We start from the raw sequence: 72,089 nt of genomic DNA on the forward strand, positions 1-72,089 counted from the left end.
CCTATTCAGAGTATTAATGTTCAGAACACTCTCTCTTATGAAGAGATTACAATCGAAATCTTAGACTATCAGACTCGTAGATTGAGTAACAAAGAAGTCCCTCTAGTTTAGGCTCTTTGGCGAAATTAGTCCGTCGAGGGAGCTACTTGGGAAGTAGAGGCAGACATACATACCAAGATTCCTTACCTCTTATCCAACTCGGATCAAGCCCAAGGTAACAGTTTTCCTTAAGCTTACTCATTTTCATGTTCAGTGTTCATCACAAACTTGGTATGAAGTTTCATAATCCTATTCCAATTATAAACTTTGTATCAGGTACTATTGTATACTCAGTAATGCATTGACGAATCAGTTACACATGCATTAGATATGCATATTCAATATTATACATTCAACTTTTCAGGCCTGTCAGTCATGAGATCATGTTCCAGTTATTCATGTTCAGTATGTACATCAGATTTCTTTTCTTCTCTCTCAGTCAGTCTCATTCGAGGATGAATGTTCTCAAGGGGGAGATATTGTAATACCCCATACTTTTTCCTAGCTAATTTCATCTCAAGAATGTCTAGTATTAGGTTCTAAATTGAATCATGGATATTCCATGAGGAATCTTGAAGATTTTCTCTTTTTTTTTTCATGTAGGAAATTCAATAAGCTTTTCATCAATATAAGATTCACCCAAATCTGATAATCCAGTCAGAAGTTATGATTATTTTAAGTTCCTGTCATAAAGCAACACCATATTAGTTAGTGATGCGTCGCGCCACAAGAGGAAATTGCATTTTCCAATTTCAAATAGGTGTCCACGATTATAGTGCATCGTGCCAGCACTCAAATTCATACATGTGCTTTTACTAGCGAATCAGCGCGATTTTCCCTGCGTTGCACCAAAGTTCTAGGTCACGAAGGAAGGGGAATCTTGATGGCTCCGCATCGTGCCATCCCTAAATTTCCCAATCGTTAATTTCTAGTGACAAGGCTCGATAATGCCACATCGTGCCAGAGGCCCAGTTCGGGAAAATTTTACTGAAATTAAATTACTTATCCAGGGTTAAAAGGGTTAATTTACTACCTCTATTTAAACCCAATAACACGTGATTTAGTCATTCCTCACCCAAAATGTACTATTTTCTCTCAAGTTTCTCTCAAGAGCAAGCTAGGGTTTCAACATGAATCTTTACAAAATCACGAACCAAGGTATGCGTAGTGTTCATTCATGGACTCCTTTTTTCCATGAAGCCCAAGAATCTCTTTTCTAAGATTAAGTTTATGGATTTATTTATGAATTTCATGTGGGGATTGTTTTGTTTATTTTGAGAATGATTAGCTGAATTCAAATCCATGTTGGGTGATCAATTTTATGAGAAATTGATTTGTATAGATGTTTATTAGATGACTATCTCCCACAGTCTCAGTATCAGTCTTAGTAAAAGAACTCAGATAGTTCTTTAGAATTCAGGGCTCTCAGATACAGGCAACTCAGATACAGTATGGAACTCAGATAGTTCCATCAGATTTAGGACTGTCAGATATAGTCACTCATGTTATCAGTTATATTCAGATTCAGTAATCATGTTATCACAATTTTAGTGTCAGTTGTTATGTCCCATGCATGTATTTTCATGCTTATGATAGTTAGTTATTATTATTATTCATGCATATGAACCCCATGAATTTAGCCTACCTCACATGTATACCAGTATATTCAAAGTACTGACGCATTTATGCTATTGTGTCTTATACCATAGGTTTAGAGACACGAGCTCCGATACATTCTTGTTTTAGCGGCCAGAGTTAGAAGGGAGTCCTCATCATTGAGGACATGATTATTTCCTATTATCTCATTAACTAGTTTATTAGTTGAAGTTAGTTGGGGACATGTCCCATCAACTCCTTTCTCAGATAGTTTATGTCACTTAGAGGCTTTCTAGAATATCATGTTTCAGACTTCAGTATTTTCAGTTTTGTATTTTTTGGTAATTTCATCCCCCGTTTAGATGTTATGTTTTACTTTAGTTATGTGAACCTTATGGCCTTTCAGTTCATGTTTCCATATTATTCTACATTTTATGTAGCATACAGGTACAGATATAAGTTATGGGTTAGCTTGTCGTCCTCCGGGGTCATGATCACCGTGTAGCATTCCGGTTCAACAAATTGTGGTGTTATAGATTGTCCTGGACCACTATTGGCTAAAGTGGAAGGACCTCTAGCTTAGGAGAGGGAATAGGATCTGATGAAGGCCCCTGGCCCAAAATTGGGGACACATCTCGAGGTTTTCCATAACCTCTAAGTCATTCATGAACAGTAATAGGAATACAAGGCTTTGTCGCATAACCTTATCACGTGTAGGGAGATCATGTGTCCTAGCCATCTGTAAAAAGTGAAACCAAAGGAATTCCTTAGAAACCAACTTAAACACTTATTATGAAATGAGTAAAAGAATTGAAGAACTACTAAGAGTGTCCTATAGCCTCCCGGTGATATGAAAGGGACATCATTATTCTGATATGCAGGACACTACTAGACATTTTATCTTATACCAACAAAACTGATGGAACCCAGGCTTTGATGCAAATTTATCACAACCAGATTTAAGAGTCATGATAGCACCTAATAAACCCCATAATTACATAAGCCGAACCATAGTCCAAAGATATTCACAATGGGCTAACTTGGTAGAAATGCCCAAAAGAGGTGAAAATAGACAATATCAACTTATAAATAAGCAAAGCAATAGAAATAGGCAAAAAGTACAATAGATATAACCATCCCAAAACCTAGCAAACCCAGTACAATATCGATAATAAAAACAAACCAAGTTCTAAATAAATAATAAGATCTTCCTCAAAACAAAAGACAAGAAATAAATAAGATAGAAAGAAGTAGGGCGATGCCGACTCTAAGAGATCACCCTATCTTCGAATCAACCAAAACAATATTGTTGAATCAAGGATGGAAGATCGTACGCAAATCTACATGAAAAAGGTACAAAAATGTTGTATTAGTACCTAAAACACAGGTACTCAGCAGCTATCATCAGTCGACTGATCTAAATTATGGTATTAATATAATAAAATGAAAGATAGCCTAACTATGTTAAGAAGAAGGGAAAACATCGAAATGCACTCCACCAACACTGTACATAATTAAATGAATAAACCAAAATAATAAAATAATGAGAAAGTAACTATAACCAGAAAATTGGCCCTCATTAGCCAATAAGTGCGGGAAAGTTTCTAACCTAATGCAGGCCCCATAAACTTGAGGATACCATTAAGTAAAGCATAACCTGAACAACCATCATCCACTAATTTGTATGATACAACTAGAATCCATCGATTTCATGCCACATGACAACAATTTTCTCGCTTTTAAACTTAGCTAGTATCCCAATTATCAATGTCATATCATTAATTTCATAATCAATATCATAGTAAATTTCCTAAACTCCAATCATTAAGTATGTGATAAACATAATGTTCCTTTGGACTCAAACTTAGTATATATGTATGCATATATATATATATATGTGTGTGTGTGTGTTTATATATATATTAGCATTGTCATAATTATCCTCACGACTTAAACCAGGTATATATGTTATCAATATCCTCATAAATATCTTGACTCAAACCGATAATTATATAATCACTATCATAATCAATGGCATAATCACTAGCTTACTAAATAACATAACCACTGGCATAATAAATAAAAATATCACCAGCGCAATAAATAGCATAATCCGTAGCATACTTAATACCATAATCACTAGCTTAATCAATGACATAATCACTAGTAGCATGAAGTCTCAATGCCAACCCAAAATAATAATCAAATGACAAGGTTTCTCAATATTACCTCAATAAGAATTTTCAAGGTGTATAACAAGCATCCAAAAGGTTATCAATATATAATAGAAATCCAAGCCTAAAGTGGATCAAAATGGCACATTTCTAAATCACCAAAATCTATTACAAGGAAAATTCTACCCCGAACTAAGCTAAGGTATCTAAATCAGCTTTTAGTAGTTGACAAAGCCACAATTAGCACAAAGATAGTTGATTTACCTAAAATGTGTGAAACTAAATCAATTATGACTAATTTATGGTGTCAAATTGCCTAAATGATGTAATTAAACCATGTTTTTCAATTAATCACACCAACACCCAGAACCAATCCAATCCAGCACAACATTATGAACATACTATGAACTATCTTAATTTGTAAGGAGGGTGAAACCTATCCTACCTCAATGCCAAGGAATGATCAAAGAATCACATAAATCACTAACTTTTCCTTTTGAAAAGATTTTATAAGATGCCATACTATTAAAATAACAATCTACTCCTCAAGAAGATAATAATGATATCCACATTGCACTATTGTGCTTCAAGTCTAAAATTACTCAAAATCATATCTGGGTCCCATTTATGGGAATCGTGTTTCCAAATCCTGTGAAACATTCCCTTATGCTAAAGAAGTAATTATCCCAAAAAATTGGTGAATTCTGAGCTATATTGATGCTACAATCAAGACAATTTTTTTTTCAGGATTTTAGGTAAGAAAAAGGAAAATAAACCAACGAATTGAAGGAATATTATCACAAATTTGGAGGAAAATCTTATAATATTCATTATCCAAGCTCCCCAAATCACCCATAAGATTTAATCATAAGACTCCTCCATATTTAGGGTTTAACACTCATGGAAATAGATTAAGAAGGGTGAAAAAGGGCCAAAATGGCAATATTTATACCCTTCCAAAGTTTTCAGAAGTCGTTATCACAACTAGATTATTGCGATCGTAATATATGGTGGATTCCAGGTGAGTCCAATTTTCAACATAATTCAGCGCAATCACGACATATGGATCCAAGCGAAGGGTATCACGATTCCAACCCATGTCTTGCTATTAGCGAGTGCAGCAGCACTACTTATACTTAGAATTCCAAGTCTCTGCCAACCCGTTGAGATTTATGTAGAATCTTGTATACCTAAGCAGAATATGCTACCCTACCAAATTTGATATTACAAGCTAAATGGCATAGTCAAAGTTTCCATACGAGGTCGTTTAGACTAAAAATTGGTCCCACACCCATATTTTTTTTCTAACATTCTGATGAATAGATTAAAATGAGCTTGGGTGCTTCAGGAACATAACCAAGAGTCCACCTTGCCTAAATTAGACATTCCAAAGTTATTGGAATAGTCAAAATTAGCATAAAAATTCTTTTGACTATAGTTTTTGCCTAGTAGCCAATTTGGACAAACAATGACTTCAAAAGAGGAAATTGGTTTTAATAACCAAAAGAACTTTCTGATAGCGAACTGTCAGTCCCATCAAGTCATTAATGACCTAGGGAAGCTATAGGAACACTTTATATTTTAAAATAAGTAAAAATATGCAAAATGACCTAAAGAGTCATTACAAATGGAACATATAAACAATCCTAAGACAACACTAATAGCGGTGTATAATAAGCAAAAATCTATTAATAAGTGGATCCCAAATCAAACAAAAGAAAAATATGGATGATGGCATACTAAGATCATACATCTAATAACAACATCTGAAGACTCTGTCATCGGTCTACTAGGTAGAATATATATTAATTACCTTGCCCTCCACTTGGCTAGGTGCCTTATCGATCAATGTCCTATGTTCCTATGGTCCTCTACGAGATCCTTGAGGACTGCCCTGATTACCCTTTATACCGCCACTAGCCAGGGTGGCACTGCCCTAATTGGTAGAACACTAAAAATTATTAGTACAACTATCACAATTAGGGGACACTTTCTTTAATAATAGCCGAAGGTCCCACACTCATAAAATTCCCTAGGCACTGCACTCAGCCAAAACGATATGGCTTACGTAGAATTTCCACCTTGTATAGAAAACCCAAAATATGCACCACCTAAAAAACTTACCCTTACTTTAGTCAAGATGATTATATTAATTGGGGTTACCCCCATCAATAAGCTAAAGTATGACATGAAGGGGCCTACTAGACTGACCTTAATGCTGATAAATCTAGCATAGACTGACCCTAAGATTTTAGTTTGAGCCACTCTTGCTCCCACTGAAACAACCTAAGAAAAGAGCTCTCTTATAGCATCTTCTTGGGGCCTGTAATGCATCTCCTCTATAGTTTGAGAATAATTAAAAACCTCAATAAAAGAGCTACCAGTGGTAGCTAAAATCTTTTAATCCATTTACCAAGAATATCTTTGTCCCCAAATAAACAAAATACCCTCATACATTTTCTATAAAATAGCTATTGCTTGTCTAGCTAACTCATGGAATCGATCCTCCTTCTCTAGGCCAGCCATAGAACACTGATCCAATCTATAGAGTTGATCTCTGAGACACTCTTTAAGGTTATGAGGCATATATTTCTCTATCAAACCCATGGTGAACTGAGTCTATGTCAACACAAGAAATCCAGCTTTCCTGGAATAAAGATAACCTATCCACCAATATCTAGCAATTAAGTCTAACCAAAAGGCAGTGTAGTCAACCCTATGAGTCTCTGCTAGGCACAAACAACATAGCCTATCCTCAAACATTGTCAAAAACTTATATTCATCCTCGATCGGTGCCCTAAAAATCCTAGGCGATATCAATCTCAAAAACCTACCAAACATCTTTTGCTCCTTAAAATAAATATTAGGTTGGGCGATTATCATCTGAGCAACTACCATCACAGAAGGGATCATAAATCTGGGGGATACAACATAAGTATGAACCCCTACCTAAATACCACTCTAATATGTCGACTGAGTACTATCAAAAAGTCAACCACAAATAAAACCCAATAATTAAACTAAAGCATGTTCGAGAAGAAATGATCATATAAACCCCACTATCGTATAGGTTTCCCCTGAAATGATCATATAAACCCCACTGTAAAATGGGTTTCCCCTATCCTACCAATGTATTGGGTAGAGGAATATCTAGTATGGGAGTAAGAAAAGGGTTTGGTGAAGGCTCTCTATCCGTATCTCTAGCTAAGGTTAAAGCTCTTAGCTATCCCTGACCGAAAGGTTAGCCATGACCCCTAACATTATTCATAATTGTCTACTCGAGGTCCTTATATATAGTAGTAGTAGCTCATATATTAGCTATCTGGGAAGAGTAAAATAAAGTAAATCTTAGATACCAACACTGACTCTTAGCATGTAATGAATAAAGGATGTGAAATTCTCTATAGAATGTTCAATAGCCTACCAAATATAAGAAATAGATGTCATTGTTTTGATCTGAGAGACTCTATTAGGAACTTGCTCTGGTACCAATAATATGAGTGAACCTATGATCTAATACCAATATGTCATAACCCATTTCCTGAATCATGATAGTACAAACTTTTAAACCACCAGTAGGTAAGCCAAATAATAGCTCAGATTCGGAGTAATAGGCCAATCAATGGAAAATATAGTAAATACCATACATATGAAATAATAAGATCATATGTGATAATATGTAAGTATAACAACATAACTATAGATAAATTGGGAAAAGTAATGTATCCCAGAACCTAGTATAGTCGGTACAAGAACCTCTTTGGTAAGACCCTCTAAAAAAATACTAAGAGTACTATAAATGTCAAAAGTATATTAGTCTCGAATAGAAAACGGTCAAAATAGAAAAGAACTTAAAGTCAGCTCTAGTACAACGTGAACAACAACATCTAGTACGCATATATGCATTAGAAAAAGATTTAGAAGTGTAGTATGAGTACCAAAGCAATGGTTAATCAAAATTCATCATAAGCTGATTGAGCTAAATTATAATATAAATAAAATAAAATATGAGGTAATAAACTATGTCAATGAAAAAAGGGAAGCCTTGATTAGTTATATACTGAATGTAAACAATGGAATAAGAAAAATCAAAGAGAACATAAGTAACTGTAGCTAAATTATCTCCCATAAGCCCAAAAGATTTAAATAAAATTAAATAATCCACTATAAGCCTATTGGATGAAACAAAGAAGGAAATAGTGATAGTGACACTCATAAAATAACTAAATCTCCAAATCATAACCAACAATATTTCCATTCCATAAAAATTTGACTCAAAATAGTTTTACGACCATCATATGTATCCCTCACTGTTGTACACAAAAGGAAATAGTATCTCACATATTAGACTTTAACCAGAAACTGTATCATAGATATCAGACTTGAACAAGATGTAATTTTTTCATAGATACCGAACATGACGCTGTCTTAATATCATAATTGTTGGGAATGAACCAATCATAATAAATCATAAGTTCGTGACTTTAGCAAGTTAGAATATGTGTAAATCTTCCTCTGCTCAAGAATATAGATATGATGACAGTGGAACGCCAATTCGATCTACTAAGAGATAATAGTAATATTGACCTTAACAGGCAAGAGAGGCCTACTTTTAACCCCAAAAGTCCATTCCAATTCAATTTACATCCTAAACTAGGCTAAGATTCAAAAATCCTATTACCAAGTGCTTTATAAATATCATTTAGTCCTAATATAACAATTGAACATAAAGAACCAGTAGTTAGGTAATCCTCAAAAATATGAAAAATTAACTAGATAAATAGTATAAGTTTTGCAAAGTACACACCTGAGTCATAGTTACCAACCCAAAACTAGCATATATCATAACAATACTATAATTATGCTCAATATAAGAGAAGAGTAAGCCTAGCCTACCTGAATATCAAAGAATGCATGATAAAGTAATCTAAACTGGATATTTCCCCTTCAGATATTCCTCTGCATGATGGAACGCTATAAAAATAATGATCTATGCATTAATACAAGAACAACAATACCTATGTTTTGTTTTTATTCTTTGGGTCCAAAATTGAGTCAAAATCCTATATGGGGCCACTTGCGGAATGGCACTTTCAAAACCATCAACATGTCCTCCTATGTTAAAATAATATAGCCTATATTGAGTGAATTTCAAGCACAAATTATACACAATTAAACCCAATAAAGAGTTAGGAATTTATGACTAAATCAGAGTATTACATCAAGAATTAGATAGAAACTTAAAATGATTACGACAAGGAAATAACTCTCAAGATCACCAACACCCAACAATCTCCCAATTGTTTTACACTTTATGGCTTTAACTCCTTGAGACTTTGAGAAAAAGAGAAAAAAATGAGTTATGGGTAGAATAAATACCCCAATAGTTATTGCTTTTGCTATCACTACTAGAGTTGCATAACGTCGCTTAAGAGACTCCTACACCTAGCCTACATTTATTTTCGTGGACAATATGTTTCTTATGCAATATCCGATAAAGCGTTGAGGCCTCTACTTTAGCGATAGTCCGGGAGCAGTCTTTGCCACTAAAATAACAAATTAGACACTAAAACAACCAATTAGCTGCTAAAGTGACAAAAGCTTAAGAGACCAAAGGCCCATTTAAGTAATTGGTTGAATTTTCCATGTTTTTATTGACCCTTAGGATTCGTTTAGAATAACATCAACACAAATGAACAATGTTATCCTATTAAAATTGACATTCTGGACTCTACACTGCCATTGAAATTTCTGTCTGGAGTTGTTTTGACAATATGTTGGCAGAACACCATAGGGCTATTTTTACCAAAATTCATCCCATATCCCTGAATTAGTAAATAAGCCATAGTACCTGAACAAAAGTTCCCCTAGCCTAACATTGACATTCTAGATCTGATAGAACTGTCATAATTAAAATATGATATTGTAAACCTAAAGTTCATACCCAATGGCCAATACTTATTAGTAAAGACTTCAAAATAATGAATTGACCCTAAAAATCCAAATGAAATGCCCAGTAACTAAACTGTCTACTCTAACAAGTCACAAATGACTTGGTGTAGCTATAGAAAAGCTCGAAATAGCAGAAAAGTATGGAAATGCAATAAATGAACTAGAAAGTCATTAAAATTCATGTTTGTTTCATGAATTCAGCTCATCCATTATTTTAGTAAAAAATTACCCACTATGTTAGTAATAAGCTTTTAGAACTCTGTGTTTGGACTGCATCTCTTTCCCTACCTCTGTAGCCTAGATGGTCTTCATTTGAGGAAGAACATTCCAAAGGGGGAGCTAATGTAACTCACAAAAACATCCTAAGGATTCATGTATGACATAACACAGAATTTAGAAAAAAAAACAGCAAAAGAAACCACAGGATGAACCTAACCAAGTGTCATGGTAAAATTTAATAAGTTGTTGGATGCCTCGCCCTAAGTATAGTACCTAAAATTGTATAGGATTGAAATCTATTCTTATTGCAATGAAATATGAAAATAATTTTTTATATCGTGATGAGCCTATGTCTACTCCCATCCTAAGAAATCGATTGAGTAGTCTAAAAGCTAAAATATATGACTAGTTACCAAGACATCTAAAGACAAGTCATGATGTGTCACAATGAATCCTAGTGACCAACTATTATCAAGTTTACCATAAAATAGTCCATAAACTATGACTTAAATGTTGATTCATAGTAGGTGATGAAATGTTGTCCCTAGACTAATCTATCACATTTTGTAGTTTGTAAAAATAGTTTCCTTGTGGTATTTTTGTACTTTCCTTATTTCATAGACTTATACTATATATTTTTTTTTTAACTTTTTAGAGGGATTAAGAAGGGTTAGTTAATCATCTAAACTAATTCTCCCCCAAACACATAGAAAATTCGCAAAAGATAGATTCATCTATTCAATGCGGAAAAACTAGGGTTCCTTATTAGAGACTATAGAGATTTAATTTATTGTCAAGGATTCTAAAAGTTGTTGGTATCCGGTTATTAAAAGACAGTCTCCTATCACCCGTATGCCCAAAGTTTCTTTCAATGTTCGGTTTTTAAGAAATAGTGCAAGTTTCTAAATATCCCAAATTCATTATTATTTTAGTATACATGATTAGGCAATATTATTACTATGAATATTATTTTATATATGACTTTAAATATGGTTTCGGTGTATGATAGGTATGTTATGAACACACAATCCTAGTTTCTTGTAAATATTGCATGAAATATATAATTGAGGCATAATTTTGTATGAGTATTCAGTACATCATGTTTCTCATAGTGCTTATTTGATTGTAAGTTGGATACAATTAGTTTAATGATTTTATTCATATTCAGTAAAAGTATATTTAACAAGGTCATGTTTATTACTCATATTTCAGTATAAATATAAGCATATGTATATAATTATAGGTGTAGCACCTAACACCGAGAGGACTGGGTTGAAACACCCAACTCCCAAACTACCTACAAAAGTAGATTAAGGTTTCCAAGCCATTAATGAGTGTCTCCCTTTGTCAGAATGGGCTCATGTCTGAATTCATGCCAATCATGAATGTTAACCTTGTCAAGGTACATGGAACCTTTCTATCATGGGTTACAAGTTAGATTCCATGATGCTCATATGGTCTATGTCATTTATGAAAACTTTCAACTATTTCGGACTCAGTATTCGTACATGACCCTTAGGTTAGTTTGTACTTGCTTAAACATATGACTTTTTAGATTTATTATTTCATACCACTATATACATTTATGTATCTCAGACCGGGTTATTCTACTAAAAGTTCAATTTTGCATCTTAGTAAAGTATGTCAACATTTTCCAGCACAATTAGATTATGTAATATTGGCATTTATATGATGCTTAGTAATTCAAAGCATTAATCGCATACCTTTTTTCCTGTAATTACATCATCGGATGATGTAGGTTTAGACATTTAGCAACAACCCTATGATCAATACATTCCAATGCCACATCAGCAGCTAACAATGTTGACTTCTCATTATTTGAGTAACAGATTCATTATATTATTTCATTATTATTAAAGTTTTAAGCATTCAGAGTAAGTTGAGGACTTTTCCTAAAACCACATCATTTATTATAGGCTTTATGAATGACAAATAGATATTTCAACTTCATGTTTATGATAGACATTTTTTTATTTCTATTCATGTATCAGTGTCCAGAATGTTTTGTGTACTGTGTTTAGCTTATATTTAGTTTGGTTTCTGCCCAGTACTTCTTATATACATTGATATTAGTGATTATGTTATGCCAGGGGTAAGTTTACGGTCACTTGTGGCTCTAAGCACCATTTTCATCCACTATCTAATCTTCCAAAATTTCTTTATATCCTCATGAATTGAACAATCACTATTAATGCTACTTCACAAACTTAAAACCAGAAAATAGAAAATATACACTCTCTACCATAAAGAACCTCAAACAAAGACATCAAAATACTGAGGGATAACTATTATTGAAGGTAAATTCAATGAGAGATACTATTGAAGGTAAACTCAATGAGAGTCAAGTGCTCATCCCAACTGCCTTTAGAAGTCAATCACACAATCTCTAAACATATCATCAAGACCCAATTTGATAAGTCCTGATGGAACATACTATAACCCACAATTAGGTAAGACAACTCAGAGTTTGAAAGTTTTAGTAACAGACTATCAATTGGAATGGAGAAGATAACAAAAAAATTAAAGTAAAAGGCTAATATAGGATAAAACAATTAAGACCAGGTGAAATTAGTACAAAAGTTTCTAATATAATCAGGGTATAAAGTTAAATACTTAATAATTATACATGTGAAAGCGATCTCTCAAATATATAGTAGAGATTAGTCTAATTAGTATGAGAGAAAGTAGGAATACTCCTAACATCAGGAGCTCACCCCAAGTTTTTGATCCATAGCTGCTTCGTACGATGCGCTCCTCAATGGGGAAAATACGTACCATGGTCTGTAGGATGCATAAGTGTTGTATAAGTATAAATTATGTGGTACTCAGTAGGCATCAACCGACTAAGTTCCAAATATATGGCAAGCATAAATAATATGCAAGGTAGAAATATAGGTAGAAACAACTATCCAAGAAAGTAAACATAATAATTCTAATTGGGAAATAAGTGTAAATTATCCTTATTATAATAGTATTTAGGAAATAAAGTACAATAACATATATCGCTAAAGAATAGACAAATGAAAAGTGAAGGAAGGATGTATAGTAGTAATATAAGGCCAAAGGATACAAATATGATATGAATTTAAAAGGAAAGAGACAAATTTAAGTAATAATATATATATGTATATATAAGTATATTGATTTTATATATGTATACACACAACAATGTATGACAAAACTCAGAGATATTAACATGAGGGAACTAAACTATCATCTCAAGGATCATAGCCAAGAAGGAAGGCTAATACTAGCATAACAAGGGTCTTTAACCAATGAATGAATGAACATGGTATGATTTTGTCAGCCTCCTATATTTATTTTTTTAGTTCTAATAATGACACACTTATAAGTGAACTTTTTAAGATGTTTAAGATCCCAAATGAACAAAGAAGATCTCACACAAAGGGCATTAAAGATCTAAAATCATAGGAGGATATCTTGCAAAAGGCAAGGAATATTCTTCAAAAGAATATCATGCCAAATGCTAAGTCACATCAAAGATATTAAAGATCCATAATGATAGAAGAAGATCTCAAAGAAGGACATTGATGATCTTAAATCTTGGGAGGATATCTCGCACAAGGCAAGGATATTCTCTCAAAGAATATCGTACTAAATATGAAGCCACATCAAAAGTAGGATATTGCTTGACAAGGCAACAAAAATCATATCAACTAAATATGCCAATAAAAAAACAATTGGACACATCTTGCAACAAGATGAAAGGAAAAGGAAGATTTCACTACTTACATAGACATATCTGATATAGACATATATAAATGTGAGAAATGAAAAGCACACCAATTATGGACATACCACAAGGTACAAACTCCCTTAATCAACGAATCAATTTAAATCCTTTATTGAGAAGAAATATCTTGGGTTTCCTTATGAAGAAAAGAAGCATAAACAAAAGAATACTATAAAGGCCAAAACGAAAGAAAAAAGACACCATGCAACTTCAAGGATAAAAATAAACGTTTCTCAATCTTAGATTACAATTGTTATATAAAAAGTATGATCGAGTCATCTTTGTAACATAAACTTAAGCTCTGTCACAAGATCTGAAGAGGAAAATAAGTCTTCAGAACTTGTTTCCTATCATTTTACTCGAGCTCGATATTGAACGATCTATGAAAACTTTGAAACCCAAGAAAACTAGAAGTAGGCACCACATTGGTTTTCCAAACTAGGATAAATCTCTATGTCCTTACTTTGTGCTTAACTATTTATTTTCTTTATTGTGTTAAATATATTTTTTTTGTGAAGTGTACTGATCTACAGGCGAGTCGACTTAAAGGAGTTAGTAGTCGACTCACAAAAAAATTTTAATTCTCCCCCTCTGAATTTCAATTGATATTAGAGTAGATCTTACCAATAGCATTGTTTAACCGTAAGTAAGAAAATATTAAAAAACAAATTATCAAATTCCCGGAGCTCTTCTTTAGGATGGTCACTCCAGCACAAGACCACAATACTTTAATAGAAAACATTACCCTTACTGGAAGAATAGGTTCAAAATCTTTGCCAAATTAAATAGCTTTAAAGCTGGGTTGTCATCAAGAAGGATCAAAAGTTGATTCCAGGACATAAAGAGTAATCAAAGGACAAATACAAAGAATCTAGTAGTTTTGTCATAAAAGGCCATGAAATGTTCAAGGTCACCAAAGAACAGCAAGAGGTAACTTAAACTAATGCTAGTGCTATAAGTTTACTTTCGTGTTCAGTTAGTGGGGAGGAATACAATAAGAAATCAACTTGTGAAATTGCAAAAGAAATATGGGACAAATTAGAGGTAACCTATTGAGGAACCAACCACAAAAGTCATGAAATCATAATTGTTTCCCTGGTCAATAAATGCAGTCTATTCAAAATGGATGAGAATGAGGACATTGAAACAATGTTTCCCAGTTTAACTAATATCGTATGCGAGCTTAAAACATTGGGGTTGATCTATCCACACATCCTGAAAGTCCAAAAGCTGGACGGGAGTCTTCCAAATATCTGAGAAACCAAGGAAGCCATTCTATAAGATGGAGATCTACACAACATGACATATGATGAACTATGAGGTAACCTTATTGCATATGAACACAATTATATAAAAATGTACTACAAAAAGAAGAAGAAGAAACTACTATCCTTTAATGTTGCTCCTACAGATGAAGTTGACATTCTGGAATATGCTAATAGTGAAGGAATGACTCTCATAAATCATGGAATGAGGCAGATCATGACACAAATAAAGCAAAGATCCCAACTAGCAAAAAATAATGACTCCAATAGAAATGTTAATCAGTGTTATTACGGTGGAAGGCCTTGCCACTTCAAAAAAATTGTTCAGAATTAAGAAGAAGAACACCCAAAAAGAATAAAAATTTCATATCCTGGAGTGATGAAGAAAAAATTGAATAATAAATAGAAGATGCAAATATATGTTTCATGGCAATAGGTGAATCCAGCGAGGTAAGACTAAATGATTGTCTCAACTGTAATACTCTAGAATCTATTTTAGATATGATAACTGTCGAGATTCAAGAAGTTATAGATGAGTATAACAAACTTTCTCTGGAGAAGAAAATTTTTGAAGCTAGATTTAAATAAAATCTCGAAGAGGATCAAATAAGTTCTCAAATAGAAATCGATGCACATCAAATCCAAATTGACTTACTTCATGATGAAATTGATGATGTAAATATAAAATTAAACATTATTAAGAGATCACTAGTCACCGATTCATGAGATCAAACTCTTTTAAAAATAATTTAAGTTCCACTTTAGAATTGTTTAAATTAACCAAGACCACTTTCTCTTCTCGAGGACCTATCTAGTTTATATGTGGATAGAGAGGGAACAAATCCTATAGATGTAAGAACATGCCTAAGAGTTTATGGGTTTGGAAGCCAAAAGGAAGCACATGTAACCCTTAAGGACCCAAGGCCACTTAGGTACCTAAACAAAATGAATTTTCTTAATTTGTAGGAACAGGTCCGTAAGAGTTATACGAAGGGAATATGTTTTATTAATAGCGAATGTTCTACACACATGACCAAAAAGAAAGAAAAAATTTCAAATATAAACAAAATAGATGGGGGAAAGTTAGATTCGGCAATAAAGTATATCTAGTGGATTGGCTTAAACATAATATTCTTAGCATCAGTCAGTTGCGTAATGCTAGTTTCGGAGTCCTCTTCAAAGCAAAATATTGCTTAGTGAAACACGACAAAAGAGACATATCTCTTATCGATGCACAAGTTGATAATATTTATGTCTTAAATAGTCCTAATTTTCTACGTTAACTTGTATCACTGTACAAACCAATGATGTTTTTCTTTGGTATAGAGATCTTAGGCATGCTAGAATGTATATAATTAAAGAATTATCCAATCTAAAATTGGTAGAGGGTCTATGAAATCTCAAGTTTTAAAAGGATCACATCTGTGATTCTCACCAATTGGGTAAATAGATCCAAACATCTTTCAAAGTCAAAGACATTTTCTCCAATACCAAACCTCTTCAAACAATCCATATGGATATTTTTACACGATAAGACTGCAAGCATTAGTGGAAAGAGGTATATTTTTGTTATAGCTGATTATTACTCTTTGTTTACTTAGGTAATGTTTCTTACTCATAAACACAAGGCTTTCGTAAAGTTTGAGTTTTTTTGTAGAAAAGTACAAAGAGAATATTGGCACTTAATTACATATGTTTGACAGTGATCATGGAGGAAAATTTGAAAATAAGGCATTTGAGGAATACTATACTATAAATGGATACTCTCAAAACTTGTCGTCGCCTCGGTCTTCTTAGCAAAATAGTGTGGTAGAGAAAAAGAATCGGTCTCTCCAAGAAACTACCAGGACCATGTTGTTAGAACATAATCTCCCATATTACTTTAAGGCAGAAGTAGTACGTACAACATTCCACATAATCAACAGATGCCTGATCAGACCTATTCTACAGAAAAATACCTCATGAAATATGGAGAGCAAAGAAAACTAACATTAGTTACTTTCATTATTTTGGATTCAAATGCTTTATCAACAAACATGGTATGAATAAGAAGTAACAATTTGATCCACGATGTGCCGAAGCTATTTTTCTTGGGTATTCTCCCACTAGTTGCGCTTACAAGGCTTACAATAAAAGAACCTTATGTATTGAAGAATCTATGCATATTTTATTTGATGAATCTAATAACACACCTATGAATTTGAATATTAATGAAGAACAGGTGAGTGATCTACAATCTGGAGCCAATGCTAGCACAACCTCTAAGCCATCACAAGACAATTCAACTATACCGGTCAAGAGTTAACTCCCACAGTAGAAATAGTAAAACTGACTATTCTAAGATAATGAAAAAATAATGCTAGCTATCCAAATAAGTTTATCATCGAAAATCCAGATGATAGGATGCAAACAAGATGATCATTGAAAAAGCAAGCGTTTGTTTCTCTTGTATCTCAAATTGAACTAAAAAAGGCTGATGAGGCCCTTAAAGATAAATCATTGGTTGAAGAAGTGAAGGAAGAGTTAGACCAGTATAAATGAAATCAAGTTTGGACTCTGATTAAAAGACCCATTAACTACTGAGTAATTGGAACTAGATGGGTCTAGATAAACAAATTGAATGAAGAAGGTAAGGTTATCAAAAACAAAGCCAGACTTGTAGCTCAAGCCTACTCAAAACAAAAAAGTATTGATTATAATGAAACCTGTGTTCTTGTGGCAAGGTTAGAATCAATTAAAATTTTATTAGCTTTTGTTTCTTTCAAATGTTTTAAGTTTTATCAAATGAACGTAAAAAATAACTTCTTAAATGGTTTCATTCATGAGGATTTTTTTGAACTATTGTATGGTTATTTTTTATTATGCCAAAAGGGAGAGAAAGACACTCAAGGGAGTAAGCCAACTTTAGTGATACACAGAGAAATCAACTGATGTTTATGCTTGTCTGTCATTACCCAACAGGGGGATATTGTTAGCCTCGATTATTTATATTTTATGTTGTAATAATGATAGACTTATAAGTGAACTTTACAAGATATTCAAGATCATAAATGAAGGAAGGAGATCTCAAACAAAGGACAATAAAGATATAAAATCATGTGAGGATATCTCACACTAGGCAAGAAATATTCTCTTAAAGAATATCATGCTAAATTTTGAGCCATATCAAAGATATTGAAAATCCCTAATGATAGGAGATCTCACACAAGGACATTTTAGATCTCATATATTGGGAGGATATCTCGCATAAGGCAAGGAATATTCTCTCAAAGAATATCATGCTAAATATGGAGCAGCATCAAAAGTAGGATATGTCTTGATAAGGCAACAAAAATCATATCGACTAAATATCCAAATAGACAAGGCAATTGGACGCACCTCGTGACAAGGTCAAATGAAAAGAAAGAACTCACTACTTACATGGACATATCAGATATAGAAATAAATAGATATGAGAAAGAAAAATCACACCAGGTATGGACATATCATATATGGACATCACATAAGGGGAAAATTCCCACAATGAAGGAATCAACTCATATCCTTGATTGAGAAGAAATCTCTTACATTTCCTAATGATGAAAAGAAGCATATACAATAGAAGACTATAATCGGCAAAATGGAAGAAAGAAGACACCACGTAACTTCAAAGAGATAAATCAAAGTGTCTCAATCTTAGTCTTACAAGGCTTTGTAACTTTTACATTACAATTAATACATAAAGAGTAGCATCGAGTCAGCTTTGTAACATCAATTGAAGCTGCATCACAAGATTTGAAAAGTAAAATGAGTCTTCAGAACTTGTTTTATATGATTGTACTTGAGTTAGATATTGAACGATCTATGAAACCTTTGGTGTTCTGAACTAGGATAAAACTCTATGTATTTACTTTATGCTTGATAATTTTTATTCTTAATTGTGTTAAATCTAATTTGTTTTGTGAAGTGCACAAATTTACAGGCTAGTCGAATGAAAATAGTCGGTAGTCGACTCACAAAAAAATTCCAGTTTACCCTTCCTCTTGAATTTCAAATATAAAAATAGCATATCTTACTATAACAAAGAAAAGGAATCAGAAACATACCAACAATCATGGATATATGTCTATAATTATTTCGCCACAGACTAACCATAATAACTAACCCTAAAGTAGCTAGCTCGTCCATACAAACAATAACCTAATTGGGCCGCATATTCTTTGAAGGACCAATCAAGCACCCAAAAAACAACCACCATAGCCTATACATATGAAAACTCTATAAAATCAATAGATATAAGCACCAGAAAATCGAACTAGAGATGGAAAATATATGTAAATTAGTAGATGTACCATAAACCAATAGTGAACCATGTCTATGAACTCCTCCCATACCATAAGCAACTTACTTTACCTGGTCCCCTAACATAATAACTAGTACATATGTATCAGACTCAAAGCAAATATAGTATCATAGATGCCATACTCAATCAAGGTATTATGTGATCGATGTGGAACTCAAATTAGAAATAGTATTATAAATGCTAAGAATGAATCAAAAATAGAATCATAGATGCCAAACTCGAACCAAAAATAGTATCATAAATGCCTAAATCAAATCTAGACTAGTATCATAAATGCTAGACTAGAATCAGTAATAGCTTCATAAGTGCTAGATTCAAACTAGAATTATCTTAAGATTAACTTTAGAACTAAATCAATATAATAGCATAAAAGAATTGAAATTTCTCTCAATCAAAGTAAATAGTATTGGTAAAACGGTCGATAAACCACTAAAGATAATCAATCTTTATCAAATTTCAAAAATACAATCATTAGTTTAAAAAACTCATAAATCCTTAAATAATGTGGTAATACTTCCATGATGAAAGAATTTATTTTTAAAACATAAAAGTGGGAATAAATTATTTTTATCAAACAATAGTAAATTTAGAGTTTTGGTTGAAAACATCCCTCTAAGTGGGTGTTAAGGAACCTAAAAGTATTCATGACATCACTATATCCTAATAATGCAACAATAAGTTCCTAGGTATTTATATACTAGAATCACGCACCAATCACATAGTAAATTAATAAATCATATACTATGGAATCCTTAACATGAAACTATTTTTAACATTTTTATAATTAAGGGTAAAAGGGTCCTATGTCCATATTAAGTATTTCATCCTAATGGCCGGGTCATCTTTCTAGTCCCAAATTACGAAAATAGGCTAAGTTATGATAAACTAGTCATAATATATCCTGTAATCCAAACCTAGCATGAAATACACACTATATAAAATCTCATAGAGCAAAGTAGATCAAAGCCTATGCCAATGCCAAATTGCAAGTCTTAAACCGTCCACCAATCACTCATTTTTTCTCCATGATCCCAAAATACTGCCATGCTATAAAAATAATAATATTAACCTCAATAGGATTAAAATGAGATCCATATTACTATAAAATATTTAGGTCAATATTTATATCAAGAATAGCCTCGCAGGCCCAACAAACAATATCCCAAATTAAATCTTTCATGAGGGCTAGCTAAAGACAAGGAATGCATTCTCAAAATTAGAGCACAAATGGTGCTCGAATCAAGCCCTAAATTAGGAAACAAAGTTATGAAATTAAAAAATTAATTACTAGGAATTTAAAAGGAAAATGTCATAATTTTATGATGCAAAACAATGGAAAATGATTACTAGGTGTTGAATTATCTTTCCATAGCCTCAATGGAAACTTACCCACACATTCCCATGCTCCAAGTTCCAATAATGGTAGAAAATAGTATTTTAGTCACAATTTTGGTATGAAATTATGAAATATAAAATGGGTTTTCTTTGTAAACAAAAATATAAAGTTGTAATAACAGGATTATACGAGAATAATGCATAAAAACTTTTCAAAAACAGAGCTTCCTAGATCTTAAAATTTTAAAAACACAAAATAGGTTTGGTTTGTGTCTTAAACTCACTATGGTCAAATAAGACACCTGGTCAAAGGGTCCAAATACCATTTATACTGCAAAATGGTTGCTTAAGAAAATCAATAAAATCGTCAACATACTCTTAAGCAGCCATACTAGAACCAACAATATTCAAAACTTATTTTCTGACCCTTGAAACTCAACCAGAACTATATGCACATGAATCAACTGTGAAAGTTGATCATTAAATCATTCTCAATCCAATAGAATAATCATATTTAGGAAACAAGGTCCTTTAAAATAAATTAACACCCAAGACACCTATTAGGATATTTTAACTAATATTGGTCTAAACACTCAAAATGAAATATAAAGCCTCGATACCTAAACTAACTATGGTACCACAATAAAATCAACATTTTGGAATCATTGACACCATCAAAATTTGCATCTGTGGTCATTTTGTTAACATGTGGGTCCCACACCCAAAGGATCTTTCAACCAAAATTCACCCAATATCCAAAAATGTGTTTGAAAGCCTCGGGACCGAACAAAAGATCTCCTTAGACAAAAATCATTGTTTTGGAGCTAATTGCATGATCAGATTTCTCATACGAGATTATTACTAACAGTTTTCATTCTAGATGTATTTCTTAAAACAGATAGATCAAAAATAGTTAAATGGGCCTAAATCCCAAATGAATTACCAATAACTAGCAGATAGTTTTGACAACTCATAAATATCCTGTAGCTGCTATGGAAAAGATTTAATGGCAAAAAATTGGTGGAAAAAAGAAATGACCTAGAGGGCCATTAAAGTATTGACAGTGCACACGCAAGTGTATGTGGTCTACCAAGTAATATAGTGGCCTTAAATAAAGACAAGTATCGATCCCATAAAGACTTATTCCAAAAACTGTAAAATTCTAGTTCACTTATTAAGATTAACTTGATGCGAAGTTACCAAAAAGAGTCTGAAGATTTTCAAAACTAAATGTAAAGTAAACAATGAGTAAATAAAAGACTTAAGACAATCCATATAGTAAAGGCCAGGGTTAAAGAACTTCAAAAAGTCATACTAAGTTATTGAAGTTCATTCGTTAAGTGGATTCTCTTGGTCATTGATTCGTAGGGTTTATCAAATGATCGTGGTCTCCCGACCTCTAATTTTCTACCTTACTTTAAAATTACGACTACATCATTGAGCATTGATGCAATAATCCAATTAGGTACTTAAATCTATCATTCTACATGTGAACCAATCTAGGATTCTAGGTACATCCCTGTCCTAGTCGCTAATTCAAATTCCTTATTTTATAAAGGAATAAGAACTTTTCATTATTTATCCGCACGTTCTGTCTTCCTATTCCCAATATAGAGAACAAAAGGTCGACAATATGTGTATATAATATTTAAATTAATTAAAAGAAGGATTAAGAAACAACCAAATATGATAAGAAAATCAACAAACTCAATATAAAATGATAGTAGTCTTGTTCTTGGCTTTAACCCCGGAATGTAGTCGTTTAGCCACTAATCGACGTAATCATGTTCCAAATATTGAATACATAATCAAATTTATTAAAAATCTGATGTTTCAGAATGAAAACCATAAATAAACTGTTTATAATCCCCTCACAATGCTCAAAGATGTCTAAAGGTGTATAAAAAACTGTGCACAAGTTCACCGGACTGCCAAGGGCATCACGACTGTATTGCACCACTCCAATGGAGGATGTTCAGACTCCATAGACTGATAACACTGGAATTGGACAATTGCTCCAATATTTTTCTAAGTGTTCCACTACTTCTCTTCTTGCCTTATGGTGTTGTTTTTCCTTGGTTTTCTGCTATTATATCATCAAAATATTATCCATATAAACTCATAAAGAATCCTATGTTATCAAACACCACACATTATATCTCAACACAACACAACCGCAACAATAGAAAACTAGAAACTCAATCTAAGCACTAGTCTCGACCACTGTACGCATTAATAAATTGTTGACTTTTGGCTCATTTTAATTGAATTTTCCATACTCTAAACAAGTTGTTCACATAATATTAAATATTAAAACCATAAGGACCTAATTTAACACACTAGAATCTACCAAGACTATCTAGAACAACACCTAGCTCAAACTAGTAACACAAGTTTTATCATTAGAACCTTACGTGACTCAATTAAGGACAAACTTGTTTGGAAAAACTTTTACACATTTCAATAAAATACTTGAACAAGTACATGCTTATTTATATCATCATTAAAACATAAAGAACACAAATTTCCTTCTTAACAATGCAAAATAGGCTAGGATAACAACACTTGAGAGCATATATGCACCCAACATCACCACCCCATACTTAAAGCCTTGTTTGTCCTCGAAAATCTCTTTACTCTAAGCATGATAAGATGTGGAGACTCTACACTTCTACTACTCGCAAGATACTCAAGCTAGTACTATAGTTAATATATAGAATGAAAGCTTTTACACTAAGCATGTTATATACTCATTTGACTGTTAAGGAATACTACTCCAAAAACATCCTAGCCTCAAGAATTGACTCACCAAATTGGAAAACTCATGCTCAATGCTCAATAAATGAAATCATAAAAATCACCCACATTCATCATACATGTGCCATCACCATCATAGTGTAACCCATAAACACCCATATAAATACAACTACAATGGGTACAAAAATCAAGTTACGCTGACTCCCATAAGGAATTCACATGTTACACATAATGAACTATAGGCTTGCCCTTAGTGTAGTACTCCACTAATATTTGAATGATGAATATTAGGATAAAATAGGTCTTTAATTGTCATAATGTAGGATAAGGGACGGGTAGGACCAATTTTGGATAAGAATAGTGACTATCTTCCCTAAGCACTTTAATACATCACTTTTTATTTTCAATTCATCTTTAACAACAAAGTTACCCCACTTTTCTACCTTCACATATCTTTTGTTTGATCCCATCTCATTAATATAATCTTACAAACACAAGGTGGGACTATTATATGCAAAACTTACTCAATTTGAACAAATTTTTATTTTGTTCATTACTCAACTACCTACCACAACACATCACTTTTTTAGAACACCGATAACTATCACTTGGGCCTTAAATTTAAAATTTTTCTTCTTCAATTTCATATTTCCTAACTCAGTAATTTTACACTAAATTGCTTAGGAGCTTGGTTCAAATTAAGGTCAATCAAAGAAGGGGATTAGAATACATATGAGGCCATAAAAGAAAAAGCCTAAGGCTCAATAGGGGTTTAAATGGCGTTATGTACAAAGGTAGCTAACAAATAAGGTATAAAATAAGGCGACACACACCACGATAGTTCTAGAAATCACATACGACAAAGAATATAAAAATACCTCACATTAAATATGGCTTATGCTCTACTTTACATAGAATCATCATACACTCTTAACTAAAAAATCACATGAATTCAACTTTAAGCCATCAAGTAAACTAGTCATAAACATGAGCCTAGGAGTCTAAAAAGTAGTAATTCACATAATCCACATACTTTTACAATGAAAACACATGCACCATACAATCACTTATTGCACCAACAATAACATCCTACTTATTTCTGACATAAAAATTATAAATTTACACTAAAATGGGAATTTCCCTACCCTACACTTAAAAATCTACTTTTTACCCCAAGTATACATTAAAAGTAGAGATAGAAATATTACCTTAGGTCTCTAGGCCTAGCTCGTAGTATCTTATTACATCAAGGGGATCTGGGGACCCCAAACTTAGTCTTTTCTATGCTTCTTAGCTCAGGTTTTCCGGTACTAGACTTTCTATCAACCTGTGACTCAACAAAAACAAAACTAGCAAAGTAAAATAAAATAAAAAACTAAAAATAAAACATACCTACTTAACTGGGGGTTCCTCCTAAGCAGCACCTGATTTAATGTCTCAACACGACCCAACAATGACCCATCCATATTCATTCATCCTTTTTCTCACACTTGTAGTCCATTATCTTTTTCGTTTTTGACCTTTTGAGTGCGACTCTCAAAGTCAACAACTTTCTCAATAATATCCTTTTCAAGCTCATCAATATATATCAGGTAGAGCTTAGGTGTTATTGCTTGGGTTGCTTATTAATATTGTCAGAAGAGGATCTTTGTGGAATAGGCTCGACCACCCCACACTTACCCCCTTCAATAAGAGCAATTGTGCATAAATATTTATAGTGGGAGAGTGTGGTAAGTGGTTTGTACACTTTAAAAACTGCCCCTTCATCATCCAACCCCATTGTGAGCTTGCCCTCTATAACATCAATCAAAGCTCCTCCCGTCACCAAGAATAGACATCCTAAGATGATTAGTAATTTTTCATCTGCTTGAAAATCTAATACAATAAATTCAGCTGGAATAATAAACTTACCAACCTTGATGAGAACATTCTCTAACAATCCTTCAGGAATAGATATGATACCATTTACCAATTTCATTAGCACAGAGCTTGGTCTCTTCTTACCCAAGCGTAATATATTGAACAAAGAGAAAGGGCTTCAAGTTCATGCTTTCCCCTATATCACTATGTTCATGGACTATCCCATTATTCCTAATTTGAATGGGTAGAGTGAACTTTCCAGGGTCCTTGAGCTCTTTAGCCATCCTCTCTTTAACCATCAAGCTATACTTTTCAGTAAGTGATACTACCTCTATATCCTGCAGCGTAATTTTTTTGGCAACCACGTTCCTCAAGTACTTAGCATACTTTGGAATTACCTCCAAAATGTCTAAAAGAGATAAGTAAATATGTAGCTCTCTGAATGTTTAAAGGAACTTCTTAAAACATGCATCTTCCTTTGCTTTTATATACTTTTGTGGGAAAGGTAGTGGTGGGATCTTCTTCACTTCTTTTGCAACTCTTGTTTTTAAGTACTTAAACATCTTAGAATTTTTTCAGAAACTTTGTAATTTACCTATTTAGGAACTTTGTCTATATATACCTCCTTAGTTTCTTTTAGAGGTTCTTCATTAAGCTCTTTACCACTCCTCAAAGTAATTTTCAAAGCATATTTAGGAGGTTCAGTATCACTTGGAAAACCATATTTTGAGGCATGGTGTTTTGTGCTGCTTTTATATGACGTATCTGCAACTCCAAGCTCCTTATAACCGCGTGCTGGTATTTTATTTTTGCCTGTTAACTTTTCATATTTCTTACAACTCTACTTGACCAGCTATAAGTTGTTTGAATATCTCTTCCACATTGCTATTCTGAGTTGTGGTATGATTTGCTTGAGCTTATAGATGTTGAAACTGTTGCTGCTAGGCATTTCATTAGTTGTTTAGTGGCAGAGTCTATTACTTCATGTTGTCCACATTCCCATATTTGGGTATCTGAAAATTTCCCACAAATATTACAAACTTTGGATTGGAAGCACACATATTGTAGAATGAACAGTATTTTAACACACAATGCACCAAGTGCTTGTCTGCTGAATTACATTCACTGCGGCTATAGGCTATGTGGCACCTATTCTCATATTGCTAAGCTGCATAGTCTACCAAATTTGTAATTTAATAATTTAAGAATATATTTGGTAAATCGATCCACCTCCGAAACACAAGCAACATTTTTAGTATCACTCCTTTAGTTTGAATTCCACTCTGGATTGCCTTGTGCAATCCTCTTCAATAAAGTATATAGCTCATCATATATCAACTCCAGAGCTTGACTACCTACCTCTGAATCTAGAAAAATCTATGTTATGGTCAAGTGCCTCAAAAAAAGTATGATCTATTACCTCATTCAAATTTTGACAGTGTGAAGAGTCCCTTTGAAGAGCTTTGAACCACTCCCAAGCATCAAATATTTTCTCGTATGGCTTCTGTTTGAAGCACACAATCTCACATTGAAGTCTTACAGACTTTCCAAATGGAAATAATGTGATGATTAATCTTCGTGCTAAATCATCCGAGGTCGTGATTGTATTAGCCGGCTAAGCATTCAACCACTTCTTCACTTCCTCTAATAGTGAAAAGGAAAATAGTGTCATCCTTACATAATCAGTTGACACACCCGTAAGGATGAATGTGTCACTAATCTCCAAGAAGTTCCCCAAATGGATTTTTGGATCTTTATGTGAAAGCCCTATAAATTGTCCACTGCTGATCATAAGCTGCACCATGTTCTATTTAAGCTTAAAAGTACCTCCAGCAGCAAATTTCTTAAAAGGGGTGGTCAAATCTTTAACACAAGATAGCAGGATTATCTTGATCTTCTTCGATTTATGGAATATAAGGGAGAAGGAATGCTTCTCCCATTTGTTGATGGAAGCATTGCTCATCTTTGGGGCTTGCTTCAACCAATTTTTGATCTCTTGCAAGCTTACTACATTGAAAACATGTTTCCTACAAATACAAAACCAAGACCAAGCATAAATCACCAATATAATCGCAAAAGAAAAACTAAAAATAAAATTGTTTCCAAATTTTAAGTCACCATCAGCGTCGCCAAAAAGGTGACAATGCCTAATCATACACGCAAATTTACGTAATCCACCAAGTAATATAGTGGCCTTAAAGATATCCAATCATTGAGACTTGTTACAACAACTGTCAAATTCAAGTTCACTTATTAAGATTAATTTGATGCAAATTAACCAAAAAGAGTTTTGAGATTTGTAAAACTAAACGTAAAGTAAACAATGTATAAAAAAAAGACATTAGACAATCAATAGAGTAAAGCCCAGGGTTAAAGACCTTAGAACAATCATACTAAGTTATTGAACTTCATTCTTTAAGTCTCTTATCATGGTTGTTGATTTTTAGGGTTTATCACATTGTCATGGTCTCCCGACCTCTAATCATCTACCTAACTTGAATATTACACAACATTGTTGAGCGGGGATGTGATAATCCAATTAGGTGCTTAAAGATATCATCCTATATGTGAACCAAGCAAGGCTTCTAGGTACATCCCTATCCTAGACGCTAATTAAATTCATTATTTCATAAGGAAATAAGAATATTTCTTCGTTTATCCTCACGTACTATCTTCAAATTCCTCATCCCGAGATCAAAATGTCGACAATGTGTATTCTAAGGTAAGATACTCCATAAAATAGTTAAAACAAGGATTAAAAAATAACCAAATATGGTAAGAAAATCAACGAACTCCATTTAAAATTGTAGTAGTCCTTTTTTTGGCTTTAACCTCAAAGGGGGGTATTTTGCCACTAATCTACATAATGATGATCAAAATAATTGAATACATAGTCAAATATATTTAAAAGATACAGTTTAAAAATATAAACCCTAAATAAAGTGTTTAGAAGCCCATCACAATGCTCCAAGATGCCAAAAGGTGTATAACAAAGTGTGCACAAGTTATATTTATAGTTGGAAAGAATTTTGTCATCATGTGAGTAAGGGGGCGTAACACCCATGGGTGCACCAGACTGCCTAGGGCATTGCTGGCTTTATTGAATATCTCTAATGGAGGCTTTTTGGGCTCCATAGACTACTATATTTGAGGCGTCTTGGACTAATCTCCAAAAAAAACTGGAGTTGGACAATTGCTCAAATATTTGTCTAAGTGTTCCACTTCTTATCCTCTTGCCTTGTGCTTTTGTTTTGCATTGGTTTTAAGATTTTATATCTTAAAAATATCATACACATCAACTAATTAAGCATGCTATATGATGAAAAACCACACATTAGAGTTCAACAAAACACAACCTCAATAATTGCAAACTAGAAAGTCAATCTAAGAACTAGTCTCAACCACTTTATGCTTTTATAAATTGTTGACTCTTGGCTTATTGTAATTGAATTTTGCATGCTCTAAACAAGTTTTCCCACATAATATTACACATTAAAACCATAAGGAACTCATTTAACATACTAGAATCCACTTGGACAAACTAGAACGACACCTAGCTCAAGCTAGTAACACTAGTTTTCTCGTTTGAACTCATAAGTTACTCAATTAAGCTCAAACTTGTTTGAAAACACTTTTACACATTGCAATAACATACTTGAACAATTACATGCTTATTTATATCATCCTAAACACATAAAGCTCATGAATTGTGCTCAAAACAAAGGTAAATAGGATAAGAAACAACACTATAGTGCATAAATACATTAAACATCAAATAATCTATTTGAATTATTAAATATCCGCACCCCCCTACAATTGGTATCAGAGCCCAGTAATTCAAAAAATACGGAAGTGAGATATATGTTGTTAGAGTTATGTTGTTAGAGTTATGTTGGTAGAGTTAGAGTTATTAGAATTATTAGATTTACCTATAAATTATTAAATTAATTATGCGAAGACCATTTAAAGATAGAAAAGCTTTTAGAAAAATTAAAGAATCTTTAATTAGTAATTATTCAGAATATATAAGTCTAAATAAAACAAAAGAAAACCCACAAAGATTAGCCTACTTAATTACATTAATATCTAATATTGAATCAAAATGAATAATCCATTTAAAATCTAGAAGAATGAAACGCATACCACCTAATTATGATAACATTAAATTTAGATATCCGCCAAGATATTATAAATATAATTTAAAATCAATAAAATACAACAATACAAAAAACTAAAACAAATTATTTCTAAAAAACGTAAAGAATTAAAAATAAGAATAAAAAGACTACATTATAATATATTTGCCGGAATTAGTAAAAACTCAATAGATACGCAAAAAGATGAAATATCAAAATTAGAATCACAAATAGATAGTTTAGAATATATATATCAACATGAACTATTCACAATAAAATGAACAAAGAAGAATTTATAATAGATGAAAAAATATATAAAAACCACGAAGGATCAAAAATAAAAACAGTATTTTCTAATCTAGGAAGAAGATATAAGAAAATAGGTGAACATTTATATCTAATGTTAGAAAAAGAAGAATTAAAATTAGAAGATAAATTAACAGCAATGGTAAGAATAGAAAAAGAAAATAAAGAGATAGATAGGAAAAAGAAAATAGAAAAAAGAAAACAACAAACTACGGAAGAAATACGAAAAATAGAAGAAACTAAAAATAGTAGGATTGCTGAATTAGAAAAAGAATTACAAAAGTAAAAAGAGTTGTATGAACAAAGACAAAAAGAAAAAAAAGAAAAAGATAGAGAACAAAATTTACTGAACGAGATAAATCAATTTAAGGAAAAATTAGAAATAAAAAACAAAGACTTAGAAATAAATAATATAGATATTGAAGAGACAGAGACAGATAATTATGATTCCGAAGATAGTGAAATATATACAGAAATATTAACAAATACAAAAAAATTATAAATCAATGAAAAACAAAAAGAAATTAATGAGGAAAACTTAGAAAGTACTCACACAGAAATAAATACTCTTGATAAAAAAGAAGATGAAAAGATAATACCTAAAACAACAGAAATAAGAAAACCTATATATTATAAGAATAAGTTTAAAGAATATAATGAATATGACAAATGGACACCAAAACAAATAATTAATAAAATTATAACTTTTTAGACCTAGACTGTGTAATAGATACAGAAAAACAATACAATTATGGATAGGATATATGACAAAACAATTATTAGATAATAATATAAATATAACAGATGCACCAGAATATATAGAAAGAACACTAATAGGATCAGTAAAACTATGGTTTTCAAATTTAACTGAAAATAGCAAAAAAGTATTAAGAACTAATAAACCTATAGAAGGAACATCATCAAAAACAACTAAACTAACCCCTATAGAATTATTAAAAAAATATGAAACAGCTATAAAAGATGAATTTGGTAGTACGACAACAATAGAAGAAGAACAAGACGAAGAAAAAGATACAAATAGAAATTTAATGTCAAAATTAGCAATATGTAATATGTGTTATATAGATGAATATACTTGCGCATTTAAAGAATATTATTATCAAGGAGCATATAGTATAGAAGAAAGTAAAGAGATAAGGAAATTATATTTTACTAAATTACCCGAGCCATTTAGTTCAAAAATAATAAAAAGTTGGGAAGAAGCAAAAATAGTAGATACGTTAGGAGCAAGAATAAAATTTTTACAACAATGGTATAGAAACTTATGTGAAAAATATAGAGAAGAATTAAAAATGGAAAAAACATTAATAAGAAATTTAGCATGTTGCAAAAATAAAATAGCACCCCAATTTAGATGTGAAGAAAGATATTATAAGAAAAGAAAAAGACATAAGAAATATAAAAAATATAAAAAATCAAAATATAAATATAAGAAACCGAGAAAAAGATATTATGTAAAAAATTATAAATATAAAAGACCATATAGGAAGAAGAAATCTATAAAAGAATGTACTTGTTATAACTGTGGAAAGTTAGGACATTTAGCTAGAGATTGTAAATTACCTAAAAATCCAAAGAATAAACAAATATCAGAAATAAAAATAGATAATACAGAATATATGCAGATACATTATATAGATTATGAATTAGAAAGTGAGGATAGTATATATGAAATTTCAGAAAACGAAACAGATAATGAAATAGATAGTGAAATAGATGAATCAAATGACTGAAGAAGATATAAAAATAATAACAAAGAAAGAATATTTAAATGAAGAACAAACAGAACAAAAAATAATATTTGACAGTAACATATTTGATGAAATAAAAGGAAAAGAATTAGATTTAAGTGTAGAGAAAATATTTAAAATACCAACAATAAAAAATATTTTTACTAGGAAAAAGGATGAATATTATGTAGTATGCCAAAAAGAACATGTAATTGACTGCAGATATGCAAAAGGCAAAGCTAGTATACCACTAGTAACAAAAAGAATAATTAATAAAGAGATAAATGATATAAAAAGTAAAGGAGATCCAATAAAATATGTACACCTTGGAGGTACAGAGATACTAATAAAAGCATGTTTTAGAGAAGGAATAGATACACCAATAGAATTATATTTAGCAGATGATAGAATTATAAAACCTATAGAAAAAAGCATAATAACTGCCGTAAAAGGAAATCTAATATACCAAAAATTTAAATTTATAATAAGTGCAAATTATTCAGTAGCAGTAACAGATAGAAATATAGATAAATCATTAGTATTATATTGGAAAATATCAAGAATAGAATTAACCCCAGGAAGTAAAATATTTACAGCAAGATGTAAAAATCTATATGTATTAACAACAAAACATAAAATAACAGGAAAAAAATAAGATTAACAAAATACAAATAGAAAGCTCATTCGAACAAATTGTAAAAACAATAGATTATAATGATTATAGCTATAGAGACATAGATACAGAAGAAAATTTAGAAATAGTAAATGATAGAATAAGTACAACGAAAAGAATAGCTAATGAAAAACAAGAATCATCATGCTCATCAAAAAGAACAAGTTATGAAACGAATTCAATAAGTAATTTAAATCAATATTACATAACAGGAAAAATAAATGAAAAAGAATATCTAATACTTTTGAATACAGGACAAGAAGAAAATTATATAGCAAAATATCTAGTAAAAAATGAAGAAATAAAGACTGATAATGATATGTGCCCAGATCTACCAAGAAGTTTAATAAATAATAAAAATATAGCAGAAAAAGAAATAATAATAGGAGTTAGAAAAATAAAAATAGAATTCGAAGTAAAGGAAGAAATGCAAAAAGCAGATATAATATTAGGAATAAAATGGTTAGAACAAGTAAAACCATATAATATAGAACATACACAATTAACCTTCACATATAATAAAAAAAAGTTATTCTTAAAAAGAGCCTTAACATGAAATGAAGATATATATATTAATGAAGATAGTAGTAGAAGAATATTATAGTAGATATTATATGCCTATGATAGATACAGGAGCAGAAGCTAATTTATGTAGATATAATTGCTTACCAGAAAGTAAATGGGATAAATTAAAAACACCAATAATAGTTAAAGGATTTAATAATGAAGGAAGCTTAATTACTTATAAAGATAGGAATGTAAAAATACAAGTATGGGATAAGATATCAACAATAGAAGAAATTTTTAATTATGAATTAACATCAAAAGATATACTTTTAGGAATGCCATTCTTAGATAAATTATACCCACATATAATAACCAAAACAGACTGGTGGTTGACAACACCATGTAAGCAGAAAGTAAGAGCAAAAAGAGTTAATAATAAAATAAGAAAGAAAACTAATTGGATAAAAGGAAGTAAAAAAATTACACAAAAGTTAGAAAATATAAAAAATACTGAAGATACAGTAGAACTAGTAGTATTTTTGATAAATAAAACAGAAACAACTATATTTTCAATAAATAAAATAGAAATAATTCAGAAAAAATTAGAACAATTATATAGTGAAGATCCATTAAAAGGATGGAAAAAACATAAAACTACTATAAAAATTGAATTAATAGATAAAAATAGCATAATAACTCAAAAACCATTAACATATAATTTTGACGATTTAAAAGAATTTAAAATGCACATAGATGAATTATTAGAAAAACAATATATACAAAAAAGTAATAGTAAACATAATAGTCCAGCATTTATAGTAAATAAACATAGTGAACAAAAAAAAGGAAAAAGTAGGATGGTTATTGACTATAGAAATTTAAATGCAGAAACTATAACATATAATTATCTAATACCAAATAAGATATTAAAAATAAGACAAATACAAGGATATAATTAATTTAGCAAATTCGATTGTAAATCAGGATTTTACCACCTAAAGCTAGAAGAAGAATCTAAAGAATTAACCGCATTTACGGTACCACAAGGATTTTATGAATGGAATGTGTTACCATTTGGATATAAAAATGCACCAGGTAGATATCAACATTTTATGGATAATTATTTTAAACAATTATCTAATTGTATAGTATACATAGATGATATATTATTATATACAAAAACCAAAGAAGAACATTTAAAATTATTAGAACAGTTTACAGATATAATAGAAAAATCGGGAATAAGTCTAAACGAAAAGAAAGATGAAATTATGAAAAATCAGATAGAATTTTTAGGAATACAAATAGATAAAAGTGGAGTAAAAATGCAACAACATATAGTACAAAAAATAATAAATTCGAAAGAAGAATTAGATACAAAAAAAAAATTACAATCATTTTTAGGATTAGTAAACCAAGTAAGAGAATATATTCCAAAATTAGCAGAAACTTTAAAACCACTACAGAAAAAATTAAAAAAGGATGTAGAATATAACTATAATGAAGAAGATAAAAAACAAGTCCAAAAAATAAAATTACTTTGTAAAGAATTACCAAAATTACAATTTCCAGATGAAAATAGAAAATTTATATATATAGTAGAAGCAGATGCTAGTGAATATAGTTACGGAGGAGTACTTAAATATCGATATGAAGCAGAAAAAATAGAACACCATTGTAGATACTACTCAGGTATGTTCAACGAGACAGAAATAAAATGGAAAATAAATAGGAAAGAATTATGTTCATTATATAAGTGTTTATTAGCATTTGAGCCATATATTGTATATAACAAATTTATTGTACGAACAGATAATACACAGGTACGCTGGTGGTTAACAAGAAAATACAAAATTCAGTTACAACAAAAGAGATTCAAAGACTAGTTTTGAATATATTAAATTTCACATTTACAATTGAAGTGATCAGTACTAACAAAGATGTTATTGCAGATTACATATCAAGACAAAGCTACACAGACTGAAATAATAGAAGAAGATACTCTAGAAAAAATACTTACCACCCTAACTACGCTTTCAATGAAAGTGGACAGTATGGGTAATGAGATAGAAAAGCTAAAGACTAATGAAGATAAACTGAAGTCTATAGCTACAAATCAGCTAACTCAGCAGTGTGCAGAGCTATGTCGATCGGAAGACATTAAAAATCCAGAGCTAGAAGGAGACGTTGGGACACTCCATAAAACCCATAACATTTATCAATCTACTTCTGCAGGTACAAGCAAAGGAGTTAATAGACCAAGATACCAGAATATGAATATGAATAAAATATTTGAGAAACCATTTACACCAAAAACACAAAAAGACCACTTATTCATACCCCCACAAGTTAACACGTACCGAGATAGCCTAAACCAAGACAAAAAAGTTTACAATTACACCGCCCAGAAATACATTGAAAATATATACAGAGTACAAACCTTTCTAAACCATAACCCCAGAGCTACAAACATCAAAGAACCAAATACCAACTATATAACCCAAAAATTACAAGGATATAACAAACTAATTGCACTACCCAAAACTAACCCAAGCCTAGTAAAAACCTGTTTTGACTATGGACTATTAAACACCATATATACCCAAGACGGAGAAGAATTAACAGCTATGGAAGAATTATACAAGATATTCACCACCTACAAAAGAATAACGAAAGGAAATTTATTTTATATAAAGTGTTATACTGCACCGGCAGAGATACTATATGATTAAATAAAACCAGTTATACAAGTTGTAAAGATAGGACTAACTAGAGACATGATCATACCAGAAGATATTACACAGCAACCGGAGATACCTAGAATCGAGATACCGGACTTCTATGCAAATAAACGACTTATTGGACTAGCTATGATTATTCAAGAACTAACAAATAATTATACTAATGGAAACCTAATATGGAGCTATTATTCGAGAGATCATCAAATGATTTATTCTAATTCAAAAGAGCTACGTCAAGCAGATATGGAGGATGTCAGACAATGGATAATGACATTACTCAACCCAGAAAAATAATCTACCGCAAGAGCAATTAAAAAAGGATTTATTTTAGACGGACTACTAACAAGATATTGTAAAATAATTGGAGACAAATACCCAAATCATCAATGTTCAAGATGTAATGGAGAAGATAATATTATTCCAGAAGTACATCTAGAATAAAAATCAAGAAGACAAAATGCCAGCTGGAAAGATAAGATAAGGAGCAATAATGGAGATATAGCAGATACGACAACGGAATCAACGGAAGACAAGATATTTGGACCATTTATTGTACAGATTTTTAGTCTTACGATAAGATTATAAGTTAGCAATTATGTAGAGCATTTATGTAAATTTTGACTTTTCTTAGCTTTTTTAGGGTAGGTAACTTTTTAGACCTATAGCCTTTTTGACTTTTTAGCTTTTAGTTTTACAATTTTAAAAACGTGTGAAGATTAGATTGTAAAGTTTGATTGTAAAGTTACTTTTCATTCTATAAATAAAGAAAGCAGAAGGCATTACAAAAGCAAGCCTTCATGCGTTGAAGCAAACATTCTCTTCATTCCACAACAAATACTTTACTCAGTTAATTAAACATATTTCAATGGAAAAAGCTATGGAGGAACAAACTTCAGAAATATCAAAACTACCCGAACAGGTATATTTATTTATGATTATGAATAGCTAAATTCATAATTCCCAACAATCATGATATGATAAAATAAATTCATATTAGTTACTTTATAGTAGAATTATTCGAAGAATAATATGTTAAGAAGTTTATTAACAAAGAGGAAACGGAGAAAGATCCCTAAGGACTATGCCATCCTAAAGGTGAAACCAATGAGGCAAGAAGCCGTGGCGGGGAGTAACCAGAGTAGAGGCGCTGTTTAAGGGAAAAAGTATCCGAATTACCATGTTAATAGTGATGGAAGACCATATTATTTAAGAATAATCTAGTATATAGTAAGCTAAGATGACCATATTTTGTTATGTACATGGTTGAAGGGAATATTTTGAAAAAAGCAATTTTATGAAAATGAATGATTATTTATCTGATGTGATGGTAGATAAATTTAAAATACTTATTTTGTATGCACTTAGAGATATAAAAGTAGCAAATATAAGAAAAATCATATTAGAAAAAGCCCTTGGTAGATATTACATGACTAGAGTAAATTATATACCATACCTACCTAATTACTCTTACAAATACTTACCATGATAAGTTACATAGAATTTTTAGAAAAAGATATGAGAAACATACAGTTACTAGAAAAACAGATAAAAATAAATATAGACAAATACATGGAAAATAAAGATATAAAATACATAAAATTTCCTAATAAAAATATGCAAGAACTACTAAGGCTAAAATAGACAACTACAAAATATTATAATAAAACCAATTTTAAAAGATAGATCATTTAGATTATCTTAAAGTTTTAATCTTATATATACTTAAAAATATAGAAATTATAGATATTAAGAAAATAATATTAGAAAAAGTAATAGACTATGAAATTAAAACTACTAATTGGCTAGAACAGTTATACGAAGAAATTTACCCAGAAGGATATTATTCAAATTAAGAGATGTTAGAATACATTAGGAAAACTAGAGAAAATCAAGAAAATCTAAATAATAAAATTAATTATAGAAACCGAATTAGAAAAATAATGGAAAACCTAAAAGAAAAATTAATATGGATAGAAAAAACCTTAGAAAATTTAGAAAAAAGTACATGTGATGGTTTATATAATTTAAAAAACTCACTACGAGAAGAACAACACAAGATAATAAATAACATTGAAAATCTAGAACTAGATATACATTACAGTACAGTTAGGATAAATTATTATACAGAAATTTGTAACTCTGTAATTACTACAGGATAAAATAATAAACCAAATAAATTAATGAATATATCTTACAAAAAAAGTAAATCATTAAAAGATTTTAAAACAAAATTTAAAAAATGTCCACGCACAAATAAAAATAGATTCACTAGAAAGAAAGTCAAAGGGTAGGAAGAGCCCAAAAGATCTAAATGATGAAATACTAAGCTAACATACATAGAGAATGAATCCCCAAATAACCATTATGAATAACTAATGCTCCCAATGGATATTGCATTAGGTATCCCTTTTCAACTAACTTCCTTACTTTACCTTACAAATAACCATAACTCTATCTCGTCAATCAACTTGAATTAATTTGAATAAAAAGAAACTAATGCACATAAATCCAAACCAAAAAACTCTGAGGCATAATTCATACAACCAACACAAAATTCAAAATCTAACATTTCTTTTCCTCACTGATACGGTTATCTACTTTGACCAACACGATTAAAATTCATGTCCTATCCATGCAATCAAATTAAATTAACATCAAAAGACTAAAGTTGATATAACAATTGCCCATACCAATGAGCATAAGAATTATTCCTTAAGGTGAAACCAACATATGTAATGGGAGATGATCCAAGCTTATAGGAGTCTAAAGCATAAACTCTCAAAATCAAACAATCCACTTAAGAATGTCTAACAAATTAAGGATGAAACTATGGTAAGTCAAAATTGAGCACACATCACATGCTACTCTGTTAATCCAAAGTTTTGATGAAAATTGACAATCAAGGTCAAGAGCAATAAAATACAATACTATGTGCCAATTAATTATCATTTGAGAATCAATCAAGCATACCACATCTGAACTAAAGAAAACTTAGCTTGTTGGTAAGGTTTAATCATTGCCAACCTATAAATAACTCAACAAAAACTAACTCAGAAATAGAGGATATACCAAAGCTCTATAACTTAAAGCTAAAATATGAATATTAAAGTTGAACCAATAGATCCCAACTTTCCAAACTAGTATCATTGACAATTAAGAATCTTAATTCAAAAATCTATCAGAACCTTTAAGTTGTCATTCCAAAGTGTCAAAAAATCCAAACATGAGTCAATAAATATGAACTAAGGATAAATACTAAAATCGACCTTACAATCAAAAATCAGGTATATCCCTGATGATTCTCTCAAAAATTGAAACTAAAATGTAGTCGAAGAATAAAACCCAATTAGGTAAAACCACTAGTAGAAAACACAATCTATCAACCACATATCATTTGAATGGTATAATACATCAAGGCATAACCGAGAATACACTAAGCCTACAAATAACTAATGATAGCCAATGCTTTGAGCAACATAAAAAGTATGATCTTACCCTAAATCTTATCATATCAATAATCTATATTAATGGAGACTTTCGTGATCACTAATAATTAATACGCAATCATATATCACCAAGCAAAAGCATCCATAAAGTCATTTCTGTTTGAACCAATAATCAAAATAATGTGTTCAAAATTCACCCTCTTAAACAAACGTCAACTCGATTGAATTAGAAATCATATAATCTGATGAATGAACTTCCTAAAAAAATACCGATACCAAGATCAATGCCACTACTAGACAGAAAACTTGCCAAATTAGGAGGGCAAACCTTACGCTTATCATACTCTTGAACAAACAATAGAAATGACTAGACAATCCTAGAATCACAACAAAGCAATAGAAGGCCAAACCTATCATCAATTTCATAAACCACTCAAAAATTAACCTTGCCTTTCTAACTTAAAGGGAAACCAAATAACCAAGGCTTTAGTCCAAATGGATAAGGATTGGAATAAGGGAATCACTAATTAGATAACACCAATCTAGTTGTCTATCATACAAGAATCATTCCAGGTTAAAACAATAATACTAAACAGAAAGGTACAATATGTAGGTGTCATAAGAAAATGAAAAAAGAATTAGTACCAGTCTAAGATCATAATAAGTCAATAATGCTAAAGAAAAGGTACTTTAACCTAATATTACACCCTAAGGAAAGTATCACACTAATTTACTCAATCTACTTCTAAAAGAAATCATATACATGGTTAGTAACCTATGGATAAATCCATAAGAGTCATATGACACCAATAAAGTTATTTCAAGGCAAGAACTACTGATGGGTATGGAAACCACAACTTAATTCAATTAATAACTATATGATAAAATGTCAAATTACAACTATATTGATGGAGTCCAAAGTCATGGACCTACTGTATCCAAAGGAGTATATATTTTAGTGTGTCTAAACGTAGACTAAGCAGTTGAACGACCAACTAAGGCATGCACTACCTCGAGCTAAAGGTGTCATAACTCTGTGAGGCTAATTTGTCTATGCTGATTAACTAATAGTCCCTCATTAAGGGAAATATTTTGACCATTGACTAGTATCTTAGCACTAATAAAAAATTATAAGACTTTAACTAAGTGAGAAACATGGAATGGCATCAATTTGACAACTAAATAATTCTTGGGGTACTCTCTAGACCTATGACTGACCTCACTATAATCTAAATAGGCTCTTAGAATACTCTGGGGGTACTATACCTACTGATCTAGAATGGCTACCACTACCTAAAGATCTATATTCGGTACTCATTAAGGTTTGATAAGAACTTTACCCAATGTGACCACAATAATTAATATCTGATCCACCTAAAGTCTTATATGCAACATGTATTAATCTTAAAGGCTACAAGTAATGATGATCCCCGTTGGGAGGATCCATACTCCCTAACAAAATGCTAATAACATTGTACTGATGATATCGCCTCTTATCTCCACATCCATTGTCCCAACACATACTCAATCTTTGGTCCTCACATAATTAACAAACTAAGAGTAAAAAAATCTAACCTCTATGAAATACTCTAATTCGAAGTATGGTTACAAGGCTAACCCTCTAATAAATCCACACACTATCTCATGCTCTGAAATAGGTAAGGATCCTTTTAGAACACCAATAAGACCATCTTTCACATTCAACTATGAAGTACGAACAAAAGGCTAAAAATTCCCAACACTGAATCGTACTAATATAAGGCAATCAAAAGTTTTACTGGTGCTTGGGTTGGTCCCAAATCCTCTAATTGACACTGAAGATCTTTAATATTATTATCCAACTCTCCAAACATATGTTATGCTAAAAATCTAGTAGCGCACAACAAAGTCCTACATATATTTATCAATAACCTATGTCATCCATCTCGAAAAGAATTATGTTAAGAAAATACCAAAGGTTCATAGAAACACAAACACACGATAAGAAGTTAAGAGTAGAATGTCTTAAGAATGACCTATAGCATTTAAAATATAAGATATAGACATCTTTACACAAATATATAATACTCTACTAGACACTTAGCTCTTCTACCAACACAAATAAACCTAGGCTCTGCTACTAATTTTTTACTGCCCAATATCTCAGGTGATGATGGCATAAACTATAACCCACTGGTAGGTAAGCCAACTCGAAATCAAAAATTGCTATTCCCAGAATATTGATCTTGGGCAAATTTATACATATAATTACAACTTATTTACCTTACTTACATCTATTTTATGAGCTATATGGCATATATAGTCCAATGATTGAGCATAAAGTGATTTCATGAAATAATGGACATAATTAAGGTTGCAAGATTAAAATTTAGTGATGATGAAGCTTAACTGGGTGTTAATACATATCTAGAAAATATTCAAGGCATTAGGAGTAGCATTAGAAGCATACCATGCTTAAAAAGAGTTGGAAGGCCAATATAATGCATAAGGCATGAATTAAAGCTAAGAGAATACACCAAATTGGAGAACTAGTAATTTAAGCACAAGAGAATACCACACTTCCTGTCCTGTATAATAAGAGAGTGAAAAAGAGCAGGCTCAATACTAGATAGCACATTTAAGTGAATAGCCACGATAGAGGCATGCCATGTTCCCTATCATTGGATATAAGGATATGGAATACTAAAATGGTTTTGTGTGTAAATTTTCCACCTTATTAAAAATAGGATACTGGAATTATTTTTGAGATTGTCATGAATATCTAAGGATGGAGAAAAAAATATAAGGGCTTCTAATTAGGGTTATTTTCCTAATAATATCTTCTACTTTAATTTTTTTAGCAGACTTTAAATTCTTGGATGTCTATTTCAAACATGCGAAGCTAATCACCCTTATTCCAGGGTGATGCCCAAATTATATTTGTTTTAGATCAATGGAACTTATTTCTCATTAGTTTGTGCTGGAGTTCTTAGATTTACTTTTTTACCGTCTTGACCACATTAGAATTAATGCGTAATTCTTATATGAACTGACCATGGGGATATGAGAATATGCCAAAGAGCAAAAGGAATAAGATTATTTGTTATGAAAGAAGGCACATTCCTAGTTTTCCTTATTTGCATACTTACCAGTTGAAAACATTCAAGCTTTTGGATAAAAAAACTTACAACCCCACTAAATGATGTAGTCATGAGACTAGTTCAAATTAGTGATATAGAGAATGACCATTCATGGATCATACACTTAACCCCATAGCCCGAAAATAGTGAAATAAAGTTCATTGAGATTAAAAAATATTGAGCATTATTTTAAGATATGTCATAGTTGTTGAATCTCATTAATTATTGGTTATAACTTTGCTAAAATTGTACACAATACTCTTTCTTCTTTCACTTAATATTTGAAAAACAAAAAATATTACAAACCAAATATATCACAACACTTTCCTAAATTATAATTAATTACTTTATTAAGTGAACTTCTAAACAAATAGTCTTTGTTGGTTTGATTTTTGACTCTTATAGTAATACTATATTACTTATCAGAGCATGTACACTTGCATGTATAATAGGCCACAACAAGTTTTTTGCACTATTGCCATGGACTAAAGAAATTAGTAATTTTCTATATTTTGTTTTTGGTAATATTGTACAAGTGTTGGAAACTTGGTCTTAGCTACTGATTTTGTAGGCATAATTTTTTACCTTGAGTTGGCTTGAAGATAAAAATTGGTTTACTCATATTTGCAACTGAATGGGTATTTCATCAGCATTGGAGGGCAACAACTCTTCAATACCTAATCCAAAAAATTCAAATAGTTGATCTTATAGAAATTTATCCTACTAAAAGAGAAATAGATAGAATTGTGCATGTGATGGCAATTTTATTTTCCAACAATGTTCGATACTAGTGCATGAAAAATTATATATTTTTCTTGTCAGTTTAAGTACCATAAGAAGATTTATCCTACCCATGATATGGAGTGGTCCATAATTTTTTTTCTATTTATGTTATGGAGGCACTACTTGTATGGAGTTTGTTGTTAGACTTCCATAGATAAGCATAGCCTTCATTATTTTGTCACCAAGTAAGAACATAATATGAGACAGTGCCATTTTTCATGAGTTGCTGAGGATTTTAACTTCACTATTCTCTATCATTATGGCAAGGCTAATATGGTTGTGGATACTAGAGATAAAAGTTGACTAGCATGGGTTTCTTGGTTCATCTTTTGACCCAGGTGAGGCATCTAGCTTTGGCAGAGTTTGCATATAAAATTATAGCTACCATTATTATATAGAGATGATTATTTTTGAGGCTTTGTATGGTAGACATTATTGATCTCCAGTTGGTTGGTTTGAGGTTTCTGAAATTAGACCTAGATCTATGGAATTTCTTCATTATTCATTAGAGAGATTTTGGGTCATTTAGGTAGAATTAGAAAGGATAATGGTATGAAAAAGTGCTATGCAAATAATAGACTTTGTACCTTCAGATGTAGTGTTGGTGATCGAGTTTTTCTTTATGTGTCTCCCATGAAAGGCGTGATAAGGTTTGGGTAGAGGTATATTAGATCATTTGATATTATTTGTACTATTTGGTATGTGGCTTATGAATTAGCATTAACACCAGATTTATCATCTGTTCCTCTAATTTGATATTTTTTCGTGCTTTGGTGTCATATTTTAAATCAGTCCCATCTCATTTATCGGGATTCGGTCCATTTAGATTCAATGTTGTCTTTTGTTGAGGAGTTCATCTCCATTTTTCTTGGGATGTTATACGATTGAATTTTAGAGATATTCCAGTTATTAAGATCTAGTAAGGACATTGACCTATAAATAAGTCTACTAAGGTGGTTGAGTCTGATATGCATTACAGTACCGACATCTTTATGTTGATTCAAGTATTTTCCTTGCCTTTAGTTAAAGAAATAACTAGATTCATAATGGTGGAAGATGTAACGACTTCATTTTTTTTCATTTTTATGAATTATTCTTCTTTTTGTGATCAGGCGTAGTATCGCATAAGCGACGACCGGCTTGAATAAAAGATTATTGCTTAAGCAACAACTGAGTTGCTTATACATCACTCACTAATAAGTGATATTATATAATCGATACCTATTTGCTTAACCAATTTCTCTTAAGTAGACCGGTGTTTTCTTAAGCGATGCCATGGTGAAATTTTTACCTCATTTTAACTATTTTTCCCCATTTATGCGTTGTAGAGCTTGGGGTTTTGAGTTTTTGGGAGATTTCTTTGAATTTTATGCTTGGGTAAGCCCCAAATCCCTGTTTCTACTATTTCATATTTTTATCATTTATATCCTATTAAAAAATTATTTCAAAAGTTGAATTTAGGGATTTTGGCTCAAAAGGGCAAAATTAGAAATTCTTCTATTTAAACTCCAATATAAATCGATTTTTAGGTGGGTTTTGTCCTATGGGTTTCTTTAATCAAGAGTAATACATTTTTAGACTAAAATTCTAGTTTTACCTTTCATTTTTTAAAACCCATTTTAGGGGTCTGTGTAGGCTCCAACTAGAATATGGAAAATATAGGTATCGTTCGCATCCTTTTGATGCATAGATTCTATATTTGTATGTTGTAGTTTATTCCTAGTAAGTTCGTGAGGAGAAATCTCTGTGTTGAAACAGATTTAGATATGTTTTCATTATTTTATGTAGGTTATCGCTTAACTTTCTTCAGACTAGGTTGGTAGTTAATATTGGTATTAATTATGTTATGGGTGGGGGAACTAATCATGGAATAGGATTTATTATTGTGTTGTGCCCATGTGGTAGCCTGTGTCATTTCTACTTTTAGATTGAAAAATTATTTGCAATGTCTGACTGTGTGGGGTCTTATATAATTTGGTTAGCTATGTGTTTGTATATCTGGTTGTAACTTCTATGGTGAAAGAGAAATAATTTTAATATAAGTTATGTAAAGGGCATACTTTTGTGTATATTTAACTCTAGTGGCGTACAAATTATAATGGATCATGGATTGTTTTCTACAAAAGTGGATTTTAGCTAATGTGGATTGGTTTATTAGTCGGATTTTTAAATTCTCACTATGGTTAGTTGTGAGCATTACGTCCCTATATCACATATATTCATGAAACATTATACCACTATGTAAATACTTGAAATAGTATTTTTTTACCGAGAATATGACATCATTAAAATTCATCTACCGATATGTGTGCCTGAGAAGAGTTGTGATATTTGATTTGTAGGGGATATTAGATTGTATATGGTTTGAACAACCACCCATGTATGCTACCTCACAAGTAGAGTCAGTAGGTGTATACCAAAGTTGTCTGACAACCTCATGCATCGCATAACATCATCATCATCTTTATTATTTTCATTGGATTACATATATTGTGCTCATACTATGTTGTATTATCATCCCTTATATGATATATGTCTATTTGTAGTTCTTTCACATACTTGTACTTTGTATATATGTGTATTTATGCTTTTATTTCACATTAGTGTTTTCGTATATATGTATATCGTTGAAATATTAGTGGAGATAGTGTAGGCTATAATTTGGGATATTTCCTGCTTTCAGGTAATTTGTCCATAGTGTGTATTTTATATGATTTAGTTTCAACTTTTCTTATTCGAAATATAATACTTATTTAGTACAAGTCCTCACCCCTGCTACACACTTTCGGTGCAGATCAAGGTATGAGTACATCACACAATAGCTAATTAGGGTAGTATTTGAAGAACTTTTTATGTAGCAATCGATCTATGTTTCATGAGTTGATCTACCATATCTTCATTTTAAAATTATGTCTTTTTTTATTTTCTAAAATAGATTGTTACTGGGAGTCTTATCTTGAGTTTTGGTATTATTTTCATAATTCAAGATAGTTTAGGTAGTAGGCTTACTTGTCAAGGATTGATGGTACAAGTGCCTTCATAACCCTTAATTTTTTGGTCATAACAAATTGGTATCAGAGCAACCATCTTTAATTCATCTCAATGGTTCAATAATAGGGTGTTTAGTACATTCATATGGATTGATACATAGATTTTTCTATCTATCTTCAAAAGGCTATAAGGTAAATTTTGGAAACTTCCCTTATTTTGTTCCTTATCATGCAGATTCATTAGTACCTTGATTTCTAAATACTACCTTACTCTTTTTTATGTAGATGGTAAGGAATAGATCCCATAAGTTTAGTAGTGTAGAGCCATTATCTAAGTAGAGAGATTCGTCTAGAGGGTGAGTTTTGAGCTGTGAACTACGTTGAGGTAGTGCATGGATACAGGGATGTGCACCTTCTAGAAGTAGTATTAGTCTCTCCCTTGAGACTCGGGTTGAGTATTCTAGATTTCGAGAATACTACGATCACACAAAGTTCTTTTACCTATGTCTTAGAGGGTTTGCTTGTTATCTTATGGACTCATTTGAAGGGTGCTCGTACAGGTGCACCTAGTGTTTCTTCAACTGTAAGGATTATACCTCTCTCTGGGTTAGATTCTTCCTATGGTGTTCTATGACACTTCGTATGTTGCATGTATTGTTTTTATTTATATGTAACTTGGTAATCCTTGTGGTAGGTAATGGATGAGATTTGTTATGCAAATATTAATGGGGTAGATGGAATTCTAGACACTGCCCATAAATTTTTATGTGATGCAATCAAGTTGACATCGATACAACTATTTAACTTGGAATTGTAAGTCGGTATTTGAATCTAAAGATTAAAGTGACTAGGTTTGTATAAGTTGTAATTTAGATTAAGGTGATTAAGAGTTTGAAATGGAATGAAATATTGAGGTTCTTGCTTGACTTAATTAAGCTAGTAGGTGAGTCACCTACTGGGGTTATATGTGCCAAGTCCATGAATCAGATTTGGGCCTTTATTAATATACTTATTTGGGCCCAAATTAAGTAAAAGAATAAGGAAAATAGAGAAAAGGACCAATGCTCAAGTCTACAATGGCCCAAATATAATTGAGCCCAACTAAGAAATTAAGAAAGTAGGTGCATCACCTACTTTTACATTTTGAGCTGATTGAGCTCCTTAAGTAGGTGCATCACCTACTTAGACCAATTTGATTAAATTTGTGTTCCAAATTAAGCTAAGTGGATGGCCAAAATTAGGGACTTTATAAGGCCACATTGCTGGTCATTTTATCTCATTCTTAAGTTACAAAAAAGGATTTCTTCATAAATTCTCTCTACTTTCTTTTAAATAACAATGAGTAGCCTTATTTTCCTTCCTAGGGTTCCTGAAGAATCCCCTACCTTTACAAGCCAAGGTAAGTGAAAATAGTTATGGTTTATCTTAATTATCTCAAGGAAGATTAGGAAAACATTAAATAAATGATTAATTTTTGATTCGTGGCAAAATATGGAACAATCTACTTGTTCACTTTTTCTTTGTTATTAATTGATTTCTTTTCTTCTTTGGTTTAAAGTGTAAAGGAAAGTGAAAGTTGAAGTTATTGTGTAGTTCAAATTAAAAGAGTAAGTTGCTGAATTAAGGTAAGGTGACTACCAATTTTGTTCTCCTTATATATGACTTTAAGAAGGAATTATAGATGTGTTGTTATTGCGAACTCAAGGGATAATGAGTTCAATAAGTGATTGCTACAATAAAAGGGATTTGGTACTGTTTTATGGATTGTGTTGTATGAATATGTAATGGGTTGCCAGGTTGATGTTTGAGAAAGGTATGACTAGTTTGGATTGAAATATAAAAGAAAGGTTTGGCGGTACACCGCCAAATTAATTATTGCATGTGTTTACATCCCAATCCATTTTGTGTATTGTTTGGAGTGTGTAATGAAGCTGAGGCAGTTTCGATGAATCTTATAAGAACATGTATAGTATGTTGGTGTAATTTGAGGTGAAAAGGGTTAAGATAACATCCTAGATTGATAGATTAAGTGCTTACTGTCTGTTACTGTTTTGGTGAAGTTAAGTAGCCCAAGTGTGTTGATTGGTTGCTAATACTAGTTTACCATATATTCAATTGTAGATAAGTAATCTAAAATGCGGGAAGTCAAGTTGGATTAGTTTCGTAACTAGGTATTTAAGGCATACTCTATTTTGCACTCTTTGGCATAAAATCGGACATTTGTTCCATCAAGTAACTGTCAAGGTTATCCTATAATACGTGATACATAATAGTAGCACATTACATTCAATCTAGCCAATGACCTTGTTCCCACTCTCTAATGTGTTAAAACAACTCAATACATGCTTATTATTTAATCTGCACATCTATTTTCTTTAGAAAATTTCGGAAGTCTCTGTTTACTCAAATAAGACCATTGAGTATTTTCAGCTCCTAAACACTTCATTTGTGTGCCAACAAGTCTCTACCTTATTGTTGTTGCACTAAGTGCCTATTTACATGTCTCTTATTGGTAGATTATTTTCTCAAGGTACCATAATGTTATGACCACCAAAGTAACAATCTCAAAGGATAAATAAACTAAGTAACATAAATCTATAAAACGAGTGGCAGCTCATGGGCATAAGCCTAGCATGTGCCGATCATCATACCTTTATATGTGGGTTGTAGCTCATGGGCATAAGCCTAGAATGGGCTGATCCCAATGTTCATATGTGGGTGGAAGCTTAGGGGCATAAGCCTAGCATGGGCCCATCCCAATGTTCTTATGTGAGTGGCAGCTCAGGGGCGTAAGCCTAGCATAGGCCGATCCCAATTTAGCTATTTACCACTGATTAGCGGGTCATTTACATTATGTTTTACAAAGATTATGAAGTAAGAAAGGAAAAAAAATGAAGAAAAGAATGCACCGTACATCATCCCAAAACATACATAAAGGTGGTCTACTAGTAATACTTCTACATTTGTATCTGATTTCTATTAAGCTCTTGTATCATGTGTTGTTACATACAACCTTACATATTCAGTGCATATCTTCATATTGACATCCCTCATAGAGGACCTGTATATCATGCTGCAGGCATAGGTGCTTCATCTAATATACCTCGCTACTACGAGCACAGGCTATTTAGTGACTATTAGTGAGCTCCAGGTTGATTCGGGGCTTTTCGAGTCTGTTAAATATATTTTGGTATTGTACAATTGTCAAGAGTTTATCCCGACCCTAACTGAGTCTATGTATCTTTTAGAGGCTTTGTAAATTAATGTAAAGTTAAACAAGGTAGTCTCTTATCTTTTTGATGTGGTAGCCCCAACGGCCAAGTGTTGTATATATAATTTTGTGCTTGCCTACGTAGTTATTCTCATTGGTGCATAATATCATGTTTGTCAAAACGTTTGGTTTTTGTAGTTACATTAATGAGAAATACAAGGTTATGGATGAGTTCTCTCTGGCCTTTACGGCTATGAGTGCCTGTCTGCCCCAATAGGATTCGACGAATGACAAAAGTTGTATTAGAGTAGGTCATCCTAAGAAATCAACATATCCATGTCTACGTAGAGTCTTGCTTATTGGTGTGATCTGTGCCATATCTATAAAAACTACGCTAAGGGCATTTAGGTGTTGTTTTTTTTTCACATCTTAGATCGTGAAATAGAGCCTAAGTCGTAGGTGAAGTCATATTTAACCACAAAACCTATTTTTTTCTTGTTATAGTAATGATGCCATTTACAAGAAGCAGTATGAATTGAGGTAAAAAAGTATATGTGGCTGCCATAGAAAGGACAAGAAAGTCACCACCTAGACAAGCTAATCAAAGTGAGGCTCACGCTGAGTTTGTATCACAAACTTCTTCTACTCCCCCATCTCCATAAGAACTAAGGAAGAGATGAACTCCATCCTCAGAACCATGTATTAATGATACTGACCAAGATCTAAGGAATGCGGTGCAATTGATGGCTTATATAGTTACTGGGCAAGCTCAAGGACAAGCAATCCAACCATAGGTTCTAGTGGTGCAGATAGGGCAGCTAGCCTACGGACATAGGAGTTTCTTAAATTATTTCCTCCCACGTTCACCGGATCATATCTTAATAAAGACCCACAGGAATTTATTGATCAAATCCAAAGGGCTCTATATGTCATGCATGTATCGGGTAAGGAGATAGTGTAGCTAGCAACATATAGATTCAAAGGGAAGGCAATATTTTGTTATGAAGACAAGAAATGATCTAGGGGTATTGATGCACCTTCAGCTACTTGGAGAGAGTTTAAATAGGCATTTCTTGATCATTACCTTCCTTTTGAGATTCGATAGTCTCGTGCAGATTAGTTTCTTAATCTTCGCTAAGGGAATATGAGTGTGAGAGAGTATAGCCTCTGGTTTAACTCTTTGGCTAGGTATGCTCTGAATGTAGTAGCTACTATCGATGATAGACTTCATTTAATATGTGGATATATTGGATCCATATTTGGTTAGAGATTGCACTATTGTTGTTTGAACATAGACATGGACATAGCAAGGTGTAATACCCCATACTTTTTCCTAGAAAATTTCATCTCAAGAATGTGTAGTATTATTTTCTAAATTTAATGATGTTTATTCTATGAGTAATTTTCAAGATTTTCACTTTATGTCAGTGGGAAATTCAACAAGCTTTCCATCGATATTATATTCGGCCAAATTCGATAATCGAGTCAGAAGTTACGACTATTTCAAGTTCCTATCGTAAAACAACGCCATATTATTCAGTGGAATGCCATGCCACAAGAGGAAATGGTACTTGGCGAATTCCATAAGGGGTCAATGATTAAGGCGCGTCACGCCAAGCCCCTAATTTAGTATTATTTGTTTCCCTGTGTCTCAACGTGATTTCCCTGGCTCATGCCAAAGTTCTAGGTCACAAAGGAAGTGATAACGTGATGGCCCCAGGGTGCGCTATCCCTCAATTTACCAATTGTTAAATTCCAGCGACACGGCGCTATTCCAGGAATCCAATTTGGGAAATCTTTTACTGATAATAAATAACGCATCCAGGGCTAAAAAGGTCAAATTCCCATCCCTATTTAAGCCTTTAACCCGTGATTCAACTTCTTTTCACCCAAAATACACTCTCTTCTCTCAAGTTTCTCCCAAGAACAAGCTAGGGTTTTTATTGGGGATTCCAATGCATGAAGCTTTAACAGTCAATCTTCACGAAATCATGAACTAAGTTATGCATTATGTTCATTCATGGATTCCTTCCATCCATGAAGCTCAAGAACCTTATTTTATCTATAAATCATGGTATTTATGTTGTGGATTATTTGTAATTATGTTGTTGACATTGATTGATTTTAAAGTTAGACTTCGTGTGTTTATCATGATATTATGTGACCATGCAAGATAAAATCCATGAATTTAGTTGCCTATGATGTGTAATTTGATTAATTCACTTATTCCCTAAGTTGTGCATGCAAGGTGGTTGATAATATGCTTAAAAAGTGGAAATCATGCTTTATAGCTCAAGACATAAGATAAATGTGACATTCTTATCATCCGCATATGTCTAAGTGGTTTCCATGTTATCATTGTGAAATGTGTATGTTGTAAAACTGGCCATGATATTAGAATATGACATTATGATATGATTATCAACATTCCCATCCATGTTAGATAGCATGATAACGCTGTACTTCATGAAATCCATAAGTTATTAAATTATGTATTGTTGATGTAGGTTTTTTTGACATCCTGATTTTCTGAACCGGAATGCTACATGGTGCTTATGACCCCAAAGTACCACAAGAGAAAATAATGAACAATAGGCCAAAAGGTTCAACGAAATAAAATATTTGAGAAACGTAATATCCATATGGGTGGAAAATACCCAAAAACAACTGAAGTCTGAATCAAATCTGAACTAAATCTGAAAGCCTCTAAATACTGTCTAAGTAAGGAGTTAAAGGAACATGGCTTCAACTAACTCCGTCTAGCAAAAATGAACTGAAATAATAAATGAAATAAAATAATATCATCTTCGAATGGAGGAGGACTCACTGCAACTTTGTGACTGGAATGCTATAGCTGATCTGGAACACATGCCTTTGAACCTATGGTGTAACATAAGAGAAATCACCATAGCGTACATACGTCAGTACGTCTTAATGTACTAAGTATACGAGTGAGGTAGGCTAAATGCAAATGGTAATATGAATGAACAATGCTGACTAATATAAATGTGAGAATACATACATGCATAAGCAACTATAACTGAACCCATGGTGATACAGGCTATTGAGTCTGAATACTGACGACATGAATTTACTGATACTGAGATATTAAATAGATGAATGACTATTTCTGATAGTGGAATTACAAAGAACTAGTTTGATTGACTGTGTCGAATAGTCTTGAAATTGAATACTGATAACATAAGCTATGACAACTGACATAACTAATATAACTGTGTTGATCGACAAGACCGATGTAGCTGATACTGAGCACCTGTATTTAACAGTCTCAGTTCTGATGGAACTATATGTGTTCCATTCTATATGGAGTAACTGAATTTGAGATCAGTCCTATCTAGCGGGTAATCTTTAAATCTGATGATTCTGAAAAATGATTAACTATAGTTGAGATCAGTCCTATCTAATGAGTGATCTTTAAATATGATGATTCTGATACTGATTAACTATAGTGGAGATAGTCCTGTCTAATGGGTATTCTTGAAGTCTATTTATAATGATAAGGATTTACTATCTCCAACAGTACTGAATCTGTACTACTGAACGAGTTGACTGTATCTGACAGTACTTAATCTGTAACTAAAACTGTGGGATGTATTCATGTAACCGACATTCCCCATGCTAAGCTGACTTGGGTCCAATCTCTGTCCTGACTGGAAGGGTGCCAGTACCGCCCCACCAGTAAAGGTAACTACTGTGGAGTCAGTCCTAATCTAATGGGTGACTCCTGTGTTCAGTCCTATACATATAAATATGCTAACAGGTGACCCCTGAGTATGGCAGTCCTAGCTAATAGGTGACATATCGTACCTACGCTGGCTACGTAGTTCTGGAACTTAGGGATTGCTTCTAAGGATCTTCTGCCTTTGTAGCGATTGAGTCACCATCCCTAGGCTCACTCAGTGCTGAATCCTACTCCCATCTGAAAGACACTAAACTGGATAACTGAGCTAAACTGAATAACTAAATTGAACTAATTAGTTGAACTAATACTGATTAACAGAACTGATACTAGTGGTATTGTTTAGCGGAGCTAAACTGAGTTTACTGAGATCCCTTAAGTAAAAGAATATACTGAGTTTTGAGGACTGACTGAGAGTACTAAAATTACTAAGATCGCAAGGAATACTGTTGTTACTGAGATCACTGAGATTACTGAGTACTGAGGTTGTTGAACTACTGAGACTGCTGAGATTTCTGAGTTTTCCTGAGTCACATGTCTAACTGAATTCTATAGACTATGGCTTGACTTAGAGTATTGTGATAACATGACATGGCACTAGGTACACAACTATATTATTTTGTGTACAAGTACCCTCAGGACTGGATGGAAGGAAACTGACACACATGACTGACTTGATCATAAGAATAGAGTCCACAATTCACAACATCATAATTAGGGGTTTTCATACTACGCTTGGTTCTCAACATCTTATACATGGAAGGGGATGCACACAACATGTATATACTCGTATTCCTTAAATATCATTCTCATTCCATATCACAACAATAACACACAATAATAACGTAGAGTTCTTATGGAACACAAAGAATAGAACATGGGTTTGTTATTTAAGCACTATTAAGTCAGAAAAACATGGATTCTATAATTCAAGGCATTTTATCAAACACCTTACATGCACAACGCATAGGTGTACTTATCAATTTGACAATCTTAATCCATCCAAAATTCATGGGTTTCAACTAACCTACTCACATTCTTCATGAAAAATGCTTCAAGATACAACCTCGAATCCAAACAATAATCATCAACATGAATATAGTCATAACACAACAAGAAAATCACAATTTATAATTAAAAACATGATTCTTGGGCTCCATGGATGCAAGGGATCCATGGATGAACACTACGCATACTTGACTCAGTATTCTTCACATTTTTGAACTTGGAGGGTTTGAAATCCTTTGATTCTTGAAGAGGATTGGGTCTTGTTCTTGGGGATTAAATTCAGAGATAAACCCTATTTTTTGTTTGTGGAATAATAATGAGAAAAATGGTTGAATTCGAACTCATCTGGGTATATAGGTGAGTAGTAAGTGACAAAAATACCCCTCTTAAAATGACCTAGAAATAAACTGAACGTGGCAGGTGACGGTCCGAATGATGGTCCGTCAGACACTTGACGGTCTGTCACTTAGCTCGTCAGATGTGGACCAGAAATGTGGTTTATTTTGATGGCCTGGATGATAGTCCGTCAACTTATCCACCAGTCATTATCCAGTACGTGGCTCAACTACCTTGGCTATGATAGTCAATGTGGCGGTCCGTCACTTATGTGGCGGTCCGTCAACTTGGCCGTCATACCAGGGCATTTTCGACAGTTCTAAGTAAAACATCCATAACTTCCTCGTCTGATGTTGGATTTTGACAAAATTGGAACTATTGGAAAGCTAACTCAATTTCCCATGTCATAGAAAGTGAAAATCTAAAAATACCACCTGTACATAGGTTTGCTTTTCAAAGGAAGTTCTATCATACTTGAGATGATTTCTAGCTAGGAAAAAGGCACGGGTATTACAAAATGTGGTGCTAATATTGGTTTGTATTTTTTGGGGTATTAAAGTCTTGTACTTGACAAAGTCATGCCTCGTCATTTCCCTTCTATCGAGTCGTATGGGTACTTTTACCCAAAATATTATCTGTGTACCAAGAGACATGCCATGTTTTCATAATACTCTCAATCAAGGTGTGACCCTTAGACTTCAAACAATATTATGACTTAGGAAATCACCATGATCTCATGAACTCAGTCAGCTGTCAGATATCAGTAGTATTTTGTCAGTCAATGAAATTCAGTGACTAGTCCATGTTTAGTTCTGTAAATCATTTTCAGTGTCTATTTAGATGGGATTAGAAATTATCTTCGAGCAAATCTAAGGATGGGAACTCACCTGTTATATGAGGGGTTGATTCTGAAAAGCCATTCTGGTGTTCCAGAACTATGTAGCAAGCATAGGTTGAGACATCATAGCCTACTATATGAGTGTAGATGAGGTGTCTTAGCCTGCTATATAAGGGTTCCCACCGTTCTCACTAGAGTTAATTGTTATATTAGGGTCACACACATATTGTCCTTACTAGTTGTGCGGTATTGATACCCTTTCAATCAGGGCATAAATTGGACCCCAATTTAGCTATAATGCATCATTTGGGGTTTGTCGATTAGATGACTACCTCCCATGGTCTTAGTATCAGTCTTAGTAAAAGAGCTCAGATAGTTCTTTAGAATTCAGGACTGTCAAATACAGTCAACTCAGATACAGTATAGAACTCAGCTAGTTCCATCAGCTTTAAGACTGTTAGATACAGTCACTTATGTTATTAGTTATCAAAATTCAGTCATTAGTCATTTTATTCATCAACATAGTCTTGGGAATAGTTTCCTTTTATTCAATATTCATGTCGTTCCAGTGAGCATAATCTCATGTAAATCTCTCAGTATAATCTGTTCTCCCTTTCTTCTAAAGAGCATGCCTCCTAAAAGATGAAATGGAAATCAGTCAGCCCCTCAGCTCGAATATCCTTTGGGAAATCATGTTTCTCATACGGAGTTTAGGGCCATATTTACTTCTTTTGTCAGTTAGTTCCCACTCAAAATAAATGGACAGTAGTCATTCCAGCCAACCTAGTGGCCAATTCAGCCGCAGCTAGGATTCGGGACTTCACTCGAATAAATTCTCCGTCCTTCCTCCGGTCTAGGGTAGATGAGGACCCTCAGGAATTCATTGATTAGGTGTAGAAGGTGACAGACATAATGCGAGTAACTACTGTTAAGAGTTCAGAACTAGATGCATATCAGTTGAAGGATGTGGATCATACTTGGTTCAAACAGTGTAAGCCAGAGAGATCAGATGATGTACGTCTTATAGAGTGGGAGGAGTTTATAAATGCATTCTTTGACAAATTCTTTCCCCAAGAGCTTTGAGATTCTAAGGTTCTAGAATTCATCAACCTCAGGCAGGGCAATATGATGGTGAAAGACTATTATCTTAAGTTTACTCAATTTGCTAGATATGTCCCACATGTGGTTGTAGACAGGAGAGCCAAAATGAGTAAAGTTCGCTTTAGGGGAAAATAATAGTATGGTAAATGAGTGCAGATCTGCTATCTTGAATAGTGGCATAACTTTAGCCAAGAATATGACTCATGCTTAGAAGATAGAGGAGTAGAAGATTAAGTAGAGAGAGAAGCAGAATAAGAAAGCAAAGATAGGTAGTTTCAACTTTGCTCATCCTAAAATAGAAGGAGGAAACCATTCCCAGTTTTGTCTTAAGTTATCAGTTCCAGCCCCTTCTTCTGCCAGTATTCTAGTTCCTAAGTTCAAGAAGGGTAACAGAGATAGAGCCCCAGGCTCTAAGTATTAGGGCAATGTTAGTAATGCCCGAACTATTCCCCTCTATCAGACGTGTGGTAAGAACCACAAGGGTGCTTTTAAAGTTGGTAGCGATGTCTGTTTCGATTGTGGCAAGCTAGGCCATAGAGTCAGAGACTACCCTTAGTTAGGTTATCAGAGTAATCTCCATCCCTCAGTTCAGTCCAGTAGCATGAATCACTAGGGTGCCACCACTAGTGCTACTAAATGCCCAAATCATCTCTATACTCTTTAGTCCCGATAGGATTTGGACAATTCTCCTGATGTAGTTACTGGTACACTACAAATTTTTCATGTCTATGTTTATGCATTGCTAGATCCAGGAGTTTTTTTGACCTTTGTAACTCCCTATATAGCAGGCGAATCCAAAATTAGTCCAAAATTCCTAGTAGAGCCCTTTTAAGTCTCTACCCTAGTGGGTAAAACCATTATTGCCCGACGGGTATACAGGAACTGCCCAGTTATGATATTTTAGAAAGTCACTTCAATAGACTTTGTAGAATTAGAGATGACTGCTTTTGTTATCATTCTCGACATGGATTGGCTTCATTCCTCCAATGCCATAGTTGACTGCAGATATAAAATAGTCCAGTTTCAGTATTCAAATAAACTTGTCCTAGAGTGAAAGGGTAGTGCATCCGTTTTTAGAGGTTAGCTTATTTACCACCTTTGAGCAAGGAAATTGATATCTAAGGGATATGTCTATCATCTTATTTATGTTAAGGATTCCAGTTCTGAGAATCCCAGTCTTTAATCAATTCTAGTAGTGAATGAATATTCAGATGTCTTTCTGGAAGATCTTCTAGGAATTTCTCTCGAAAAGGAAATAGACTTTGGTATTGATCTTCATATAGATACTCAGCCTATCTCTATTCCGGGATACAGAATGGAACCAACAAAACTCAAAAAACTGAATGAACAGTTGAAGGTTCTCTTCGACAAGGGATTCATCAGACCCAATATTTCCCTATGGGGTACACCAGTCTTATTCATGCTTAAGAAAGATGGTTCTCCCTGAATGTGCATTGATTAGCGTCAGGCCAATAATGTCATGCTCAAGAACAAGTATCCTCTTCCCAGAATCAATGAATTATTTGACCAAATTTATGGTGCAATTAATTTCTCTAAGATAGACCTCAGATCTGGCTATCATCAGCTCAGAGTTAGAGAATATGACAGTCCAAAAATAGCTTTTCGAACTCGGTATGGTCACTTCAAATTTCTAGTCATGTCCTTTGGTCTTACCAATGCCTCAACAGCTTTTATGGACTTGATGAACCGTGTGTTCAAGCAGTAGTTGGACTTGTTCGTTATAGTCTTTATAGATGATATTTTTGTCTATTCCCATAGGGAGCGAGATTATGTAGATCATATCAGAATAGTACTTCAGACTCTAAAAGATCAACAGATATTCGCCAAGTTTAGTAAGTGCAAGTTTAGGCTAAGGTCAGCAGCATTCCTTGTTCATATTGTTTCTGGTGATGCCATTAGAGTGGATCCTCAAAAGACCAAACCTATAAGAAATCAGCCTCACCCTATCTCTCCATCAGATATTAGGAGTTTCTTGGGTTTCGCTGGCTATTATAGATGGTTTGTTGAGGGATTTTCTTTTATGACATCCCCTATGTCTAGATTGACTTAGAAGAATGCCATGTTTTAGTGGTCAAATCCTTGTGAGAAGAGTTTTAAGGAGTTGAAGACTCGACTCACCTTAGCTCTAGTATTAGCTCTTCCAAAATGTCTAGATGGTTTTGTAGTATATTGTGATGCATCCATAGTAGTTTTGGGTTGTGTTCTCATGCATCATGGTAAGGTCATAGCCTATGCCTCAAGATAGCTTAAACCACCTGAGAAGAATTATCTGATTCATGATCTTAAGTTAGCAGACATGGTATTTGCCTTAAAGATTTGGAGGTATTATCTATATGGAGTACATATAGATGTGTTAACTAATCATAAGAGTTTTCAATAAGTCTTTTATCAAAAATATCTCAATCTTCATAAGATAAGGTGGTTAAAACTTTTGAAAGATTATACATGAGTTTCGTTTATTATGCCGGCAAGGCCAACGTAGTGGACGACGATCTCAGTAGACTATCCATGGGTAGTGTTTCTCATGTTGAGGACTATAAGAAGAAGTTGGCTCAGGAAGTTCATAAGTTTTCATAACTAGGTGATCGCTTAGTCGATATAGAAAACGGTGATATATGGGTTCAGAGTAGTTCAGAATTATCTCTAGTTTTGGAGGTGAATGAAAAGCAAGATAGAGATCCCAGCCTTATGAAGTTGAAAGAGTCAGTTCAGGATCAGAAAGTAGAGGTTTTCTCCTAAGGGAGAGATGGTGTCTTTCATTGTCAGGGTCATCTCTGTGTTCCAGGTATAGAGGACTTAAGGCAGCAAATTCTTGAAAAAGCAGATGATGCGTGCTACTTTATTTATCCAGGGACTACAAAGATGTATCACGACTTGTGGGAAATCTATCGGTGGAGTGGGATAAAGAGAGACATTGAAGAGTTTATGGCTAAGTTCTCTATATATCAGCAGGTTAAGATAGAGCATCAGAAGCCTACTGGGTCTATGCAAGAGTTCAGTAGTCCGACTTGGAAGTGGGAAGCTGTGAACATAGACTTCATGACGGGTTTGCCTCAAACTCGTCATCAACATAATTTAGTTTGGGTCGTTGTAGACAGAATAACCAAATCAGCTCATTTTCTTCTAGTTCATACCTCTTATTCAGCCGAGGATTATGCCAAACTCTGCATCAAGGAGTTGGTCAAATTGAACGGTGTTCCATTGTCCATCATCTCAGATAGAGGTACCCAGTTAACCTCTTATTTCTTGAAAGCATTCCAAAAGGGTCTTGGTACCCAAATTCATCTTAGTAAAACCTTTTATCCTCAGATAGATTGTCAAGTAGAAATGACCATTCAGACGTTAGAAGATATTCTAAGGGCGTGTGCAATCGATTTCAAGGAAAGTTGGAATGATCACTTTACCTTTCATTTAGTTTGAATACAACAACAACTATCATTCCAGTATTTAGATGGATCCATTCAAAGCTCTCTACGGTAGGAGATGTAGATATTTAAAGGGTTGGTTCAAAGTTAGTGAGGTCTTAGTCATAGGTACTGAATTAGTATTCGACGCCTTAGAAAAAGTCTAGTTGATTAGAGAAAGGCTCTGGGTTGCTCAGAGCCGATAAAAGTCTTATGCAGATGTTTGTAGAAAACATCTCGAGTTTCAGATTGGCGTTCATGTCTATCTAAAGATCTCTCCCATAAAAGGAGTGAAGATATTCGGCAAGAAGGGAAAGCTCAGTCCCTTCTATATTGGTCCCTTCAAGATTCTTAGTCTCTTTGGCAAGGTAGCCTATGAGCTTGAATTGCCTTTAGATCTAGCCTCAGTTTATCCAGTTATTCATGTCTCTTTGTGCAAGAAGTGCATAGGTAACCCATCAGTTGTAGTCCCTATTCAAAGTATTGATGTTCAGAACACTCTCTATTATGAAGATATTACAGTCAAAATCTTAGAGTATCATACTCATAGATTGAGGAACAAAGAAGTCCCTCTAGTGAAGGTTCTTTGGCAAAATCAGTCCATTGAGGGAGCAACTTGGAAAGCAAAGGTAGATATACGTACCAAGTATCCTTACCTCTGTTTCACCAACTCTGATCAAGATCAAGGTAATAGTTCTCTTTAAGCTTACTCAGTTTAATGTTTAATGTTCATCACAAACTTGGTATGCGGTTTCATGCTCATGCCCTCATTATAACTTGGTAACAAATACCATTGCATATTAAATCATGCACTCATGAATCTGTTCAATTATGTAATTATACATCAGACATGCATTCTCATTGTGAGAAACTTAGTTCTTCAGAACACTCAGTTATGCATTCATGAATCAGTTACACATGCATCAGATATGTGTGTTCAGTATTATATTTTCAGCTGGTCAGTCATGTCAGTCATGTGATTATGTCCCAGTTATTCATGTTTAGTATATAGGTCAGTTGTCTTTTCTCCCCCCTTGATCGGTCTCATTTGAGATGAATGTTCTCAAAGGGGAGATATTTTAATACCCTGTACTTTTTCCTAGCTAATTTAATCTCAAGAATATCTAGTATTAGCTTCTAAATTTAATGATGGTTATTCCATGAGCGATTTTCAATATTTTCACTTTTTGTCATATAGGAAATTCAATAAGCTTCCATTGATATAAGATTTACCCAAATCTGATAATCAGTCCAGAAGTTACGACTATTTCAAGTTCCCATCGCAGCGCCCAAAGAGGAAATGGCATTTGGAAAATTCCAGCAGGGGTCTGCGATTATGGTGCCTCGCGCTAGGGGCCAAATTTAGAATTGTCCATTTCCTAGTGTCTCAGCATGATTTCCCCTATGTCGCGCAAAAGTTCGAGGTCACAAAGGAAGAGACAACGTGATGGTCCCGTATCGCGTCATTCTTTAATTTTCCAATTGTCAAATTCTAGTGACATGATGTGATATCACCGCATTGCGCTAGGGGTCCAATTCTTAAAATTTTTTATTAAAATTAAATGACGTGTACAGGGTAAAAAGGGTCAACTTTCCACCCCTATTTAAGCCCTTTAACATGTGATTCAACGTCTTTTCACCCAAAATACACTCTCTTCTGTCTAGTTTCTCTCGATAACAAGATAGGGTTTCTATTGGGGATTCGAATTCAAGAAGGTTTCACCGTTAAAGTTCACAAAATCACAAACTAAGGAATGTGTTGTGTTAATTCGTGGATTCCGTCCACCCATAAAGCTCAAGAACCCTATTTTATCTATAAATCATGGTATTTATGTTGTGGGTTATTTGTAATAATGTTGTTGACATTGATTGATTTCAAAGATGGAATCTTTGTGTGTTTATCATGATATTATGTGACCATGCAAGATAAAATCCATGAATTTAGTTGCTTATGATGTGTAATTTGATAAATTCACTTATGCCCTAAGTTGTGCATGCAAGGTGGTTGATAAAATGCTTGAAAAGTAGAAATCATGCTTTATAGCTCAAGAGATAAGCTAAAAGTGACATGTTTATCATCCTCCTATGTTTAAATGGTTTCTATGTTATCATTGTGAAATGTGTATCTTGTCGGAATGGCCATGATATTAGAATATGAGATTATGATATGATTATCAGTATTCTCATCCATGTTAGATAGTATGATAACCCTGCATTTCGTGAACTCCACAATTTATTAAATTATGTATTATTGATGTGGGTTGTGTACTTGATAAAGTCATGCTTCGTCAGTTCCCTTCTATCGAGTCCTGGAGGTACTTATAACCAAAACATTAGCTGGGTGACTGGAGCCATGTCATGTTTTCACGTTACTTTTGGTCAAGCTATGACCCTTAGATTTCAAACAGTCTTATGACTTAAGAAATCTCCATGATCTTATGAACTCAGTCAGTTGTCAGATATCAGTAGTATTCTGTCAGTCAACGAAATTCAGTAACTCAGTCCATGTTCTGTTAAGTAAATCATGTTCAGTGTCTATTCAGATGGGTGAAGAAATTAGCACCGAGCAAACACAAAGAGGGGAACTCACCTATTATATGAGGGCGTGATTCTTAGAAGCAATTCTTGCATTCTGAAACTATGTAGTGATACGCCCAAATTACATTGCTCTTATGAAAGAGTAAGTGGTCGTTGTCAAATATATAACCTAACTAGGTTGTGGTCTAATCCCACATGGAATATGTTGCTAATTAAGTTTTGTGCAGATTAATTGACTTTTAATCATTCGTTTCCATAAAATAAATAGGGGGATTTGATTTAGCTCACAAATTAATTGTTTCCGTTTAACAAGATGAAATATATATAGTAGTATTCAAATTTAGAAAAATAGCAAGCTAGGGTTATGTCCACCTTGTAGTTTTCAATAATTTCTAACTATGGGCTTTACATATTCATACATGCATTGTGCTTATACAGAAACACAATGTATTTAATAACATAATCCTAGTGTTTCTCAACCATCAAGCACTAATTCACTTTAGTTCTCTCGAATCAAAAACGTTTACCAAAAAAATATTATGAAATCTCTAATTAGTTAATCCTGCTAATGTATTAACATAGGAAATAGGGGTTGGGAATCCAATTTTCTTATCACTACTCTCTTTTTCAAACATCAACCTTTCTTTTGAACAAGTTGCATTTTAAGGCATATGCTCTATGTTTGCAACCACAAGAATTCAAGATAAGCGAAGAGAATATTATGTAAACAAATCAATGCATAATGAATTCAAAACTGAAAGTGATATATTGTATTCTACAAGGCTTCCATAACCCTAACTAATAAACTTAGCCACTCATGGGTAAAATGGAAACCACAATAGAAATATTCATCATACCAAAAACTAGAAGATGATCTTAGTAGAGAAGATGAATAGTGTTTCTCCCTTAGTGTAAGCTGCCTCTCTCTTCTCTCAAAATAATACAGAATAATCAATAATGAATAAAATTCAGAATTAAGTCTTTTAATAATCCCTTCTAAGTCCCTGAACTAATTATAAATGACAAATTAGTCTTAGACATAGTTTCTAGGTGCCACACTTGGTCCAGACTGCTACTCTCTCGGGTTCCATATGCCATCCGCTTTCCATAGTTCCATTATGTCTTCATCTACCTCATTAATACCTGAAATCATGCTAACAACATCGGTTAGCTTAATTACACAGAAGTAGAGTAAAAACATAAGAAACTAGGCACTTTGTTCTCTAAACTTAGCTAAAATATAGGTAAGTTATGGTGCTTAGGCATATAAATACACTTAAGATCACCACTCCACACTTAAAGCTTTGTTCATCCTTGAGCAACATATCCATTTATGCATACTATACAAGTCTTGGCACCAATAAAGTAAAACAAAATGCTCAAATAGGTTCACATAACAATTATGAACAAAAAGTAGATTCATGAATCATTACTAGAGAAAACATACCCTCATGAATAGACTCATTAAGTTGGAAAATTCATGCATACTTTTTAAGCAAAGAAATCATATAAATTACCCAACCTTCATCAACCATGTTCCCTCACAACAAGAAAGTTACCCATAATCACTCACAATCATACAATTTGTAATAAAATGGGTAGAAGAATCAAGTTTCTCTCACTCTCACAAAGAATTCTCAAATTATAACTGATGACCATATGCTTGCCCTTGGCGTAGAACTCCACTAGTATCAGAATGCTAAGATTAGGATCAAATAGTTCTTTTATGGGTTGTAATACAGGCTTAAGGATGGGTAGGAGCTATTTGTGCTAGAAATAGTTACTATCTTCCCTAAACTCTTTAAGACATTACATTATGCAATTAAGACCAATTTCTAAAAACTAATTTCCACTTCTTCTATCTTCACAGATTTCCTTTTCACCCAACTCATTAAGCTCAATTAATAACACTATGGTGGGAGTATTCAATCCTTTCAAATTTATATATTTTTTTGTACCTATTTCATGTTACGCACCCCTATGATAGCCACCCTCAAGTTAAGCGATTTGCCATAGTTGAGGTGCACAATATCCAAGAAGGACTAGGGCCGAAATAGGTCCATTTTAACATGTCCAAGATAAAATTTGGAACTTTTTCAACAAGTTTTATACTCTCAACCACATCAATTGCTCATAACAGTAACTAGTATTTGGGCATCAATTTAACCTTTTTTCTCTTATTGTCAAACTCCTATCTCACATTGATTTTACATTAAAGGGCTTAGGAGATTTTGAATCAAATTATGGTCTATTAAAGAACGGATTAGTCTACATATGAGGCTAACAAAAGAACAAACTAAAGGCTAAACGGGGCTAGCTAAGATAATGTACAAAGGTAGGTCAAAAGAAGGTATGAACAATAGTTATCAAAGAAATGCCTAAATCGTCTCCTAAATTCACAATCTTTATTTCGCATTGTACACACACCAGGAAAGTTGTAGCATCAGTTGCAATAAGGAATATATAATAGTCTTACACACTTATGGCATATGATCAACTAAATTAGGAGAATTAGAGATTCTTGACCCAACAATTACATTAATATAAATAAAATGAAAAATTACAACATGAAGCACAACTAGAGCCTAGGTGTTTCAAACGTAATGATCCATTACATACTTATCTTATAATGTCATGTGATCCATAAGAATAGTTACATGCAATTAAATGACTAATTTTCTCTTAAGACGGTCGTCATCCATCCATCATCAAGAAAAAACACCTAATTATGACTTAATAGAATAAATACCTAACAAGAAAAAAAAACAAAATAACTAATCCTATCATAGAAGAATGCTAATGAGAAGGTACTATTTTCTTACAAAAGAAGTAGTTAAGTAAACAAACACCCCCAACTTAGGATAAGCACTGTCCCCAATGGAAATAACAAGATAAAGAACCTGGCTAGTACTACTCCTTAGCCACATTAGGAGTCATGCCACCTGCATTGAGATCATCATCAGAGCCATTTTTCCTATGTTCATCATATCATCCATGTCAGCCACACATAATGACACTAACTATAATTAAGATGAGGGTGGTGAAGTGACCACCCCATACTTAATTTGTTAGTATCAACCAATTAACTGTTATTGTGGGGTACTCAGACTTCGCTGACATACACTTTGACATGGTGATCAACATTAGTCATAATATAATTCCTTACTTTAGTTCCCCTAATTATATTTCAATGAAGCACTTTTTGAACAGAATCATTCTCTACACTTTCAACCATATCAAAATTTACAAAACACCATCACTTTTACAACATCGCAATGAAAAGAGTTTAATTCGTAATCCTTAGGAAATCAATTAACTATAACATAGAGTCACAATAACTAAGGATTAAGAAACTAAAACTTACCTTGAAAGTGGAAGATTAGTAAAGGAAAAAGAGAATGGTGGGAGCTCAATATTGTATGGATTAAGGGTGAAATAACGATGAATTTGGGCATTTAGGGTATGCATTCTATTAAAGGGTGAAATCCAGATCGGATTGACCCAAATAAAAGTCGGGTAGTAACCTAAATTGGGAAGGGTATGCGATGCATAAGGGAAGGCAAATGTTTAAGCATACGCAATACATGTTATCGCAAAAGGGTAAGTGTACGTCGCACAAGGTACGTCACAGATTAGGTAGTGCTCCAAATTTGTTATCACACAAGTGAAATAGTGAGGGTGTGCGGTTGGATGTGCAACGCACAAGCCATCGTTGAAGTTAAGGTGTGTGAAGAATAAGCTATAGCATATGTGAGGGTGATCTTAGGCTATGTCTTAGGCGATACCTTTGCCATGGCCTATGTAATATTGGGCACCATAAACCCTATAGTACTCTTAAACTTGGACGTCATGCACCCTATTCTTCCTATAAGACATTGAGAAAGGTCCGTACTATAGGGGCTTTACCCGTGCACCCCAATCCAAGTCGGTCGTGGGCTTCAAGATCAGCCCTGTCAGCCCGATCCCTACGCTACCACCACAGACCTTATTGAAAGTCACACCGTGAAACTTTTTAGGTTGGATTAATATAAATTTAGGCACGACTCTAACACGAATCATACTTGAGCGTTATGCATTTGACCACTCCAACTTACCTGTAACATTTCCATCACTCCTAAACTTACCGCTGTTGACATGCCTCAATTCCAAACTAAATTTGGTACTTATATCCTCTTTAGTACTTCATGCATCTATACTTAATAAGAAATAACAAAAATTATTAGAAGGATGGGTTGTCTCTCACCAAGCGTCGTAGTTTCGATCGTGGATCAACTCTTATTTTTGCATTTTTATTAATACGATAAAATGAAAATAAAATCATGGGTTGCCTCCCATGCAACACCTAATTTAACGTCACGACATCAATCGATTATATTGACTATTCAAACTTCGTCAAGATACATCAATGAGACCATTTGTTCCTTATTTGTTGGATCAAAAAAATGCTTCATTCCTAGTCCAACCACTTTGAAGTCACTCACATCCTTGCTTGGAAGTTCAACCAAATGAGCTATGTTATTCATAACATACCTATACTTAAAAGGTATATCTCACTCATCTTCGAAGAATACATCAACAATCGAGAAGACACTCATCTCTTTTTGTTGTTTCATAGATCGACATACTTCAAACCTAACTTCTTTCTAATTGAGCCTAAATTTTAGCTCATTCAACTCCATGTCAACTAACACTCTCCCAGTTGCTAAGAATGGCCTACCCAATATTCTTGATACTTTAAAGTCTACTTCACAATCAAGAATTACAAGTCATTAGGAAATATAAAATCTGCAACTTTTACAAGTACATCATGTAGAATCCCAATCATCTTTTTTACCGATCAATCTGCCATTAGAAGCCACATATTGGTGGTCGTAGGCTCTCCCAAACCCAGTTTCTTGAGAGCTGTCAGTGGTAAAAGATTTATACTTGCCCCAAGATCATAAAGGGCCTTTTGAAAGTTTAGCAATCCAATCGTAAATAGAACAGTAAATGCTTCTAAATCAGCTTTCTTCTGGACAATAGATCCTATAGCAATAGCATTACAATGGTAAAGATTGTCTACCATTTCATTCCTCATAGTCCTTTTCTTCGTCAATAGGTTTTTTATAAACTTAGCACATCTATGCATCTGTTCTAGTGCTTCAACTAAGGGCACATTAATTGTCAACTACTTCAACATAGACATGAATTTTCTACACTTGCCATCATCTTTTTTCTTCTTTAATCGTTGTGGAAATGGGGGTGGTGGCCTTGGGATTTCAACTGGAGCAACTTTTACCTCCTTTCTTATGCCTTGCTCCACATCACTAACATGCTTTGGCTAAGGGGGTTGTTCCACTTCTGCAAGCTTTTTTTTCGAACTTCCCAATTTTATAGACACCACTGAAGATTCATCAATCATCTCCCAATCCATTTTGACCGCATTAGTATGAGAGGATACTCTCAATCCTAGACTGGATAATATCTTACCGCTCTTAGTAGTAATACATGATCCATCATTCCTTAGATTTTAAACATTATCACTTGGTAGAGTCCCATTCTATCTTTGGTGGAATACTACGGACAATTGGCTCATCTGCTACTCCAATTGTTTAATATTGATTGAGTGCAAATTTACTAGTTGACAGATGGAATATATGTCACTCTTCATAGTTGTCACCCTAGAATTAGTCACCTCAACTCCCTTTAACAGTTTCTCAATGATGTACTCTATAAATATTTTTCCTGAGCTGACGAAAGTATTATCATGGCTTCCAGGAGGTATATACAGTCCACTCCAGTCACTTTTATTCTTCCAATCTCCTTGATGGTTCTAACCTTTGTTTCCTTGACCAACGGTCTGGAAACCCCCTGGTTATTCAAGTAGTTATCCTCTTCCTCAGTGTTGAGTTCATCTCTCCTACCTTAGAACCCTATATCTCTTACCTTTACTACATTCCCTGATAGCAGATGCATCCTAAGCAGATCCATCTGGGTTTTCATATATGCCATATCCTGATTACACTTCTCTTCTCTCCTATGTTGCTCTACTGATATTACACTAGAATGAGTATTGCTTACTACCACATAATCTATGGTATGCCAAGATCTACTTTTCTTAGTCATTCTTTCGAACATGTTTGCATCCTCAGTAACTTCTCCTGCAGCATTATCCACTATTGTCTTTGTAAGTGAGTTCAAAGCTCTGTAGAATATTTCCATCAGGTGTTCATTAGTCATCTTATAATTTACGCATTAAATCAACTTCTTTTTAAACCTCACCCAAGTCTCATGCAAAGCTTTATTAGCTAATTGCCTAAAGTTTCTGATCTCATCCATTAACTGTAACATTCTACAGGGAAGAAAGTACCTTTCTAGGAAAGCTCCTTTCAATTGCCTTAAGTTTTTTATAGAATCAGGAGTCAGCTTATTCAACTACATTATTGCCACTCCAGACACTGATAGTGGGAATAATATTAAATGAATTGCATTTTGTCCCACTCCAGGATTATCAAATGACTTATAAATACTGATGAAATTCACTAAATGTAGATTGGATCATCACTAGGTAATCCACCAAAGAGTACTTTCAGATTCAGTAGTTGGATTATAGTATTGATGATGTTAAATTTCACCCAGGAACTAGTGGGGGTAGAATGATTTCCCCTATAGATCCAGTTCAATCTAAATCGTCCTCATCACTGTGAAAATTAAATTGTGCAGCTTGGTGGTCTAGTCTTCCTTTGAATAGATGACTTTGATTTACAGGTGCAACTACCCGTGTTGCACGCCTCCTATTAGCTGGGTCAGTTAAATCATAATCTCTCAGTTCCTCTTCATCTAGATTAGGTACTTGACCTGGGTTATCTGCATTCTATTGATTTAATTGAAAATTAGCCAAAGCGGATAATCTTTCCACTTTTTGTTTGTTAACCATTCTTTCAATGAGATTAGGTTCAGCATTGAAGGGTAATAATGATTCTCTTGAACTTATGGTTCATGGCATAAACAAAAATAATCCTATAATGAAAAAAAAATAACAAATGACGTAAAATAAAGAATCTTGACAAACAGTCAATTAACACAAATAAACTCAATTGACAACTGTATTCCCCGTCAACGGTGCAAAAATTTGATACGACTAAATTACACCTCTCTTATGAAAGCGTAAGTGGTCGTTGTCAAATATATAACCCAACTAGGTTAGGGTCGAATCCTAAAGGGAATATGGTGCTAATTAAGTTGTGTGCAGATTAGTTGACTTTTAATCAGTTGTTTTCATAAAATAAATAGGGGGTTTGATTCAATTCATAAATTAATAGTTTCAGTTTAACAAGAAGAAATATGTGTAGTAGTATTAAAATTAAGAAAAATAACAAGTTAGGTTTATGTCCACCTTGTAGTTTTCAATACTTTCTAACTATGGGATTTATGAATTCATACATGCATAGTGCTTATAGAGAAACATATCGTATTTAATAACATAATCCTAGTGTTTCTCGACCATAAGGGACTAATTCACTTTAGTTCCCTCGATTCAAAAGAGTTTACCAAAAAGATATTATAAAATCTCCAAGTATTTAATCCTGCTAAGGCATTAACATATGAAATAGGGGTTGGGAATCCTATTTTCTTGTCACTACTCTATTTTTCGAACGTCAACCTTTCTTTCAAACAAGTTGCATTTTAAGGCATATCCTCTAAGTCTATAACCATGATAATTAAAAATAAGGGAAAAATGTATGATGTAAACAAATCAATGCATAATCAATTCAAAACCCAAAGTGATAGATTGTATGCGACAAGGCTTCCATAACCCTAACTAATAAACTTAGCCACTCATGGGCAAAACGAAAATCACAATAGAAATATTCATCATACACGAACTAGAAGATGATCTTGGTAGAGAAGATGTATAGAGTTTCTCCCTTAGTGTAAGCCACCTCTTTCCTCTCTCAAAATAATATAGACTAATCAATAATGAATAAAAATTCAGCATTAAGTCTTTTAATAATCTTCTCTCTCATAATTGCCTTCTAAGACCCCGAACTAATTATAAATGACAAATTAGTCTTGGACATAGTTTCTAAGCACCACATTTGGTCCAGACTTCTACTCTCTCTTGTGTCATATGCCATCCGCATTCCATAGTTCCATTATGTCTTCATTTACCTTATTAATACCTGAAACATGCTAATCAGATTGGTTAGCTCAATTACATAGAAGCAGAGTAAAAACATTAGGAACTAGGCATTTTATTCTCTAAACTTAGCTAAAATATGGATAATTATGGTTCTTAGGCGTATAAATACACCCAAGATTATGTATCCAGCATAGGTTGAGACATCATAGCCTATGATATCAGGGTATATGAGGCGGCTTAGCCTTCTATATGAGGGTTCCCACCATTCTCACTAGAGTTTCCTGTTATATTAGGGTCACTCAAATGTTGTCCTTACTAGTGGCGCAGTATTGAAAACCTTCCAATCAGGGCATAGATTGAACCCCAATTCAGCTATAATGCATTATTTGGGGCATGTCGATTAGATGACTACCTCCCACAGTCTTAGTATTAATCTCAGTAAAAGAACTCAAATAATGATTCAGATCTCAAGACTATCAAATACAGTCAACTCAGATACAGTACAAAACTCAGCTAGTTCTATCAGATTCAGGACTGTCAGATACAGTCACTCATGTTTTCAGTTATGAGAATTCAGTCATTAGTCATGTTTGTTATCAGCATATTCATGTATTCTCACATTTATATTAGTTAGTTAGCTAGTATTGTTTATGTATATGAACCCCATGGATTTAGTCTACTGTATATGCTTACCAGTATATTCTAAGTGAGTCCTCATTCTTTGAGGACATTATGATTTCTCTATTATCCCATTAATTAGTTTATTAGTTGGGGTTAGTTGGGGACATATCCCATCAACTCCTTACTCATTCAGATAGTTATGTTTAGAGACTTCCTATACTATCATGTTTCATACATTAGTATTTTCAGTTTTTTTTGGGTATTCTATTACCTCACACAGAATTTATATTATTCAGATTATGTTCAATTTTGAACCCTACATCTTTTTAGTTTATGTTTCTGCATTATTCAGTATTTTATGTTGTATACAGGTACAAATATTAGTCATGGGTTAGCTTGTGGTATTTTTGTGTCATAAGCACTATGTAGCATTCTGGGTACTTGATCCGGGGCGTTACACAAGGATATAAGATTTTTCTCAAAAAATAGAGTACTAGAGGAAAAGAAGAACACAAGAATTGGAAAGATAGTATTCCAAGAGGGCCAGATTTATGGGGCAGTTCATACCATCCCAAGGTGAGTTTATGCCTCAGTTTTCTACTAGACCACCTAGGCTATTATATTCTTATCCTATAGCTAGTGCTCTACCACAGTTTCAAGTATCCAAAGCCAACAAGTTTGTGTAAAGAAGTGAGAGTCAGAGTTCACTAACAATGGGGTATCAAGAGCAAGGGAGTATAATCTAATTAAGGCCTCATCGGCAGTCATGTAAACAATGTGGAAAGATTTATTTAGGTGTATGTCGGTTTGGGATAAATTCTTTCTTTTAGTGTAGTACGTTGGGGCATATAATGAGAGAATGACCATAAAAAGGCATGGGTGGTATGGCACAACCTACTGGATCATCCATTGTATCATTATTATCAGTGCCTTCTTTAGGTATAGATGTACAACCTATAGGTCATGTTAGAGGTGCAAAAGGAGTAGATAGCTCTAGTAGAGTTCTTAATCATACATATGCTTTAGCAGATCGACAAAATTTACAGGCTTGTCCAGATATGGTTATAGGTACATTTTCCATATTTTCACATAATGTACATGTATTAATTTATCCGGGTTCTACTTTATCATATGTCACTCTATTGTTTTCTAGAAATGTCAAAAGAAAACAAGAGTTGCTAGTTAAGCCATTTGAAGTATCTACACTAGTTAGTGAATCTATTATTGCTAGATGAGTGTATCAGAATTGTATAATAACTATTTATGGTTGAGATACAATGGCTGACCTAGTTGAGTTAGAAATGGTAGATTTTGATGCTATAATTAGTAAGGATTGGTTGGCTTCTTACAATAACATAGAGATTGCCGAACTAAGAGGGTGTATTTCTATTTTCCAAGAGAGCCAGCCCTTGAATGGAGGGGT

Source organism: Capsicum annuum, chromosome 10, assembly GCF_002878395.1.
Source record: "Capsicum annuum cultivar UCD-10X-F1 chromosome 10, UCD10Xv1.1, whole genome shotgun sequence".
Taxonomy (NCBI): Eukaryota; Viridiplantae; Streptophyta; class Magnoliopsida; order Solanales; family Solanaceae; genus Capsicum; species Capsicum annuum.